This window comes from Asparagus officinalis, chromosome 7 (genome assembly GCF_001876935.1).
Source record: "Asparagus officinalis chromosome 7, Aspof.V1, whole genome shotgun sequence".
Lineage (NCBI taxonomy): Eukaryota > Viridiplantae > Streptophyta > Magnoliopsida > Asparagales > Asparagaceae > Asparagus > Asparagus officinalis.
The window spans coordinates 12,622,588-12,694,676 of NC_033800.1; the positions used below are offsets into that span (position 1 = coordinate 12,622,588).

General features: G+C 38.5%; 1 protein-coding gene and 1 long non-coding RNA gene across 2 annotated transcripts; one reads left to right on the forward strand and one right to left on the reverse strand.

The window, feature by feature from the left end:
• LOC109850066 lies at positions 15,995-18,017 on the reverse strand. The gene is made up of 2 exons (XR_002249321.1): positions 17,698-18,017; positions 15,995-16,480 (listed from the first exon to the last, which is right to left on the reverse strand). It is a non-coding gene; the product is annotated as an uncharacterized LOC109850066 (long non-coding RNA).
• LOC109846694 lies at positions 39,636-50,279 on the forward strand. Its single transcript, XM_020415940.1, has 4 exons — positions 39,636-40,238; positions 48,256-48,477; positions 48,594-48,671; positions 49,104-50,279. The coding sequence occupies exons 1-4, from the start codon at positions 39,636-39,638 to the stop codon at positions 50,277-50,279; spliced, it is 2,079 nt and encodes a 692-aa protein (XP_020271529.1).

Consider the following 72,089-nt stretch of genomic DNA (forward strand, 5'->3'; position numbering starts at 1 on the left):
GCTACTTATGTATTATTGCTATTCCAACTTCTTAGTAAAATTATATGCAGTTACTTTGATATATACGATAACATTAATTTTTAACATATCATATATATTTTAAATTTTTTATTACTTAACTAGATGTTTTTAATCTATTATTGTCGCTAATTTCTACGAGCATCAATTTAGGTGACTTTTAATTAGATGCTAAAAAGGGATAGTAAACCTTAAATTGGAAGTAAATTTACATATCTTAATAAAAACATCAAACAATTACTTTTTTCTTTGCCAAGTTTTGAAGTCACAACATATTTTTCTGATTTTAAACTTTTGAGGGTGTATTTTGTAATTTTAAAACTTAGATCTCTAGGGATGGCCAAAAGCTTCTTGAGGATGTTTATGAAGAAGGAAGACTCTCTCTCTTGCTCCAATTCACAAAAAGCTCAAGTCTCTCTGCCTTAATTGCTCTCCCCAATCTGCCCTGGATTGCTCTATCAAATGCTCGATCAGATGTTCTCTAATCAGCCCCCATTTTGTAACCATCGTCCCACTACCTAAATACCATCTTTTTATGATGTTAGTGGGTCTCCTTTCAGTTTGTAACCATCTCCCCACGTTTATGGTTGATCTCAAGTAGTTATGAAGCCAAAAAACCGTCAAAAAACTTGTTGTAACCAACTCTATGGCCGAGACAGTGAAGTCTGTCGCGCACCTCCGAGACTGTTCGCGCTATTTCGGGTATTTTGGCTCTAACTTCTTCGTCCGATGTCGGAATGAGGTGATCCAAGATGCTTTAGAAAGCTGACGAAGAGACCTACAACTTTTGTCTTTTGAGCTTCTTCAGATTTGGATCATATCATGGCTTAAATGTGCAATACATTTCCACGGCAGTCGCTGCTGCTGCGCACCTCCGAGACCGTTCGCGCTGTCTCAGGTATTTTGGCTCTAATTTCCTCGTCCGATGTCGGAATGAGGTGATCCAAGATGCGTTAGAAAGCTAACGAAAAGATCTATAACTTTCAATTGGCGTTTCACTCTATTTACTTGCGCAACACTACGTACTTCCACGCTATTTCCGCGGCAGTTATCACTGCCGCGCACCTCCAAGGCAGTTTGCGTTGTCTCGGGTATTTTGGTTCTAACTTCCTCCTCCGATGTCGGAATGAGGTGATCCAAGATGCGTTGGAAAGCTAACGAAGAGATCTATAACTTCCCATTGGCACTTTACTCTGTTTACTTGCGCGACACCACGTACTGCCGTGCTATTTCCGCGGCAGTTATCACTGCCACGCACCTCCGAGGCAGTTTGCGCTGTCTCGGGTATTTTGGCTCTAACTTCCTCGACCGATGTCGGAATGAGGTGATCCAAGATACGTTGGAAAGCTAACGAAGAGATATACAATTCCCATTGGCACATTACTCTGTTTGTGAGCACAACACCTTTCATTGCCGCGCCTATGCGCGTCAGTGTTCCCTATCGCGGGTGTTCATATTGTTCTTCTATGTTATTTCACATGTTCCGTTGCTTCTTTTGACTTTGGATGATCTTCTTTGACTTAGATAGGTATATTCATACCTATAGGTATTTTTAGACGGTTACAACTCGAACGTAGTTCGAGATGAGATGATTATTCTTTATGTTGGAGATTGGGGTATTTATCATTAATTATTTGTTTTCATTCATAGAGAGTTATATGAATGATTTGATATATGTATGTACTGATTCTATTTTCTATATGTTCCTACCCCCTTTTCCTGGGGAGAGGTAGTGATGATCTCACTAGCGCTTTGACGCTCGTTGTTTTCCCCCTTTTTCAGACAGCGGGTCCGGCGCACGGAGAGTCGTAGGTTGATGAGACATTTTAGTTGTCCGTTTAGCTATTTATTATATTTCGTAGTTATTGCAGAACTCCACACGTAGTTGAACATTTTTCAGACTCTAGATTGGTATTTTATTTCATAGAGTTGAGAGCTATTGTAAGACTTTGTTTATTTAACTCATTGTATTTAAGATTCAGTTCAGACTCGGAGATATATCTACTTTATTCCAGTTGGGCTCATTATTAATATTTCTTATGCTTCTTCTGTGTATATTTTCAGTGTTGTTCGATTTTGATTATTTACCTGTCTGTACCTTCATCTATTTATTGTTTTCACTAGAGAGATAATGATTGTGATGGGAACATGTCGTAGCATGGTGTTTGGTGCTTGGCAGGTTTGACAATCCGGGTTTTACCTGGGACTGCAGCCTTGTGTGAACCCTGGGGCGTCATAATATCTCTTTGTTAGGATATATCACCTTGGTTATATTGCTTATTCTTGCTCATATCACATTGTATATCAATCTTACAAGAATATATTTATTAATTAGTTTTTAATTAGCATAAAATCAGATTAAATTAACATAAGACCTGTAGGCGTCTAAAATTGCCTATGAGAGCCCGCACGAAACTCAAAGCAATGAATAGGCGAGTCAAGAAAATTCGCCAATCAATCAGCGCACGTCAAATCATCTCATGCGCGTCGGTCAGCTAGTGCGCGTCGGTCAACACGCGCACGCCAATCAATCCGCGCGTATCGATCAACAAGCAACGCACGTTCGACGGTCGGTCTCGCGGCGAATCATACAAGTCAACAAATCGACCAAACACGCGAAAAGAACAAGTCTCGGAAGAAAGAGAACATAAAAGGAAAAAGTCGACAAAACTGTGAGAACGCAGGACGGAACAAACCGACCCGCGCAAGCGCGGGTCGGATCAGTCCGACCCGCGCAAGCGCAGGACGGAACAAACCGACCCGCGCAAGCGCGGGTCGGATCAGTCCGACCCGCGCAAGCGCAGGTCGGATTGGTCCGACCCGCAATTGTGCGGGACGGACCAATCCGACCCGCAGTTGTGCGGGACGGACCAATCCGACCCGCAGTTGTGCGGGTCGGATTGGTCCGACCCGCACAAGCGCGGGTCGGATTGGTCTGACCCGCGCAAGCGCGGGTCGGACTGTTCCGACCCGTGCAAGCGCAGTACGAACCCGAAACGCGTTTTGACGGTTTTGATGCTGTTTTCGCAGGATTTATCTGTTCCAGGGGTTCCCAACTGACTTGATATCATCCCCAAACGTGGTTAGGCTGTTGTTAACTGAAGATAGAGCCAAATCACTTGTTCTCATCCAAATAACCGCTTTCGAAGCCCTATAAATACAAGCCTAGGGCCTCCTTTCAGCTGGGCGGAGTTATTATCAAGACGTGGAGGTGCTGCCGGATTGTGGAGTCAAAGGAGCACGAATTTCAGCAAGGGTTGACAGATCTTGGTGAGTTCTTCGGCATAAAGAAGGAGAGTTCGAGAGATCCGACGCCCGTTCCCGTCCGTCCCTTGAGATTAGGCTTGGTCTTAATCTCGAGAAGAGCTACTGATTTCGCTTGGTCGATCTCAGCGCTTCAAAATCAAATACCTCTCGTGAAGACCGAAGCTCTGCCGGAATTTTTCATCAACCGGATCCAGATCAAGGCGCGGTCGCACGATAAACCCCGGCACAGGCAAAGATCGCACGCTAGCAGAAGATCGATAAACGATGCTCTGCGTTTGTTGTGATAAAGTTACGTAAGCTTTTTTTACTTTCTATTGTCAATTTTCGACGCAATACAAACTGCGACCACAGGGGAGCAACAGCTTCCACTGCCGGAGCTGTCTGGTCGCAACCTGCGGATTTGCCATCCGCGGTGAAGAAGTGGTCGAAGTAGAGTTTGACCAACTGAAGTTCGAGGAATATCTGTCGTCCTCCGCTCCTCCAGATGCCTCCGCCTCTCGCAAGCGAAGAAAGATGCAAACACCCCACGTTGTTGCGGTAGCCTGAACCTTAACAACGCCGCTTCGCGCCTCCAATGAGTCCGGATCTGTAGATTCTGAACTCCTCGCTCAATCAGGATTGAGTACAGAAGGGCGCGCCTATTTTATGCAAAGCAGAACTCGTCAAAGGCAGCGCCCACGCTGTGCGCAGCGCCAACTCGGCTAGAAGCCTTGGACTCAATTGGACGGGATCCGTTACGAGGCGGATTCGAAACATTAGGCAAACGCCAAGCATCCCCAACAGCGGACAAGCATGTCCTCCCCTCGCAAACCAATAGCAAATGATGGGATCAAATAAAAAGATCGCGTTCAACTCTGGAGGAGCGAATTCAAAAGCGCCGCGCGCTTGCCGCACGCGACATTTTGTGCAAAAAGCACAAAAGATGGCAGAAGAATGACATAGCTAAGAAACAACGCAAGACTGGCAATCAAAACTTGGAGGCCAAAATCCAAAAACGGCAGCCAAAAAGATCGACGAATCGCTGGTCACTTGAATCGGCGCCCGCCGGCAGCGCGGGTCAATCCGACCCGCCAATTTGCAGGTCACTTTAATCCGACCCACCAATTTGCAGGTCATTCCAATCCGACCCGTCAAAACGCAGGTCGCTCCAATCCGACCCGCCAAAACGTAGGTCACTCCAATCCGACCCGCCAATTTGCAGGTCACTTGGATCCGACCTTCCAAATCGTAGGTCACTTGGATCCGACCTTCCACTTTGCAGGTCACTTGGATCCGACCTTCCAAATCGCAGGTCACTTGGATCCGACCCTCCACTTTGCAGGTCATTTGGATCCGACCTTCCAAATCGCAGGTCACTTGGATCCGACCTTCCAAATCGTGGGTCACTTGGATCCGACCTTCCAAATCGCGGGTCACTTGAATCCGACCCTCCAACCCGTCGGTCACTTAAATCTGACCCGCGCCAGGGTCGAGACAGAAGACGTTCTGCACCGGTTACGTCGATCCCTTCGAGTTCCGCACCTCTGGTGGAGCCCCACGACAACATGGATTTGTCCCGATTCAAGGTGAGGATAGTTGATCGCCTGGGTCCTTTGCACGAGGATCGAGGCAAAGTTTCGATCGAAGGACACTTGGGTCCGATGATTGAACCCCGAATAACTCGTCGAGCTGGGGGTCGCACATGCCCTCACAACAATTTCAAGCCTTCGTATAAAGGGAAAACTCCAGTTTTTACCCGCATGGGGGTGTGTATTAAAGTCCAAGAGCCCGTCAAAAGTTCACGCTTACAAATGTGTGACTCTAAACGCGTGACTCTTGGAAGAAAACGCGTAAGATAAACGAGCGCATTATACCTGAGGATTCATGTAAATAGTCGATAGGTTACTCCGACGGCAACGTCGATGAGTTGTACTATCGGGCTGGGGGTATGAACAAGTCTCGGAAGAGAAGTACCCGGGAATTGGAGTCTCACTGCCCGTGCGCTAAGATAATCAGGACAGTATTATCAGCATGTAGTTACCCCAAGACCGCTCCGCAGAGGGTCTCGGTATTCGAGAGGATCTTTAACAGAGCGACTAAGCCTAAGCCAAAACATTTCTGCGAGAAACAATCGGCCATTAAAGGTGACGAACTTCTGGAAGTCACAATAAATATGACTGATAAGGGAAAGTCGGTTCAACCTTCTAGCTCTGACCCGCTTATATCACACCGTCTAACCCGGTTGCGATCGGGAACTATTAGACAAAGAGATTATCAGAGAATGCAGAGAGGGTTATCCTCAGATGATGAAGCATCGGATGCTAACTCGACAATCGTTTCTGATAATACAGTATCCAGTCCGGGACAATCCCGTGAAGTGTTCATGATCAACACCGAGCAAATCGCTAAAATTCTTGAGGATGCTCTAACCAAGCAGAAAGAGGCATTCAAGATTAAAATGGAAATGGCTATGTAGCGGGTGAGGGAAGAACATGACCAAAAAATCCGAGCTTTGTCAAATCAAATTGGCGAATCCAGCCGTCGCAACACTGCTTACCAAACAGGTAGCGATTCAGATGTGGATGAACGCCTCAATACTGAGAACCCTCCCGTTGATCAGAACACTGGGGGTGGCCCCACTAAAAATAACAACGCTGAGGGTGGACCCACCAATGACGACAACATCGGGGGTGGCCCCGTTATTCCTCTTAAGAATCGTCCAAAGCCCGATACGAGCGAGGATGAGAAAATGAAAGATCTCGAGAGTATGATTAACTTCACGCCGTTTGACGGGAATGGTTCGCCCACACAACATCTGATCTACTTCAAATCCCACTTGGGTATGATCTCCGGTAATGAAGCCTTGATGGTTCGGTCATTCGTTGGCACCCTTCGCGGGCCGGCCTTCGATTGGTACCGCCGTCTCAAGCCCGGAAGTATTAACAGCTGGGACGATATGGAGAACTCATTCATTGGTAACTTTTTTGATGACGACGACGGGGTATCCATCAGGACACTTTTCGATGAGAAACAAGAAGATGACGAGACAGTCGACGACTTCGTCAAGCGCTTTCGGAATAAAGCAATGAATTGCCGAGATCCGATCACGGAGGACTTCATCCTCCAGACATGTCATAACAACCTATCTATTGAGATATTAGAAGTTATGGGAGTCGCACCGTCCAACACTTGGAAAGAGTTGAAGACGCGCGGAGAGCGGGCCGAACGCTTCCTCCGAAGGAAGAAAGCCGAGGGGATCCAACCGACGGTGAATCTTCCGAACTCAAACTTCGCCTCCCGTGGTAAAGGAAAGGCACATGCAGCGGTTGTAGACGTTAATCAGACATCACAACAACAACCCCGAAGGCAGCAAAAGACTTCGAATCCGAGACTCCAAAAAGAGTACTCCTTCAAGGACGAAGATATTCCGGCTATTTTCGAGTCTCTCCTTGAAAATAACAAGATCAAGCTACCACCTATCCCAGATCAGGAGGAACCTAATAATACTGCGGATCCGAAGTACTGTGCGTACCATAGGAGGATCCTTCATCCTACCAAGGCTTACTTTGCTCTTAAGAATAGCATCCAAACCTTGGTTGAAGCCGGCGTTATATCGCTCAATTGAGCCGAATGAACACTCCGACAAGTATAAGAGTATAAACTGCTTCTTAATCCTCCGACCGGTATAAGAGGTTAAATTGCTCCATGATACTCCAATTGGTATATGAGTCTAAACTGTTTCCTATCGTTGACGGGAAGTTCCTGGAGAATTTTTATATGTAATATTCTTAAGGATAACCCGATCATGTAACCGAATGCAATGATAAACCCAGTTTCATGAAGAAGCTGGGGGTGGATGATTCATGTAACGGGGAGTTCCCGGAAGAATACTATATGTAATTTTCTTAGGGATAACCCGATCATTACAAACAAAGCGATAAACACTAAACCCCCACTGTGATACCCGGACACTCTTTTGCTGAGACGAGATTCGATCGCTTCGATGGATCAATCTTCCTTCACGAAACTCCTATTGGTGTTTGACGACAGATCAACCTTTCCTCACAAAATGCCCCACTGATCAAATCAATTGACGGTGGGTCCACTAAGATTTCTATCCGCCAATTCATGGCAATTTTCAAAGCTTGACGTGTTAAGTCCTGATCACTTAACATCAAAATCCTCTATCGAGTGGCTAGTACAAACCAATATTTTTACTGCTACTTGTATTCCACTCCCTTTGCTTTCAGGTCAAACCTATAAAAGTTTCTCCTCTCGATTTCTTCCATGAACGAGAGGTCCTTTTTCAATTCGAGCAATCAAACCTATAAAAGTTAGGATTGTCTCCGACCTCACTTAGTCAAATCTACAGATAGTTAGGACTAAGATCGAGTCATCTCTTTCGATGAACGAAAGACTTCCATCTTTTCCCTTTTCAGCCAAACCTATAAAAGTTTGGGTCGAAATTGGAATTTCCCCTCAATAAATGAGGAACTCTTTTCTTGGATCAAGCAACCAATCCTATAAAAGTTAGGGTTACTTGAATCTTTCCGATTCTCGGAGTAGAGACCCCACTCCTAGTTTCATCTTTCCGGATTCTGGGGGTGGAGATCCCACTTCGAGTTTCCTTTCCAACCGAAGATAGAATATAAAATTCTTCCTCTTCGGTGCCGGGAGATAGAATATAAATTTCTTCCTCTTCAATTTTGGGTTCGTCTTTACCCTGAGAAAAGACACAATTCTCAACTTCAAATCCGTACATCCCATGCCCAGGGAATTTTATCCCGAATCTTGAGTAGGGATAAGTCAACGCCTAACACGCGTTGCCGGTTTAGTCTTTCACCGATTGAAAAAGACACCAGAATCTAGTCTGGGGCATTTTATCCCGAAGCCTAAGTAGGGATAAGTCAGCGCTTAACACGTGTTGCTGGGTGGTTCGTTCCCGTAAAAACGATCGAGTCTACGTATTCAGCATCGTAGCAACAAAAATCCATGCCTTTTATGCATGAGGAATTTTATCTCGAAGCCTAAGTAGGGATAAGTCAACACCTAACACGCGTTGCTGGTTAGTTCTTAATGTTGACCCTATAGTTTTGATGATGATTTGACAAACAATTTATTACTAATAAGTTTTTTCCAGTGTTTTGTGTTTATGTTCTCTTTTCAGGTATTTCAACACAGCGTTAAAGATTCAAGTTCATCTGCGTGGATTTACCTAGGTATTTGTTTAGTTTACTTACATATATGGTATGATGATATCTAAGCTCAATATATATACACTTAACACGATTTTTGACGTTTTATATCATATAGATGATTTTTCTTAAAACACTGTTAAAATATCTTTATCTCTTGTTTACAGCTCTCTCACGCTTTGCTATATACATATAATTTATGCACAATACATATATGAATATTTACAAGTCCTATTTCAAATTTCACTTTCATAAAAATACAGGTTTTCTAAGCATTTTTCAAAAACAGGTAGTTTTCACAAACGAAATTTGTTTTTCCAAAAATTCCTTTTCAAACATGTTCATTTCATCATTTATAAACCTTCCCCAAAGTTTCACTATTTTTGGATATGAATTGATATTTTTAACGAATTTCCAAAAACTACCCAAAACCTGTTTTCTGCCCATGTCAGATTTCGGTCGACCCAAAACTGACCCAAAACCTGTCATTTTTCACATATCAGATTTCGGTCGACCGATACGGTCGCCCGACGGTAGTCTGTTTTCTGAAAATTTCTTTGAGTATTTTCCGGTCGACCGGAATTTCCGTCGGTCGACCGAAATATCCATTCGGTCGACCGAATTTTACGTCGGTCGGAGCTGATAAACTGAGCCTAACGGCTAGTTTTTCAAATGGGCTTTTTGGTCTTTTTCTTATTTTTAGCTGTTGCAATGGGGTGCTATATATACCCCATTGCTGCTCTTCTTCTCTATCTATCAAGAAATCCAAGTTTGCTGTTTAACAAGTTGTTAATCCCGTTTAAGAGCTGTTTAAGAGTTGGTTTCGTTAATCAGTTTTCAAGAGAAGTTTTTCAAGAGAAGTTTTTCTACAACAAGAAGAGGCTTTCAAACCCTATTGGAATCATCATTTCTTCAGCTCTTCTTGTTCATTGAGAAGTTTTCTAAACTCATTCTTATATAGCTTGTTATTTCACTTTCAATTGTTTAAGCTATATTCATTGAGTTATATTTATTGAGTTTCATTCACTATTATCACACACACTTATTGAGCTTTATATTTCCATATTATATATTGTGGGTTGTGGGGTGTGATTTAGTGAGTGTGAGCTTCATTGTGTTCTCACTTGTTAATTGAGAACAAATCATTGTATTTAACTTTTATTTGTGAGAATCACTTGTAATACACTTGTACACCGAGAGAAGTGTGAGGAGAGAGAGACGGGGTCAAATCCAATAGGAGTGGCGTCGATTGACGAACCTAGGGAGAGGTTGTAATCGAGCACTTGAGGAGGAGGACACGGGCTAGATTCCTACACTTAGTGTGTAAAGTGTGATTGTTGAGTGATTGTGTAGTGTGAGAGTTTTCGGTGAACTTGTAAACCGAGTGTGTAGAAGTTCCGGCTTCCAAACCGGATTGTGATAGTGGATATCTCCTCGAGGTGAGGAGCGGGGACGTAGGTCGTGGGGACCGAACCTCGTAAACATATCGTGTGTTTGTGTTTTGCTTGTCTCACATTTTATTTGTGCATTACTCTTATTATTCTTATTGTTCTTATTGTTCATATCTATCTCTTGTAAGAACATATTGATCAACATAATTTTAATTGCTATTAATTGGGATTAGATTAGCATAAGACCCTAATCACCCCCCCTCTAGGGTCTAACAATTGGTATCAGAGCTTGGTGCTCTTTGATTTAAGGACTAACCGCCTTGAGTTAAAGATCCAAGTTATTGTATTAGTGCTAATCTAATTTTGATTAATTGTGCTTCTTGCATTTCATCTCTATGGATATGAATGATTCATCTTGCTTAGGATATGCTATTAATATTGCTCCTCGTTTGGATAATTTCCCCTATGCTCAATGGCGTATTAGATTCAAACTTTTTGTTCAATCTAATCAATTTGATTTATGGGAAATTATTGAGGATGCCTATGTTGTTCCCACCTTGGAAAAATCCAAATGGTGTGAGAATGATAAAAGATTGTTTAACATGAATAAGCTTTTGCTAGGATTTTTGATTAGCGCTTTTCACTCATCGTTTTCTAACAAACTTGCTAATTTTGATAGTGCTTATGCTTTATGGAAACTTATTGAAGCACATGAAGGAAAATTGGAGGCTATTCAACAAGCGTTGGAAAATCCCGCTTTGAGCTCTAAGGAAGCCTCATCCCCATGTACAACACCACTAGGTAGTAACCCTAGTGAGGTATGCGATAACGATGATATTATTACTTTTGATGAACTTGCTCTTGAGTTTGAAAAATTACACAATAGCTATATTGATGTAAAAAGTAAGTATGTTAATATAAAATCTATTCATGAAACACTAGCTACTAAGTTTAATTTTATTGCAAATGAAAATATAATTCTTAAAGAATGCAATGAAAATTTGAAAATTGAAAATGCTAGTTTGCTTCATGAAAAACGTGATGCTATGTTAGAAGTAGATAAGTTAAAATCTATGATGAGTAATCTTGTTTATCCTACTTCTAGTAGCAATACTTGTATGCACAATGATGAGTTGAATCAAATGAGAAAAAGAATATCTACCTTAGATTCAACACTAAATACTTGTATTGCTAATAATAAAAAGCTTATGGACTTATGTGCAAAGGTTAATGTTAATTCTTCCAAGAAACCTATTCACTATGCACATATGTATGACAAAATTCACAAATGTTCTATTTGCGGTCTTAAAGGCCATTTAGCTCAATTTTGTCATAATGCACCAAAAATTGACAAGCCTACACATGATTGTGCATCCCATCAAGCTTCTTCATCACATACACATGTACACACACATAGTGTAAATCACAAACATGCTCTACCAAGTGCTTGCTAGGTAATGATCTCCCACTTGTCCACTTAATTCCATTTCATTACTCTAGTACTTGCTCTTCTTTTCTAGGGTTTATATTTTAGGGAAATTTGTTAATTTTTTGTTTGTATTTACAGGATATTGATAAATTTCCTCTATCTTATCTAAGCCCTAACTTATCATGCCTCCCAAGCCCCCTAAAAAGAGGTCTAAACCCGAATCCAGTTCCTCATCTGTAAAAGCCTCACATTATGAGGATTATCTGTTGTTTAAACCTCTTGTTAGAAAATATAGGGAACTTTGTAAACTAAAAATTCTCCCAACTAGGTATATCAAGTATCCTGAACTGGCCATCTATAAAACTCAGTCTCTTCTTCATAATGTTGGGTTGGATAAATTGTTTGATGAAAGTCTTAAAGTTCCTTATTATCCTTTCTTAGTTTATCTGTTTTATGCTAACATGTCCACATCATCCTCTGCTGATGGCAGCTTGACCATTTCCTCTTCTGTTAAAAATGTGGCAATAGCTTTTACTGCCAACGAACTTGCGGGGATTCTTCAAATCCCAACAAGTGACGTTGAACTTAGGTCTATTGAGCTTAGTGATCCTTCAGTCAATCATCAAATGTTTTCACCTGGATGCTCATATCCTATGAACAATAATTCCCTTAATCCCATTGCCAAACTAATTGCTAGAATTATTGCTCATAATTTGATTCCCAAGACTGGGAGTTTTGATCACTTCGCCTCTGACAAGATTAATGCTGTTTATGCCATCTTTGCTGAAATCAAAGTTGATTGGGCTACCATCTTTATAAATAACATGGCATCTAAACACACCAAGTTTCTACCATTTGGTTCCTTTTTCACTCTCATTTTTCAACATTTCAATGTTGACCTTACAAATGAACCTAAGGTTGAATCCACAAGAGATTTCTTTGATAAAGTTTCCCTTTCCAGAATGCATATATCTCTTGACTCCACACCATCTTCTCACTCCCGTTCTAGAGCCTCGACCTCTTCCACTTCTTCCACTTCTGAGATTTGTGACCGTCTTGATCGTCTTGAGACTCGTGTCACATCTATTCAGAAGGACGTTAGGACTATTCTTTCATACCAGCGTCAGTCTCTCGGGATCCCTTCTAATTCTGAGTCTGATTCTGGTGAGGATTCTGCTGATGACTCAGATGGTGATGGTGATGGTGGTGGTGATTGGTGATGGTGATGGTGATCGTGATGATGATGGTAGTGGTGATAGTAGTGATGATGTTGGTGGAGGTGATGACTGATTTGAGCTTCGTCATGTGATGCTTTATTTGCTTTCTTCTGGGTTGTAAAACTTGATAACTATGTTTTATTTTGAGTGTAATAACTCTATGATGCTTTGTGGAACAACTATGTATGTTTTTGTGTGACGTTTTATGTATGACTTGCTATCTCGTGGACAAACCTATATTTTTCTGCATAAATATGTTGCTTTTAATGTCTATATGATGTTATTTGTGAATCATCATGTTCAGTTTAATTCTTTTATGAATCACTGCATTGTAGAAACAACACTCATGTTTTGGTATGCAGCAAATAGTTGCTTATCATAAGTTGCCTATGTTTAAGTTTTGTTTTTTATGTATCAATGCGTGGTTTATCATTTTTGTAATGCCTAAATGATGATTTGTAAATTGCTGATGTCAGTTTATCATTTTGTGATCAATGCATGGTTAAGACAATACCCATGTTTTGTTTCTTGCTTTTTTTTTTCTTATGCATAAGTTTGATGGATAGTTGTCAGTTTAGCTCCTGTATATATGCTCTATTGATGTCATCCAGTCTATTTGACAGGGGGAGTTTTTGACATAAATTTCTTTACTTCTATTATCTATGCTTATATGCAGGGGGAGCATTGCTCCTATCTTTCATTTTTCCCTCTTTTTGATGTTGTCAAAGGGGGAGAAAACTACCACATATATAGCTTACAAATTAATTCTGTTATATATGATCATGTGTGTTTTATATATATGGTCATGTATGATTTATTCTTGTTTTGGGTTATATGTGGATTATCAGTGTATACTTTACATTCATGTATAAATTGTTTGCCATCATCAAAAAGGGGGAGATTGTTGACCCTATAGTTTTGATGATGATTTGACAAACAATTTATTACTAATAAGTTTTCTAGTGTTTTGTGTTTATGTTCTCTTTTCAGGTATTTCAACACAGCGTTAAAGATTCAAGTTCATCTGCGTGGGTTTTCTTAGGTATATGATCAGTTTTCTTACATATATAGTATGATTATATCTAAGCTCAATATATATACACTTAACACGATCTTTGACATTTTCTATCATATAGATGATTTTTCTTTAAACGTTGTTAAAATATCTTTATCTCTTGTTTACAGCTCTCTCATACTTTATTATATACATATAATATATGCACAATATATATATGAATATTTACAAGTCCTATATCAAACTTTCACTTTCATAAAAATACAGGTTTTCTAATCATTTTTCAAAAACAGGTAGTTTTCACAAACGAAATTCGTTTTTCCAAAAATTCCTTTTCAAACATGTTCATTTCATCATTTATAAACTTTCCCCAAAGTTTCACTATTTTTGGATATGAATTGATATTTTTAACGAATTCTCAAAACTGACCCAAAACCTGTCATTTTTCACATATCAGATTTCGGTCGACCGATACGGTCGACCGACGGTAGTCTGTTTTCTGAGAATTTCTTTGAGTATTTTCCGGTCGACCGGAATTTCCGTCGGTCGACCGAAATATCCATTCGGTCGACCGAAATTCATGGGGTGCTATATATACCTCATTGCTGCTCTTCTTCTCTATCTATCAAGAAATCCAAGTTTGCTGTTTAACAAGTTGTTAATCCCGTTTAAGAGCTGTTTAATAGGCTTTTTGGTCTTTTTCTTATTTTTAGCTGTTGCAATGGGGTGCTATAAATACCCCATTGCTGCTCTTCTTCTCTATCCATCAAGAAATCCAAGTTTGCTGTTTAACAAGTTGTTAATCCCGTTTAAGAGCTGTTTAAGAGTTGGTTTCGTTAATCAGTTTTCAAGAGAAGTTTTTCTACAACAAGAAGAGGCTTTCAAATCTTATTGAGATCATCATTTCCTCAGCTCTTCTTATTCATTGAGAAGTTTTCTAAACCCATTCTTATATAGCTTGTTATTTCACTTTCAATTGATTAAGCTATATTCATTGAGTTATATTTATTGAGTTTCATTCACTATTATCACACACACTTATTGAGCTTTATATTCTCATATTATATTGTGGGTTGTGGTGTGGGATTTAGTGAGTGTGAGCTTCATTGTGTTCTCACTTGTTAATTGAGAACAAATCATTGTATTTAACTTTTATTTGTGAGAATCACTTGTAATACACTTGTACACCGAGAGAAGTGTGAGGCGAGAGATGGGGTCGAATCCAATAGGAATGGCGTCGGTTGACTAACCTATGGAGAGGTCGCATCCGAGCACTTGAGGAGTAGGACACGGGCTAGGTTCCTACACTTAGTGTGTAAAGTGTGTTTGTTGAGTGATTGTGTAGTGTGAGAGTTTTCGGTGAACTTGTAAACCGAGTGTGTAGAAGTTCCGGCTTCCAAACCGGATTGTGATAGTGGATATCTCCTCGAGGTGAGGAGCGGGGACGTAGGTCGTGGGGACCGAACCTCGTAAACATATCGTGTGTTTGCGTTTAGCTTATCTCATATTTTATTTGTGCATTATTCTTATTGTTCTTATTGTTCATATCTATCTCTTGCAAGAACATATTGATCAACATAATTTTAATTGCTATTAATTGGTATTAGATTAGCGTAAGACCCTAATCACCCCCCTCTAGGGACTAACACTTAACCGTAAAAAAAGAACAAAAGCCCACATATTCAATATTGTGGCAAGTTGTTATTAATAACACCAAAATCCGTGCCTCACACGCGCGGGGAATTTTATCTCGACTCCTTAATAGAGATAAGTGTACGCCTAACACGCGTTGCCGATTTAGTCTTTCACCGAGTGAAAAAGACACCAGAATACGAGTCTGGGGACGTTTATCCCGAATCCTAAGTAGGGATGAGTCAACACCTAACACGCGTTGCCGGGTGCTATATTCCCGTAAGAATGGCGAAGTCTATGTATTCAAAATCATAGCGTCAAGTCTAGGAGAATTAACTCTCTTAGCGCAACGTTACATGTGAAACGGGTTTTAATAATTCACATGCTAGCCCGATTCAAACGGTAATCGGTAAAGGCACATCAAACCCGTTGAAGGCTGGGGGTTTGCCAAAAATCCTAAAGGCCTAACATCGCCGGTTTAGTCTTTCGCCGACTGAAAAAGACACCAGAGTCTAAATCTGGGGAATTTACCCCGAAGCCTAAGAAGGGGTAAGTCAACGTCTAACACGCGTTGCCGTTTAGTCTACTCACACGAGAAGAACGAAGTATATGTATTCAAAATCATAGCACCAAGTCTAGGAGAATTAACTCTCTTAGCGCAACGTTACATGTGAAACGGGTTTTAATAATTCACATGCTAGCCCGACTCAAACGGTAGTCGGTAAAGGCTCATCAAACTCGTTAAAGGCTGGGGGTTCGCCAAAAATCCCACAAGTATTATGGTTAATTATTCCATACGTAGTGGTTGATTATTCCATACGGAGTAAGACATCATAATAAATGAGACATAATGAATGAAAAGGACATATTTTCTATTAATAAAATTGAGTTTGCAGGTACAAGAGTTACAAACAATCTACATGAAGTTTGTGACTACAGGCTTGCTGTTCAAGTTTAGTCAATTCCTCTGTATAAGTTCGCTCAAGCTCACACTGCAATGCAACCTTGAAGGATTCCTCGGTGAGGGATAATGTTTTCGCAGCCTCTTGTTTGATCTTGGCTAACTTCTGTTTCGAGAGCTCAAATTTTCTGGATATCACAACTTGTGAACGCTCCAAGTCATCCTTCACCATCCCCAAGATAGCCAAGGCCTCCATTTGATCCACCCGACTTTGTTGCGTTTGAATCTCAAGTCCAGCAGAAGCCCGAGTGTCGTGCCATGCTTGTAGATGAGATTCCATCCAAATGGCTATGTATGTTGAGCTACCAGCAGTCTTCAACTCTTGTAACCGTCAGAATTCGCGCTCCAGCCGGTCCAAAGCGTCGACATGGCTAATCTGTAACAAAGATCAACAGCACAGTCAGATCAAGAATCAAGATATATGAATCAGAGCTTAAAAGGGAAATTGTGAATCTTCAACTGAAATTCTACAAGACGGATTTTTTTCAGTTAAAGGTCCAATTAAACCTATACGGCATCCTCTATTCAAGTTAAAGTGAGAGGAAAATCAAATATACAAGTCAAGCAGACTGCGCCTCCTACATAATTCACGTGCGTAATCAAGCATGAAAGTTCAAGGGAAAATCAGGTTAAAAGTCACAGGGTCAAACATGCAGACTTGCAAGCTCACAACCTCATTCCTTTGTTGATGAATTCATTATTTCCTTTGATGAAGATGATTAAACCTTCTGTTCATCTCCTCACAAGCTACCTGGCATAAAAAAGATAGAGGTCTGTTCTACCTTCTCCATAGATCATTTAAAGCACACGGAAATAGCTACCTGGCATAAAAAAGATAGAGGTCTGTTCTACCTTCTCCATAGATCATTTAAAGCACACGGAAATAAGAGGCAAATGCCTAGAAAGAGTCTAAATGGTGACTTGGGCAATGTTTGTTGGCATAAAATTGGCGAGACTAAACCAGTGTGCGTAAATGGAGTTCAGAAAGGTTCGAAAACAATTATAGTTCTATACATAAGCATATCAGGTGAAGTCTAGGCAAGATGACAAGATGGCACATGATCGTGGTCTAAATAACACTGCAGGCACAGAAGAGAAAGTTGCAGTTGCGCCAAGATTATGTGGAATTGAAAGTCATGCACAAAATTTCAATTCAATCTCTATGGAAGTGCCATGTCAGGCTAAAAACAAAAATATATATACTTATGCTAAAGCCTCAGCAGCAAGAGAATAATAACTTAGCATATCCTAAGCATGTGCAACAATAATCTCATTGTGGACTTGAAGGGGAACAGATTAAATCAACGATCAACCATGAAGAGGAAATTCGGCCGTGAACAGTTCGAGGAGCTCGACAAATTTATTTCTTCAACCACCATCAACCCCAGAAAAAAAAAACTCAAAAATTCGGTTTTCCCCTAAGATTAGGGAGTTGAGGACTGCAGTTATCAAGTTATGAACACAGTAAAGTACAGAAATTTCAGCCAACACTCAAACCCAACACAAATTTCAGTTTTTTCCCCAAATTCGAAGAACTAGGGTTTCGACCGCCCCTAAGACAACCAAAATCGAAACAAGGGCAGTGAAATTTACCTGAATTCGAAGAAGAATCAAGAGGAGAAGGGACCCGTCGAAGCAAGAACCCCCAAATGCCCTAGCTCGATGATTGGCTAAAACCCTAGCCTTGAATCTTCTCCTTTTACTTGAACCCGAACTGAAGAAGAAAAAAAAAAGAGAGGGAGGAGAGAGGAATTTAAAGGGCTTGAGGAAGGTTTGATCTTTTCAGAACTCTTGAAGAAGAGGAGTTCTTGGATGGTTGGAACTCAGAGAAGAAAGCCGAAACCGAAAATTTGGGGAGATAAGAGCTGGAACCGGAGATAGAAGAAGGAGTTGGGGATTTTTATTCCCCTTTAAACCCCCTTCCGACCCGCGTTCTGCGCGTCGGATTCGTGTCCGACGCGCGTGAGCGTGGGTCGGATTAATCCGACCCGCGCTCACGCGGGTCGGATCCATCTGACCCGCGTGAACGCGGGTCAGACCCATTTTGGCTGATTTCGTTGCTTTCTCGCCTGATTTCATCCGTTTTCGGAGCTTTCGGTCCAGTTTCATCTCCCGGATAATTTTGCGGCATTTTCACTCATATTTAGAATGTTCGGAGTCCAATTCCATCTCCCGGATAATTTCGTGATATTTTCGCCTATTTTCAGACTATTCAAGACCCAATTTTATATTTTGGGTAATTTCGCGGCATTTCGCCTATTTTCGACTATTCGGGACCCAATTTCATATTTTTGGGTGAATTCGCGACATTTTAGCCTGCTTTTGGAATATTCGGAGTCCGATTTCATATTTCCGATCGTTTTACGGTGTTTTCGCCTATTATCGGAATATTCGAGAGCCAATCTTATATTTCCGGATAACTTTAAAGCGTTCCGCAAAACTCCAATTGGTGACCACGAGTCTAAATTGTTTCCCACTTTTGACGGGAAGTTCCTGGAGAATATTATGTATAATAATTCTTAAGGATAACCTGGCAACCTCCGACGGGTACACGAGGTTAAACTGATTCCCGAAACTCCCAGGAGTACAAGAGTATAAACTGGTTCTCCTCAGGTTAATGAGAAACCCTAGGGTCAATGTCGGTCAACGCATAGCCCTAGGTCAACGCCGGTCAGCGCGTTGCGATGAGAGTCAACGCCGATCGATTCGAAACCCTAAGGTCAACGCCGGTCAACGCGTAACCCTAGGTCAATGCCGGTCAACGCGTTGCGATAAAGAGTCAACGCCGATCGATTCAGAAAGTCTACTCATCGAAAGTCAACTCAATGACACATCAACAAAAATCTATTCACCAAATTCGGTTCAAGGCTTCAATAACGGTCAGACGATAAACGCAGTACCGGGAAAATCTTAGCTATTCGATAAAACACAGAATATGCTAAGATATGGAGAAGTCAAGAATCGAAACCGTTTGTAGGTCCTTTAACACCGACTGAAGGTGGGGATCCATCATATCCAAAGCATTTCAGACTCCTCTATAAAAGAATGAGGCTGAAACACTTTGGAGGGGGTATCTGTAGGCGTCTAAAATTGCCTATGAGAGCCCGCATGAAAATCAAAGCAATGAATAGGCGAGTCAAGAAAATTCACCAATCAGTCAGCGCACGTCAAATCATCTCGTGCGCGTCGGTCAGCTAGTACGCGTCGGTCAACACGCGCACGCCGATCAATCCGCGCGTATCGATCAACAAGCAACGCGCGTTCGACGGTCGGTCTTGCGGCGAAGCATACAAGTCAACAAATCGACCAAACACGCGAAAAGAACAAGTCTCGGAAGAAAGAGAACATAAAAGGAAAAAGTCGACAAAACTGCACGAACGCAGGACGGAACAAACCGACCCGCGCAAGCGCAGGACGGAACAAACCGACCCGCGCAAGCGCGGGTCGGATCAGTCTGACCCGCCCGACCCGCGCAAGCGCAGGACGGAACAAACCGACCCGCGCAAGCGCGGGTCGGATCAGTCTGACCCGCGCAAGCACAGGACGGAACAAATCGACCCGCGCAAGCGCGGGTCGGATCAGTCCGACCCGCGCAAGCGCAGGTCGGATTGGTCCGACCCGCAGTTGTGCGGGACGGACCAATCCGACCCGCAGTTGTGCGGGACGGACCAATCCGACCCGCAGTTGTGCGGGTCGGATTGGTCCGACCCGTACAAGCGCGGGTCGGATTGGTCCAACCCGCGCAAGCGCGGGTCGGACTGTTCCGACCCGTGCAAGCGCAGTACGAACCCGAAACGCGTTTTGACGGTTTTGATGCTGTTTTCGCAGGATTTATCTATTCCAGGGGTTCCCAACTGACTTGATATCATCCCCAAACGTGGTTAGGCTGTTGTTAACTGACGATAGAGCCAAATCACTTGTTCTCATCCAAATAACCGCTTCCAAAGCCCTATAAATACAAGCCTAGGGCCTCCTTTCAGCTAGGCGGAGTTATTATCAAGACGTGGAGGTGCTGCCGGATTGTGGAGTCAAAGGAGCACGAATTTCAGCGAGGGTTGACAGATCTTGGCGAGTTCTTCGGCATAAAAAAGGAGAGTTCGAGAGATCCGACGCCCGTTCCCGTCCGTCCCTTGAGATTAGGCTTGGTCTTAATCTCGAGAAGAGCCCTGATTTCGCTTGGTCGATCTCAGCGCTTCAAATCAAATACTTCCTCGGTGAAGACGAAGCTCTGCCGAATTTTTCATCAACCGGATCCAGATCAAAGGCGGTCCACGGATAAACCCCGGCACAGGCAAAGATCCCACGCAAGCAGAAGATCGATAAACGATCTCTGCGTTTGTTTGATAAAGTTGTAAATTTTTTTTTTACTTTCATTGTCAATTTTCGACGCAAACAAGACCCTAATCACGCCCCCTCTAAGGTCTATCAATTAGTATTAGAGCTTGGTGCTCTTTGATTTAAGGTCTAATCACCTTGAGTTAAAGATCCAAGTTATCTTTTTGTGCTAATCTAGTTTTGATTGCATTTGCATATTGCTTGCATATTTTTAATTATGATTATGTATGGTGCATCTTGTTTAGGCTATGATCCTTGTGTTGCTCCAAAATTTATTGTTTTCTCCTATGATCAATAGTGCTTTAGATTCAAAATATTTGTTCAATCTAAAATTATCGATTTGTGGAAAGTTATTGACTGTGCTTATATTGTGCCCACGTTGGAGAAATCTAAGTGGAGCAAACATGATAAAAAGATGTTTATTATGAACAAGCTTGTGTTAGAATTTTTATCAAATGCATTTGATTCATCAATGTCTAACAAGCTTGATTCTTTTGATAGCGCTTATACATTGTGGAAATTCATAGAAGCGCATCAAGGGAACTTGGAGGCGATCCGACAAGCTTTGGAGGATTCCTCTTCAAGTTCTATTGGAGTATCACCATCATGCACACGACCACTAGGCGATAACCCTAGTGTGGTAAGCGAGTCTGATTCTGATAATGATTTATCTATTAATGAACTCGCTTGTGCCTATGAGAGATTAATGCATGCCTACACTAAGTTGCATAATAATTTTATTGATTTAAAAAGCAAGCATGTTAGGTTAAAATCCGATCATGAGTTGTTAGCATCTAAGTTTGAGAATATTTCTAATAAGAATGTGATTCTAAAAGAAAACAATGAAAAATTAAAGTTGGATCATGTTTCTTTAACCCTAAGGTCGCTAGGAAAGAACCCTAGAGGGGGGTGAATAGGGTTTATGCTAATTGTAGGCTGTCTAAAAATCACAATAGATAGCTGATCCCCATCGAACACCGATGATGGAAGTTACAATCTGACGACTTCTAGAAGGCTACAATTTGAAGACTTTCACCTAGATCGCTGAAGGTTACAATCTGACGACCTTCACGACAACTGATGGAAGCTCTAATCAAACAGCCTTCATAATCAACATCGGGAGTTACAATCTGACGACTCTCACATATCAGAGAGCTAAAGCAAAGATTACAAAATGACGATCTTTGCAACGCTTCGACAGAAAGAGACTACAAATCGACGGTCTCTTCAAATCAAACTGCGGAAGTCCTCCCCGCACACCAGCATCAAGACGCACCGTGTTCATAGCCACGAACGCAGCGCAAACATAGCTCCAAAAGCTGCAAACGCAGCTCAAACGCAGCTGACATCTGCTGCCAAACGCAGCTTCCAAGCTACTAAACGCAGCTCAACGCAGCTCCAAGCGCTGCCAAACGCAGCTGCCATCTGCTGCTCAACGCAGCTGCCATCTGCTGCCTGCTGCTCAACGCAGCTGCCATCTGCTGCTCAACACAGCTCCAAGCGCTGCCAAACGCAGCTGCCATCTGCTGCCAAACACAGCTTTCAACGCTGCCAAAACACAGCTCCAAGCGCTGCCAAACGCAGCTGCCATCTGCTGCTCAACGCAGCTGCAAGCTTCCAGACACTGCCAGAATGCAGGATCTGCGTTTGACTCGTTCAAACACGAGTTGAACGGTTTCAAAACCGTTTCCCACGATCTGAGGGGATCACAACTCCACTCAGGAGTGATTTAAGGGGCGGTTACATCCCATTAGCCCCACTTAGGAGCGAATTAAGGAGGTGGTTACACCCCTTAATCCCCTATAAATAACTGAAAATCAATTCAGTTCAGGGTCGGTCGGTCAGTTGGAACTTCTTGAGAGCGAAAAGAGGATCCTTCATCCTTCGGTTGGAGCTTTGGAGATCGGCAACAAGATCTTCTTCATCCTTGGCTTATAACCGACTTTCGGTTAAATCACTCATTCAGAGTTCTAAAACTTGCCACACAAGTTCTCCACAACGTCAAATCGTGAGGAGAAGACCACATTCCAGTGAAACAAGACATCGGATCGTCAACGAGAAGCAAACTCGACGCGAGCATTCGAGGGAGGCATCTCATCGCTACCAAGAAGAACCCAGAATTAAACAAAGGGGAGAATCCAATTCATTCTCTTCTCTTTTGTAATCGGAAATCCAATTGTAACTGAGATTAAAGGAATACAAATCAAATTTTCCTTCATTGTCTTTTTACTGCAAATTTTCCCACAAACAAAAGATGGCGACTCTGCTGGGGATAAGCTTCTCTGACGAAGAAGTGGTGGCGCAATCCGACGTTCATCTCACTGGAACAACCGTCGAAACTCTCATGGTTGAGTTTGATCAAGCCAAGTTTGAGGAGGCTCTCTCATCCGGATCCCTTAGCCCCAAGGCTATGCGCAAGATCCACAAAGTCTCCAAGGAGACTAAAGCTCCAATTGTTGCTCCTATGCCGAAGGAAGCCTTCTCCTTCAACCAAGAATGCTCGAACAGCCCCTCCTCCGAAGGAGTGGGCTCAGCTTCGGCCAAACTCGTCCACCGAGTTGAAGGCTCTGCGTTCATGCCAAAGCGACGTTTCTCGGGTCACGAAAGGCCCATAACAGCGACCAACTCTGTCGACGACATCACTGCAGAGACCTTAACACAGGCCAACAAGAACGCCGCTCGACGAAGAAGAAGATCTCGACGACAAGTACAACTTCGAGAAAATCGATCCTCCAACCAACGCGAGATTCGCGTTCGTGAGCCTGAACGCGACCCTGAACTTCGCGTTTATGAGCCCAAACATGAGCTTCGCGAGAACCAGACTGAACGTGGCCCTCAATGGTGCGTTTTACAACCAAAATGTGGACCTCAAGCCTTCGTTGAACGCGAACTTCAACTTCGCGTTTTTTAGTCAAAATACGACCCTCGCGTCAACACTGAAGAACGCGACATTCGCGTTACCAAACCAAAACGCGACCTTTGTGTTTCAAGCGCCAAACGCGATCTTCGTACCAAACGCGACCTTCGCGTCTCCCCCTGGACCCCCGACTCGCTGACCGGGCAGCGAGACCCCCGAATTCTCTGCGTAGCGCGACTAGGTTGAGGGGCGGATATAAGAAGTTTATGGATTCAAGGCATCTCAACCAGATCCATATTCACCAAGAGCCAGTCCTGTCCAATCATGGACTGGGGGTTCCAGTTCAAACCTCACAATCAGTGAGTAATTCTCCTCGAATCTTTATAACAGATTCGAGAGAGTTCACATCGAGAGAAAGATCGATGCAACAAGTCATTCGTTCATTTCAATGTGAACGACTGATTCCTACGGTCCTCTCGGGACGCCAATGCTGCTCATATGCGGCCCAACTGCTGGTGTTCAACCAATTTACGAACGTTGCTTTACCCAACCAACGACGGCGTTCACACAAGAAGAAGACTTCTGAGGATGAATACCTTAGAGTCACTTCTAACATGATCGGCAGAGGGAGATCATCAGTTCCTAGTTCCGATGAGTCAGAGAACGATCAGTCTCCTGGCTTGAAAGACTTCCTGAATAAGTCTGATGGAGTTTATCAACATACTCGGACGCGAACAGGAGCCATTCCCCCTGTCAACTATCGGAGTTTAGCCAGGGGAACCAATTCCAATGATGAACACTCAGCCATTGCAGAGTCCCAGTCATCAAGCTCCTTTGTTGAACATGAGAGCTACGCTTATATGACGGGAAACCATGAAGATCTCGCGAAGAGACTTGATGAGCAGGAGGCCATGCTCAAATCTCAGCAAGAGGCCATCAATGAACTCCTGGCCCTGTTGACTCAACTCGTCGCAGACAAGGCCAAATCTCAGAAGACAGATTCGCCACTCAGGCAAGAATCTTCCCGAAGGGAAAGAACGTCTTCGTCCCGACCTCACACAAGCAAAGGGTTCTGACCAAGAAGCCCACAGCCTGGAATCTTCCTCTGATGAAGGAAGAGAGACCGAGAATGAGCAGAATCCTCAATCGATCAAAATGGAAGAATTGGAAGCCCGTCTCAATGCCATGGCCAACAGAAGCGAGCTCCAAGACGAGGGAGTTGTCAGACCCTATCCGGCCGAATGGGATGCAGCCCCTTATCCTCTGAAATTTGAAGTCCCGACGCTACAAACTTTTGACGGCACAGGATCACCGAACCAACATATCTATCACTTCAAGTCACAGACTGGGAATGCGATATCAAACGACGCCATACTTGCTCGATTGTTCATTGGCACCCTCAAAGGAGTTGCCTTTGAATGGTTCAGGAAACTGCCTGTGCCGGATGTATCCAAAAGTGGGCAGATCTAGAGAGACTCTTCCTGTCAAGATTCTTTGAAGAGGATACTGAAGTCTCCATCCATACTCTTCTCGCCACTAAGCAGAAGAAGAGGGAGTCTGTCAAAGCCTTCGTCAAGAGGTTTCGAACCATGGCTCTCCGGTGTTCGTCAGGTATGACACAGTCTACCTTAGTAGAGACCTGTCGGCACAACTTGCAGACCAACCTCCTAGCCCGAATCGGAGTTGCAGAATGCCGTTCCTGGAGACAACTAATCTCTCAAGGCGAACAAGCTCAAAAGATTATTGCCAGGATCAAAGCCGAAGAACAAAGTAGGCATGATCAACCTGAGCAATCGGACCAAGCCCAATCTTCTCCTGAGCAATCGGACCAAGCCCAATCTTCTCAGTCAGAAGGGGAAGATACTACAACCACTGAAGCCAATTCTCTTCAGTAGGATGACAAGCCCAACGACTATCACGTTAACAATTACCTCTGATAGTCAACCTCGTTAGAAAATGGCCCACTAGGCGATGTGCCATGTCTACCCTTTTTCCCCCCTGCACTTGTTCAGCTGGGGGTTGGTTTATTTGTAGTTCATTGGATTATGAATAATAAAGTCATGTTCAATAGAACACCTCTGTCAACCATGAAATCCACCAAAACTATCACGTTAACAATCACCTCTGATAGTCTACCTTCCTCCAAATTCCCCCACCAATCCTCTTCAAGTAGGATGGTGGGTCCACCAAAACTATCACGTTAACAGTTACCTCTGATAGTCCATTTTCTCCAAATCCCCCCACCAATCCTCTTCAAGTAGGATGGCGGGTTCATCAAAACTATCATGTTAACTGTCACCTCTGATAGTCATTTTCCTCCAAATTCCCCCACCAATCCTCTTCAAGTAGGATGGCGGGTCTACAAAAAACTATCACGTTAATGATTACCTCTGATAGTCTATTCCCTCCAAATTTCCCCACCAATCCTCATCAATAGGATGGCGGGTCCACCAAAACTATCACGTTAACAGTTACCTCTGATAGTCTAGTTTCTCCAAATTCCCCCACCAATCCTCTTCAAGTAGGATGGCAGGTCCACAAAACTATCACGTTAACAGTTACCTCTGATAGTCAAACTCATCAGATAATGGCCCACTAGGTGATGTGCCTTGTCTACCTCTTTTTATTCCCCTGTTAAGTCTTAATCAAGACTGGGGGTTGGTTACTTGAAATCCATTGGATTAATAGTAACGAATCTTTCACATCGTCGAGTTAACATTACACTTCTGACGATCATCATCCCCACAGAGTATGCATTCAACTCGCATTACTCCTAATTTGTCACGTTAACAATATACCTCTGACAACAATCAACTTATCAATCCTCTTCAATAGGATGATAAGTTCTCAAAGTTGCTCCAATCACAACACCTTCCTGTCACGTTAACATCACACCTCTGACAAAAACCCACTTATCAATCCTCATCAATAGGATGATAAGTCCACAAAGTTGCTCCAATCGCAACACAATCTTGTCACGTTAATATCAAACACCTCTGACAAAATCAACTTATCGACTCTCGTCAATAGAGCGATAGGTCCTCAAAGTTGCTCCGATCGCAACACTTTCCACTTATCGACTCTCATCAACGGAGCGATAGGGCCATAAAAATACTGTTAGGCTAACATCACACCTCTAACAGTCAAACCCCCCAATGAACTTGTTAATCCTTTTTCAACAAGAATAGCAAGTTTTTATTATAAAATCCCCAGTGGATTAGAGATTTTCTGAAATTATCCGAGTGATAATATTTCTGGAATTATCCTAGTGATAATAAAGAAAATTTCTGAATTTCACTCTAAGTGAAAATTCATGCCAAGTTAATATTACACCTCTGGCGCTTCCAACTTTCTTTCAGTGTTTCAAGTAACACAGGAAGAAATAACGACAAAGTCTACGTATTCAACATCGTAGCACCAAAATCCATGCCTTTTACGCATGGGGGACTTTATCTCGATCCCTAATTAGAGATAAGCCTACGCCTAACACGCGTTGCCGGTTAGTCTTTTCCCGTGAAAATGACAAAGTCTATGTATTCAAAATTATAGCATCAAGTCTAAGAGGGTTCATTCTCTTAGCACAACGTTACATGTGGAACGGACTTAGACAATCCACATGCTAGCCCGACTCAAACGGTAGTCGGTAAAGGCTTATCAAATCCGTTGATGGCTGAGGGTTTGCCAAAAATCCTATGCACGTTTGCAGGTCCATCAGCACGACTTTCAGAAGGTTACAATTTGAAGACTTTCACGTAGATCGCTAAAGGTTACAATCTGACGACCTTCACGACAACTGATGGAAGCTCTAATCAAACAGCCTTCATAATCAACATCGGGAGTTACAATCTGACGACTCTCACATATCAGAGAGCTAAAGCAAAGATTACAAAATGACGATCTTTGCAACGCTTCGACAGAAAGAGACTACAAATCGACGGTCTCTTCAAATCAAGACGTGGAAGTCCTCCCCGCACACCAGCATCAAGACGCACCGTGTTCATAGCCACGAACGCAGCGCAAACATAGCTCCAAAAGCTGCAAACGCAGCTCAAACGCAGCTGCCATCTGCTGCCAAACGCAGCTTCCCAACTACCAAACGCAAGCATCAAGACGCATCGCGTTCATAGCCACGAACGCAGCTCAACGCAGCTCCAAGCGCTGCCTAACGCAGCTGCCATCTGCTGCTCAACACAGCTCCAAGCGCTGCCAAACGCAGCTGCCATCTGCTGCCAAACACAGCTTTCAAGCCGCCAAACGCAGCTTCCAACAAGACGCTGCGTCCGAGCTTCCAATCGCTGCGTCCGAGCTTCCAGACACTGCGTTTGAATGCAGAATTCACGCCAGAACGCGGATTTTGCGTTTGACTCGTTCAAACACGAGCTGAACAGTTTCAAAACCGTTTCCCACGATCTGAGGGATCATAACTCCACTCAGGAGTGATTTAAGGGGCGGTTACATCCCATTAGCCCCACTTAGGAGCGAATTAAGGAGGTGGTTATACCCCTTAATCCCCTATAAATAACTGAAAATCAATTCAGTTCGGGGTCGGTCTTTTAGATCCTTCTTTTTGGGCAGCAAAGAAGAGATCTCGGGCTGGCTTTTGGATCCTTCTCCTTAACAGAAGAGAAGAGATCTTTGGCTTGTCTAACCAATTACGGTTAAGATCAAACAAACTCATTCAGAGTTCTAAAACTTTCCACACAAGTTCTCCACAACGTCAAATCGTAAGGAGAAGACCACATTCCAGTGAAACAAGACATCGGATCGTCAACGAGAAGCAAACTCGACGCAAACAATCGAGGGAGGCATCTCATCGCTACCGTGAAGAACCCAGAATTAAACAAAGGGGAGAATCCAGATCATTCTCTTCTCTTTTGTAATCAGGAAATCCAATTGTAACTGAGATTAAAGAAATACAAATCAATTTTTCTTTTATTTCTTTTACTGCAAATTTTCCCACAAACACTAATCTAATCCAATTTAAATGACAATTAAATCTTATTAACAAATTATTCTTGCAAGATAGATATACAATGTGATATGAGCAAAAATAAGCAATATAACTAAGGTGATATATCCTAGCAATGAGATATACTATATGGTATACGCAAGGATATATTTAAACTATCACAAGGGTAAACAAACTAGTGGACAATATAAACAAGATACAATAGGCTATAAGATGAACAATTATAAGTGCGCCAATGCAAACCAAACACGCTATATGTTCACAAGGTTCGGACCTTCCGTCCTACGTCACCGCACCCCACTCTCGAGGAGAATCCACTACACAACCCAGTTTGGAAGCCGGAACTTCTCTACACACTCGGTTTTCTAGCTAATCGAAAACTCTACACACTCAGTTATCAAGTCAACCGACAACTCTCACAAATCCTCACAATGTACATACACAAGCTACAACCTCAAGTGTTGGTCCTTACGTATCACCTCCCTCAAGTGCTCGGAATTATTACCTCTCACTAGGCCACCGACGACACTCCTCTCGGTATCGACTACGTCCTCACGAACAAGGAGTTAATTAAGTTACATGTACATATGTTTGCAAGTTATCCCAAAAACAGAGAGAGGTAAGTACTGCTCCCAGTAATTTTTATTTTAGACAGGGAATTCTCTATTTGCAACAATCTGAGAATTCTTTTCTGCAGCCTCAAACTGATACGATCTTAGCACGAAGATGGAGGTTTTTTGCTAATTCGCTTTCATTATTTTCTGTCACTTGTGCGAGAGGTGTCACTGTAGCTTTACCCATGGGGAGGGTGAGCTGAGTCATGGCTCACTTGAACCTAAGTAGTGTCTCCTTTCAGAACCTTAACAGGTAAGTAATTTTTTTTCCGCACCTTCAGTCAAATTTTCTTTATAGTATCCATCATTGTACCTAAAAATGTGCTGTCATTTGCTATAAAAACAGTCAAGGATCAGAAGGCTTTAATTTGGGGCCTCCTACTCTCTATTGACTCAGGTCTGTTAGTATTTAAATTACAACGATATTTATTTTGTTTTTCTATTTCACCTGACAGAAAGAGGTTCTTACATTATTCTCAATTGAGATTTTCCTCTCATTTTCTCATTTACAGGCTGAAATTGGACTGGTGGAAGACACCATAGCGATCACCTCTAAAGCAAGCAACCATTTGCACTCAATTTCCAAGGGCTAACTTCATGACCACTATAATTCCTCAATCTAAAGGGATTAGCCACTTATTGCTCCTAAAATTTTTGGGAGGTACTTTGAACTTTTGATGCTAAAGGAGTTCGATCTCCAAAGTGTTGTCCGACATTTTATTGCATTGAAGTTATCCTATTCTCTTATTCGAATAGGTGTAACATACATCCAAATGATGGAGAAATTATTCCATCTAGGAATGTGCCATTTATATGCCAATAGAACAATATAGAGACGATAAGTGCCTATCACTACACGTTAAGAAAAAGAATATGTGATTAACCATAAAACTTGAGTGCTTGATTTTTATCTTGCTTATAGTCATGAGTTTTTCGCTATAGGCACATGACAGTGATGATCCAATGAGATATTAGGCGACATAACAAGTCGGCATAGCTTGAATCATGAAGGAAGCCAGTCAACTAACTCTTTATTGAGCTTGCGTTTTGGGTATGAACCAATTTTCAGCATAACAATTTTCAAACATATTAACATTGATGTACATACATTCTGATGCTGAAGAAGTGGGTTATTTATTTGCCTAAGCCTCATCACAGCATCTGCTACTTGCTCAACATGAATCCATCCAGCAAGTGGGTTATTTATTTGCCTAAGCCTCATCACAGCATCTGCTACTTGCTCAACATGAATCCATCCAGCAAAAGATATAGGGTTCATGTAGCCTTGTATTTGGGGAATGATTGTTGCTTGTTCATTACGTTTATCGACTAGGTCATCGACAAAATCATGCAATCTCTTTTCAATGAGATATCAGCCGTCTCTAATGGAGTTGTGGAGATTAGTGAACCAAACACAGAAGCTATTGACAAAGAAGAACAACACGCTGAAGAGAAGGCAACCGAGCCAAGCAAACCGATAGACTGCATAGTTAATGATCAATGGATAGCCAAGCAAAGGGAAAAGACCTCTGAAAAATACATAGGAAACACAAAGTGCTGTCAAAAGCTTCGAGATGAAAGGAAAATCGATGGCTTTTGAAAGAAATTAGTGCAAAGACATAGAAAGCCTATAACATCATAAGCTTGGATTTACATCCACATCATCAAACATTACTTTTACGTATATTCTTGTTATAGTATTTGATTGATCAATCACCTTGTAGATACAATCACTCTATACTATCGCATAATTGATGCCTAAATATAAATTTATTGTTCAAATAGTTTGAATTTTTAGCTTCTGTTCATATACTGGCAATATTGTGTACATTCAATAAATTTATACCAAATCTTTCCTTATAAATATAATTAGAATTTAAAATAATATTAAAAATTTTACCACGTGCATTGCACGTGCAATCCAACTAGTACGTTGAAAAGTCTGTCGCAAGAGAGAGAGAGAAAAAGAGAGATTAATTTTACTTCACTAACTTTGTATATCTCCCACTTTTTTGTTGGTCAAACCAAATTATTGGAGAGCATTTGCTCCATACAAAGTGAATATTATTACATTTTTACGGGTTACACCACCGGGTGCACCTGCAGGTGGTAGCATTAGGGCACATGCCCTCAAGTGAAACAGTTGGCCCGTCCGTGTTGACGCAAAATACGATGCACTTCTTCACGGTGCAGTTTGCCATAGGATGATCAGCTTCGCATATAGCGTCCCAAGCTTCAACCCCTACTGGTGACATAAAACAAGTAAATGAAACCCACGTTAATTAATTACACATGACCAGCTTACTGCATAAGATTATCTGGTGTTCAAAAATAAGTTATCTATCTGACTTCGACATGTCGCGTCGAGGTTGCGTTGTAGAGAAACACTATATTTTCTCGTATCTGTCTGTGCTGTATGTTAAGAAAAGTCCTCCTTTCGATCGCCGTGAGCCATAATTTTAGAATTTTAAAAATATCTATACATGTGAAGATTTAATAATTGACATGACCTCACACTTAAAAAGATCAATGAAAATGCTTTTGCACTTGTTAAAATTAAAGAAGAGCATGCATATATCTTCCATAACCTGTTTTTTTAACTAACCTGCATATTTTTTCATGAAATATTATTAAATTGGAAACTTATAGTGAATAAATGACTAAGAAAAAGCCTACAATAAAATGGGATAGCGCCGGGTAGCTGATAAGAAAGCCCAACAATTGATGCATACCTTGGTTGTACTGGACGAAGATCAACGCGAAAATGACAAAGAAGGCAAAAAACTTCATCTTGGGCTTTCAAGTTTTCTTTTTATATTTTCTAATTCCTTGAATAAGATATTGACAAGAGAACCCATAGTAGGGGCTATATATAGTGGAAAAGGAGGCAAATATTTATAAGATTTTCTAAATGAATTACCATATATTTATTTTGATATCATTGGAAAATTGCACAGTGTATATATCTCTAACCCAAAATATGTGTTAATTAGTCAAGATATAAATTCAGAATCCTCTAAAGATGGAAAGGTTGTGAGAGTGCAAACAATTTTAACCATGATGTAATGTCAGTATCCTCTGAAGATGGAAAGTTTGTGCAAGATAATTCATCAAGTATTTGAAATTCAAAAGTCATCATAATGTAAAACACGTGTGCAGTCCATTTGTAATCTTTCTAGAAGCTAGTGTACACACGTTTTCTATAAATACATGCAACCAAATCTCTTCTCAAGCAAAAGAGAGAGAGAGAGAAATCTGTTCTTTCAATATAAATGTGAAGGTGGCTAATTATAAGGGTAAATAACACTAAACCCCCATAAACTTTTAGCCGTTTGCACTAAAGCCCAATAAACTTTCAAAATCACACTAAACCCAACAGACTTTTGCAGAAAACCCCGATACTAACACCGTTAAGTCTGACTTGGCACGTGCAATGCATATGACTCTGTTAACTTACTAAAATTTTATTTATGTTCTTTTTCTATATATTCCGTCCTAATCATAAATCTCTCGTTTTCCCCTCCAACTCTCCACTTAAGAACGGCCCCAGACCCGTTGGTTTCAAAGTCCTTTAATGGAAACTGACTCAACTCCGGCAAAGCCCCAATTTCGACAAAGCCGTAGACCCGACCGATTCCCTCAATGCTTTTTACTCGGTAATTTTTTTTACAGTTGGAGAAAAAAGGTGAAGGGATTATAAGATTTTAAGTGAGAGGGCCTTTTTTAAGGTGGGGGGTGGGCAGGGGGTGGTATTTTAGTCCACACAAAAAGTAAACTAAAACCACTTGGGGTTTATATGCAAAAGTCTGAAAGTTCGTGGGGGTTTTTAACAAGTCCAAAAAGTTTGTTGGGGTTTAGTGTGATTTTGAAAGTTTGTTGGGGTTTAGTGCAGAAGGTTAAAAGTTCATGGGGGGTTTAGTGTAATGTACCCTAATTATAACTGGTGGTGCATGGCCCCTGGCCGGCTCTCTCTAACCAACCCGGTGTTTCTTTCACACCTATTAGTGCTAAGATTATGTAGGTCGTACATAAAGTGTTTAATTTTTTTAGAATTTTTGCCTATATTTAGTATCTTTTTTTTGGCATTCAATCAAATATTATGCAATGCATCACTATGAGGGTTCACAGCATGAAGTCAAACCTTAAGCATGCATCACAATTAATATTAGGGTTCTATACTTAATGTGGGACATATTGAAGAAAGTAGAAATTGATAATAAAAAGTTCAAAACTTTCTTGCCAGCATGAAAAAAATCATAGACAAACTTAGGTAGGTAAATTTCACAACCCCCACCGAAAGAAGAAGGCCTTGTTTGACATAATCATCGAAAATTTTAATTAACCGAATACTAACTCCATTGGTCCTGGCGTCTCACATGAAATCAAGTGCAATCAAATAAATAAGATACCCGGCCCTAACAGAAAAAAAAAACTTCATCTTGTAATTTTTGATATTTTAAGTCATATATTAATTCACTTTGACACCCCGAATTTTCCTATCGTTTATCTTTGATACCTAGGAGTAAGTGAAGATTACTCATTTTCATACAAGAGATGACACTGAAACCTTAGAAAACCCTATGAACAGAATGTAGGAAAACAAGATACAACAAAGGCGGACATTAATATCATAATCACTAATCAAATTAGGTGAACAGAATGTAGGAAAACAAGATACAACAAAGGCGGACATTAATATCATAATCACTAATCAAATTAGGTAAAAGAGAAGTTCAAAATTACTTTACAACAAAGGCGGACATTAATATCATAATCACTAATCAAATTAGGTAAAAGAGAAGTTCAAAATTACTTCAATCACTATTTCAGAACTTTCATCCAAATCCCAAGATCTTTTCTTGAAAAATTCCTTAGAGAAAAACCTCCAACTCAATCCACCATCACCGAGAAGATGCAAAACAAGAGAGATAAGATGTCTAAAATTTTGATTTATATTTTCTCTAAAAATTATTTTTAAATATCAATATATAAAATAGACATGTTTTAAAAAACAATCAATATCATAATAGCATATTGGATCTTTGATCTATAGTTATCTATCATTTTCCTAAATGAAATCTAGTTACCTAGTATTTCATGTTTTATTGCACTTAGATGTCCATCATTTTCCAAGATGAGATCTAGGTATATTTTAGGTTTTGTAGCACTTTGATTCTTTCAGTTAGAAAGCAAGTTTAACCATCACATTAAAATATACCAAATTATTAAATTGAAAATAACAACGCCATCCAGTATAAGCGATCATGTAACATACTGAATTTGTTTTATCTTAGGTGACCTATCTTAAAGAATTCAGATATGTTTTTTAACACTATACACATAGACATGTGTGCTCATGGCGTACACTTCAGGAGTCTCCAATCCTCGTTGTTAAGACCCATCACCACACCCCTCATATTAGTGTTACTCATGATAACCTATTATACATAGTTATCCTTCACTAATAATTATAGGTCAAGTACAAGTTTAAAAAGTCACTAGTAGATCATATCTTTACGCAAGTGATTGCCCACAGTGCATGATCTAACAAACCCATTTCTAGGGCGTAATATGACATTTATATATAAAATACCCAAAGCACATGTACAACAACAAAATCTATATTAATATTAAAAATATTATATAAATTACATTGGAAGCGCAAGGGCACACTACAGGACAATAGAATTGAACACCTTCTGCAATAAAATAACCAAGATAACTCTTCATATAAAATCCGACCATTTATGTATGATATAAAATAATTGCAAAATTACTAAACTAGCCTCCTAGAAATAAAGAGCTAATATGTGAAATAAAAGAAACTAAATTTCTTTGACGTACAGATTAAGTCTGAAGACGAATTCGTATGACCCCTAATCTCTTTTGGATTGGTGAAGTGGTTCAATGCGTAGAGCACTCTCTGAATTCTCTGAAAACGTACTCAAACAATGACTCTATGGAGAGAATTGAAAGATATCGTCAATCAAAGGTACAATGTAGTTTGATCTTTGAACCTCACCATTTTGTTGTGGGTCTAGCCTAAAATAAGACCCACATGAGCTCCACATAAATTAAAATTCTATCTACAAGAGAATTTGGAGGATCTAGTTGTAATAGGAATATGTTTGGAGGATCTGACAATAAAATTCCTTTATAAAGGAATTCTATTCATGAAAAACCTGTAATTTTTTAGTGCTACAGTAAACCATGAATAGTAACCCGAGAGAGAAAAGTTCAGATTCCGAATAGTCTGGTTGTCCGATTACAGTGATTCAAAAGCCGTTGTCTTCAGAACGACGACGCCAAGGTACAGTGTTGGTTTCTCCGTGGGTGTTGGAGATTTTTGGTGAGACGGGCTTTAGGGTTTTGGTGCCCTAGAGGTATGTTATGGTGTTCACTCACCCAAAATACAGATATTTGCAATATGATATGATAAGAGTCCTAGCAAAACAAACTCAACCCTTTGGCCGACAACCACAATCGTCTCTCGGTCTTAGGGGAAGGAAAGCCCTAGTCAACTCTCAAGAGTTCTAGGCATTCGACTCCTCAGTCGAATTACAAGTCCTTGGCTCTTTATCAAGGTAAGCCCAAGGCACAACATATGATCAAATCCTCCAGTGCAACTCAACCATCATGGCTAATTACAAGACCTTAGTACCTTATCAGGGATAAACCCAAGGCACAATCACAGAGGTCTTGGCCCCACCGACTCATCAAGCCAACTCGCTAGTGTCGACACCAGAGGCGATATTGGTTGGCACGAGAGATCCTGACCTCCCAGGCGAGTCAACATCTCTATATCGACTCGAGAGACGGTTATTAGCTGAGATGAGACGACATTCTAACCAGTCGGATAGGCCGAAACTCGTGGGTTGATGTGAAAGGCGGTGTCGGTCGACCCTATCATCGAGGATGACCCTACTTAGGGCACTCGACCACCCACTGGGCATTTCTCAGAAACGACTGGAGGGACATTCCCCGCTACCAATTAAGTTGAGAACTCGACCCCAGCCTCAAGCCTTTATCCCAGAGCATATGTCGATATCTTAATCCACCTCGAACAAGCATTATCTAGATTTTGGCCTGATAGGTCTCCATGACTTGTCAGCTCAATCACTTCCTGAAAAATACGAAGACACCCTCTCTTATGCCGAAGTGACTTCCTCTCCAGTCGCCAGCCGATATCTGTAAAGCGATGGATGATTCAGTATGCTCACGTGCCTTCTGTCACGCTATCAATCACTTCTCATAAAATACGAAGACACCCTCTCCCATGACGAAGTGACTTCCCATCCAGTCGTCAGTCAACACATGTAGAGCAAAGGATGACTCACCTTTCAGCTCACATTTTGTTACCGCTATTTGCATAGTCGAAGTGACCAATCTTCCATGGACATCCTCTTTATATAAAAAATGCTATTCGCCATAGCGCCAAGGTTCGCAATCTAAAAATCCCCTAAAGCATACATGGCACAAAAACAAGAATATACAGTTCTTCGTCTAGACAGAGGAGCTCATGTAGATCCTCTGGGCAGAGACATTGCCACCTTAAGAACCACATGGTTCTTAACCTTCCCCTTCCCCACTCGAGTTTCACTAACTTGACCGTCGGAGGAACCACGAGGGAAGCGGTCCCCGCCCTCTTCTTCTTGTCTGTGCAGCGTGGACATCAAGCCCTCATTCAAGAACCAGGAATAAAGTCAAAGAAGAGAGCGGACCCTCCATCATCCTTCATCACCTCGCAACCATCCTCTTCTGGATTATTCTGTTTGATATTGAGCATCAACAAGGTAACATTGTATCTTTCTCTTGTGATTTAATCCTCAAGTTCAGGTGTAACTTAGAGGGATTGTATTCTTGATTCATAGTGAAATATTTGTCTGTGAATTGTCCCATGGACGTAGGCATGATTTGCCGAACCACGTTAAATATTGGTGTTTGCTTTCTTGTGGGATTTTCATTGGCGTCATATTTCGTTTAGCATTTAATTTCGTAGATTAATCTTCATAAAATCTCTAACACATTTACACATCTGTAGTGAGCAAACTTTGTTTTCATAAGATATTTAAAATTTAAGAGGGTTTTGGTGTGAAATAGTCCCATATGACTTTTTTTCAAAATTCCACAGAGTTCAGGGGGTTTTGTGAAATTTACCCAAGAATAAAACTTAAAAAGGTCCATGTGCTCACAAATCAAACTATGACAGATATAAAAGAAAAGAGATTGCTTAAAAAAATTCTAGAAACCGCTAGCAAGATTTAATAAGCACTTGGTAAGGGGGTTTTTCCACTTTAAGCATTGAGGGGTTTATTCATTGCGAGGCTAAGTGGGACAACTATCCCAATAAGGTAATTTTACTCTATTGGAATAATTTGAATAGGATAAAGAAGGATATATTGGCATAATGAGTCAGTTTGAAACATTTACTAGAAATTTTACTCTATTGGAATAAATTGAATAGGATAAATACAGAGACCGTCAGACCTCGGTGGAATCGAAGTTAAAGAGGGATATATTGGCATAATGAGTCAGTTTGAAACATTTACTAGAATAATTTAAGTAGGATAGTTGATGACAAATACTTTATTAGAATATAATATTTATTTACCAATTAAGTCTAATTAACACATCTAATTTATTTATTAAATTATTTAACATATTATGTAACAAGACATTAATTCATTAATATAATAAAACAAGATACATTGTAGTATAATTCTCATAATTTATTATAAATAAGTTTAATTCTATTAATTAATATAATATGTTATAAAATAATTATTATTATATTATATAATAATTAACATAATATGATAACAATGTATTTCATATAATATTCAATAATATTATATAATATATATTGTATTACATTATCTTGTAAAATAATTGCATATATTATATAATGGTTTTATACATAATATATTATTATTGTTATGGAGTGTTCCCTGTTACTTACAAATATGTTATCCCAAGAATGGACCTAGTCGAGCCGGCATCGCTCCCCAAAGACGACTCGAAATGCGGACTCAGTCGGGCGAAAAATTGCTGCTCAGCAACAGGCCGACACTCCCCCTGAAGGCGAATTAGAACATTACTTCCTAGCATTATTTTACCATTTATGGTCATCATTACGACTCCACGTCACTCGCAGACAAGCCTTGATTCCCCATGCCACAGAAGCGACTCCACGTCACCCGCAGACAAGCCTCAACGGTTGCTGATTCCCCATATCTCTGAAGTGACCCGCCATCACCCATCAATTGACACGAAGGGCAGAGGATGATTCAGCCTCCAGCTCACCTCTCACCGTCATCATGAGCCGCCTCCTCACTAAATACATGTTCTGCCATTGGCATCCTCTATAAATACAAACGCTATTCATCCTGAGAGGAGGTTCGGTCTCTCCATCACTACCTAAAAAAAATTCTCTAGTTACATATAAGAAGAGGATACTATTCCTCTATTACCGGACCAAGTACACCAGCTGACTTGATCGTTGGAGGTACCACAGGGAAAACAGGCCCCGTACTCCTGCGATTCTTGTGTGTGCATGTGATCCACCCACATCCGAGCTTTGAGAACCAGACATAAAGTCGAAGAAGGAAAGCGGCCCTCCATCCCTCTCGATGATCCAGCAACTCTGCAACCCCCATCGACTGTTTGTTCACGAGCATCAACAATTATATTATATGATATAACATCATATTTTAAAATATTATATTACTATATATTATAACATAATATAATTATGCATAATATAATATAGTAATGTATACAATATAATAACATTGTATTACAATTACCATAATACATCACAATACATTCAATATTATTAATTGATATTATATCAAAATTAGTTTCATATATTATATATATTTTTCTATGAAGTACATTATTAATATTTTATTATTATAATATTATAATATAATAAAAACAATAATATTATCAATATATTGAATATTATTAATTATATAATAATTAAGTTATAATAGAATCAAAATTTTATTATATTAAATATAAATATTAAATTATAATATAACATATTACATATCGTAGGAATACTATAATAATATTGTTATATTAAGTAATATAATTAAGTAATATAAAGTAATGTTATAGTAATATAACTAATATTATAATAACACTAAAATAAATTAAATATTAGTGAATAATGTAATAATGATGATATTTAATAATACAATTTAATTTAATATAACTTTTAGCAATAATATATTATTATAATTATCACTAATATATTTAGAAAATAAATACCTAAAAACTATATCACTTCCGCTCAAAGTGGGATATGAGGGAAAAAAAGTTTCTAACACGAAGGATGAGGCAAATTTTTAGGGTTGGGGCTAAAAATTATGCAGAAGCGGGAGAATTGCATTTTGTGACAAGTTGGTTGCCCTAATCATATTTTAAAAAAAAACACCATAAAGTAAAATCTCAATCTAAAATGGCTCATATTTTGTTTTGTTTCTTCTTTGAATCAAAAGTCTAATTATTAGTTCTTTTGGCGGTTGTCTTCTTGGTACACGTTAGCGGGCGATTTTTTCCCTGCTAACTTGCGCCCTCGCCTTGTAAAAAATGGTGAGAAAAAAATGGAAAGAAAATCCTGGAAATTGGATTAAGAGCTTCTAATTCGAGCTCAATTCCTCCTGAAGATCACTCTGATGTTGAAGATGATGGATTCTTCTCGGATCTAATGGGATCTACTAGACCCAAATGAGAGAAGATGAAGGTGTCAATGACGGATATACTTAGATCTAACAAATTCTTGGTGGATTCTCTTCTATCTCAGATAACTCCTGAGTTGATCGAAGTTCGATCACGCCACCTCTGTAAGTCTTCAAACTCTGGAATTGGTGATGGTAGTTCATCAAGAATTTCTTGGGCGGATGATCTTGAATTGGAGAATGAATCAATATTAAATCTCTCATCAAAACATCGTTCTAATATTTCTAATAAGAACTTTGATTCTGTTTCTTCAATTATTCCGGATGTTGTTTTGATTCTGGAATCAAGTACTGTTCCATTGGCTCCGGCGGGAAATTCCTCTAATATGGTAAAATCTGTTGAGAATTTAGTTAAAAATAACTCAAATACTAGATTTCTTGATAGTAATAAGTTTGATTTTCCTCCTCTTGATTCTTCAAAAGATGTGCCTCTTCCAGATCCTGTTATCAACACGAAGAAAACTTGGGTGAGTTTATTCACTGATAACAGGAAACCTGGTAGTGGATTTAGTTTGAACTATGTAAAACCTGATGTAGCAAATTCAGTAACATTTGATGAGGATGAATGGAATGAAGGAAGCACTATATGGAAATTGTTTGTGGGAAAATTTGCAGTAAAAAGAAACGAAGGAAAATTGATCTGTATTCCTTTAATCTCAGTTATAATTGGATTTACTGATTATAAAAGAGAGGAGAATGAATTTGATTCTCCCCTTTGTTTAATTCTGGGTTCTTCACGGTGGCGATGAGATGCCTCCCTCGAATGCTCGCGTCGAGTTTGCTTCTCGTTGACGATCCGACGTCTTGATTCACTGGAACATGGTCTTCTCCTCACGATTTGACGTTGTGGAGAACTCTGAATGAGTTTGAAACTCTATGAAAGAGTTGATTTAACCAAAATCGGTCTATAAGCCAAGGATGAAGAAGATCTTATTGCTGATCTCCAAAGCTTCAACCGAAGGATGAAGGATCATCTTTTCGCTGCCAAGAAGTTCCAACCGAAGGATCAGAACCGAAGCCCCTGCTGCCAAGGAGTCCCAACAGACCGACCATTGAACTGAATTGATTTTTAGTTATTTATGGGGGATTAAGGGGTGTAACCACCTCCTTAATTCGCTCCTAAGTGGGGCTAATGGGATGTAACCACCCCTTAAATCACTCCTGAGTAGAGTTGTGATCCCCTTAGATCGTGGGAAACGGTTTTAAAACCGTTCAGCTCATGTTTGAACGAGTCAAACGCAAAATCCATGTTCTAATGCGAATTCTGCGTTCAAACGCAGTGTTTGGAAGTTTGAACGCAGTGTCTGAAAGCTCGGACGCAGCGGCTAGAAACTGCATTGGCATCTTGTTGGAAGCTGCGTTTGGCGGCTTGGAAGCTGCGTTTGGTAGCGGTATAGAGTTGCGTCTGGCAGCGGTATAGAGCTGCGTTGGGCAGCGGTATAAAGCTGCGTTGGGCAGCGGTATAGAGCTGCGTTGGGCAGCGGTATAGAGCTGCGTTGGACAGCGCTTGGAGCTGCCTTGAGCAACGTTCGTGGCTATGAACGCGATGCGTCTTGATGCTGGTGTGCGGGGAGGACTTCCACGTCTTGGTTTGAAGAGACCGTCGATTTGTAGTCTCTTTATGTCAGAACGTTGCAAAGATCGTCGTTTTGTAATCTTTGCTTTATCTCTTTGATATGTGAGAGTCGTCAGATTGTAACTCTCGATGTTGATTGTGAAGGCTGTTGATTAGAACTTTTATCAGTTATTGCGAAGGTCGTCAGATTGTACCATTCATCAGTCTACATGAAAGTCTTCAAATTGTAGCCTTTTGGAAGTCATCAGATTGTAACTTCCATCATCGGTGTTTGATGGGGAATCAGCTATCTATTATAATTTTTAGACAGCCTACAGAACCCCCTCCAAAGTTTTCGAAAGTTCGCGGTTGACTGGGACGAATTTTCGGAATACTTTGGATCTCAACTCTGATCTTGGAGCTGCTGATTCCTTGTTGTAAAGGATTTGTTCTCTGCACTTGCTTCGAAGGCATCTTGGTTGAAGTGATTTGCCACGTAGGACCCGTGTGAAGGTATGTGCCATAATCTTGCTTCTGGAATGTGGGGGTGAACCCTGCATTTTGAACTTGAGATGCGGGTCTCACCCTTGCATGTTGAATTTGGAACACGGGTGTGACCTCGGCGTTCGGTTTTTGCATCGCGGGTCTGACCTTAACGTTTTGACTTAAGACATGGAAGTGGCTTCCGTGCATTTTTGACTAAGTCTTTGAGACTTGTCTTTAGCTCATTTGTTTTAAGTCTCGACTCACATCCATTAAGCTGATGGACCTACAAACGTGCATATGATTTTTGGCAAATCCTCAGCCATCAACGGATTTGATAAGCCTTTACCGACTACCGTTTGAGTCGGGCTAGCATGTGGATTGTCTAAGTCCGTTCCACATGTAACGTTGTGCTAAGAGAATGAACCCTCTTAGACTTGATGCTATGATTTTGAATACATAGACTTTGTCATTTTCACGGGAAACGACTAACCGGCAACGCGTGTTAGGCGTAGGCTTATCTCTAATTAGGGATCGAGATAAAGTCCCCCATGCGTAAAAGGCATGGATTTTGGTGCTACGATGTTGAATACGTAGACTTTGTTGTTATTTCTTCCTGTGTTACTTGAAACACTGAAAGAAAGTTGGAAGCGCCAGAGGTGTAATATTAACTTGGCATGAATTTTCACTTAGAGTGAAATTCAGAAATTTTCTTTATTATCACTAGGATTTCTAGAAAATATTTAATCCGTTGGGGATTTTATAATGACAACTTGCTATTCTTGTTGAAAAAGGATTAACAAGTTCATTGGGGGGTTTGACTGTTAGAGGTGTGATGTTAACCTAACAGTATTTTTATGGACCTATCGCTCCATTGACGAGAGTCGATAAGTGAAAAGTATTGCGATCGAAGCAACTTTGAGGACCTATCGCTCTATTGACGAGAGTCGATAAGTTGATTTTGTCAGAGGTGTTTGATATTAACGTGACAAGAGAATGTTACGATCGGAGCAACTTTGTGGACTTATCATCCTATTGAAGAGGATTAATAAGTTGATTTTGTCAGAGGTGTGATATTAACATGACAGGAATTTGTGTTGCGATGAGAGCAACTTTGTGGACTTATCATCCTATTGACGAGGATTGATAAGTGGGTTGTCAGAGGTATGATGTTAATGTGACAACTTTGTGGACTTACCATCCTATTGACGAGGATTGATAAGTGGATTGTCAGAGGTTTGGTGTTAACATGACAAAAATTTGTTGTGATCAGGGCAACTTTGTGGACTTATCATCCTATTGACGAGGATTGATAAGTGGGTTGTTAGAGGTATGATGTTAACGTGACAACTTTGTGGACTTATCATCCTATTGACGAGGATTTATAAGTGGATTGTCAGAGGTTTGGTGTTAACATGACAAAAATTTGTTGCGATCAGGGTAACTTTGTGGACTTATCATCCTATTGAAGAGGATTGATAAGTGAATCGGTTGTCAGAGGTGTGATATTAACGTGACAGGATTGTGTACTTGTGATTTGAACAAGATTTTGAAGACTAGCGTCTCGCTGGGAAGAATTGCTAAGTGGGTTTATCATCAGAAGCGATGAATTTTGATACTAAGATTTTTAAGACTTAGTATCTTGCTGGGGAAGATTGCGATTTGAGCAATTTTGAGGACCTATCATCCTATTGAAGAGGATTGATAAGTTGATTGTCAGAGGTATATTGTTAACGTGACAAATTAGGAGCGATGCAAGCTGCATTCATACTCTGTGGGGTGATGATCGTCAGAAGTGTAATGTTAACTTGACGATGTGAAAGATTTATTACTCTTAATCCAATGGATTCCAAGTAACCAACCCCCAGTCTTGATTAAGACTTAGCAGGGGAATAAAAAGAGGTAGACAAGGCACATCACCTAGTGAGGCACTATCCATGAAGTCGGAATAGAGGCACATCACCTGGTAGGCCATTATCTGATGAGTTTGACTATCAGATGTAACTGTTAACGTGATAGTTTTGTGGACCCGCCATCCTACTTGAAGAGGATTGGTGGAGGAATATGGAGGAAAATGACTATCAGAGGTGATGGTTAACGTGATAGTTTTGGTGGACCCGCCATCCTTCTTGAAGAGGATTGGTGGGGGAATTTGGAGGAAAAGGACTATCAGAGGTGACGGTTAACGTGATAGTTTTGGTGGACCCGTCATCCTACTTGAAGAGGATTAGTGGGGGAATTTGGAGGAAAAAGACTATCAGAGGTGACGGTTAACGTGATAGTTTTGGTAGACTCGCCATCCTATTGAAGCGGATTAGCAGATTGATGGACTATCAGAGGTAACTGTTAACGTGATAGATTTATGGACCTGTCATCCTATTGAAGAGGATTGGCAGATTGATAGACTATCAGAGGTAACTGTTAACGTGATAGATTTGGTAGATTCGCCATCCTATTGAGGAGGATTAGCTTCAATAGTCGTGGTATCTTCCTCTTCTGACTGAGAAGATTGGGCTTGGTCCGATTGCTCAGGAGAAGATTGGGCTTTGTCCGATTGCTCGGGCTGATCTTGCCCACTTTGTTCTTCAGCTTTGATCCTGGCAATAATCTTTTGAGCCTGTTCGCCTTGAGAAATTAGTTGTCTCCAGGAACGGCATTCTGTAACCCTCATTTGTGCTCTATTGAGGAGGATTAGCTTCAATAGTCGTGGTATCTTCTTCTGACTGAGAAGATTGGGCTTGGTCCGATTGCTCAGGTGAAGGTTGGGCTTGGTCTGATTGCTCAGGTTGATCCTGCCTACTTTGTTCTTCAGGTTTGATCCTGGTAATAATCTTTTGAGCCTGTTCGCCTTGAGAGATTAGTTGTCTCTAGGAACGACATTCTGCAACCCCTATTCGGGCTAGGAGGTCGGTTTGTAAATTATGTCGACAGGTCTCCACTAGGGTAGACTGTGTCATACCTGTCGGACATCATAGAGCCATGTTTCAAAACCTTTTGACGAAGACTTTGACAGACTCCCTCTTCTTCTGCTTAGTGGCGAGAATGGTATGAATGGAACTTCTGTATCATCTTCAAAGAATCTTGATAGGAAAAGTCTCTCTAAATCCGTCCACTTTTGGATACATCCGGCATGTAATTTTCTAAACCATTCAAAGGCAACTCCCTTGAGGGTGCCAATGATTGCCTTTGAATAATCGAGCCAGTATGGCGTCGTTTGATATCACATTCCCAGTCTGTGACTTGAAGTGATAGATATGTTGGTTCGGTGAACCCGTGCCGTTAAAAGTTTGTAGCGTCGGTACCTCAAATTTTGGAGGATAAGGGGCTGCATCCCATTCGGCAGGATAGGGTCTGACAACTCCCTCTTCTTGGAGCTCGCTTCTGTTGGCCATGGCATTGAGGCGGGCTTCCAATTCTTCCATTTTGGCAGACTGGATATTCTGTTCGTTCTCAGTCTCTCTTCCTTCATCAGAGGAAGATTCTAGGTTGTGGGCTTCTTGGTCAGAAGCCGTATCATCAACCATTTTTCCCTTCCCTTTGCTTGTGTGAGGTCGGGATGAAGACGTTTTTCCTCTCCGGGAGGATTCTTGCCTAGTTGGCGAATCTGTCTTCTGATATTTAACTTTGTCTGCGATGAGTTGATTCAACAGGGCCATGAGTTCATTAATGGCCTTCTGCTGAGATTTGAGCATGACGTCTTGATCAGCAACCCTCTTTGAAAGATCTTCAGAATGTTCTGCCATGTGGGTGAAGCTCTCATGCCCAATGAAAGAGCTTGATGATTGAGACTCCGCAATGGCTGAGTGTTCATCATCGGAATTAGTTTTTATGGCTAACCTCCGATAGTTGATAGGGGGAATGGCTCCTGTTCGCGTCCGAGTGCGTTGGTAGACTCCTTCAAACTCGTTAGCGATTTCTCTGACGGTCGGTGAACGACTTGTCTCAGAGTTATCGGAACTAGGACCTGAGGCTTTCCCTCTGCCGATCACATTGATAGTGACCCCAGGATACTCGGTCTATGGAGACTTCTTCATGTGAGAACGTCGTCATTGGTTGGGCAAAGCAACGTTCGTAAATTGGTCGAACACCAACAGTTTGGCCGCATATGAGCAGCATTGACATCCCGAGAGGACCGTAGGAATCAGTCGTTCACATTGGAATGAACGAATGATTTGTTGCATCAGTCTTTCTCTCGATATGAACTCTCTCAAATCTTTCGCAAAGACTCGAGAAGAATTACTCACTGATCGTGAGATTTGAATTGGAACCCCCAGTCCATGATTGGACGGGACTGGCTCCTGGTGAGCATGGATATGGTTGAGACGCCTTGAATCCAAAGACTTCTGACATCCGCCCCTCAATCTAGTCGTGCTACGCAGAGGGTTGCGCTCAGTCTTCTTCACACAGAGCCTATGTTTGGGCTCATAGACGCAATACTTGCATTCTGAAATAGAAACGCAGGGCATAGGGTCACGTTTAGGCTCACAAACACGAAGCTCGTGTTGACTTGAGGATCAATATTCTCGAAGATGTGCTCGTCGCAGGGATCTCCTCCTGCGTCGAGCGGCATTCTTCTTAGCCTGCTTCAAGGCCTTTGTCGCCTCAATGGACATCTTTCGACCCGATACCCGTCGTCTTGGCGCGGGTTTGGCTGAAGCTGAGCCCACTCCATCGGAGGAGGGGCTGTCCAAGCAATCTGGCCCAAAGTAGAGGTCTTTCTTCGGCATAGGAGCAACAGTTGGAGCTTTAGTCTCTTTGGAGACTTTGTGGATCTTGCGCATAGCCTTGGGGCTAAGGGATCCGGAGGAGAGGGCCTCCTCAAACTTGGCTTGATCAAACTCTACCACGAGAGTTTCGACGGTTGTTCCAGTGAGGTGAACATTGAATTGCGCCACCACTTCTTCGTCAGAGAAGCTAGTCCCCAGCGGAGTCGCCATCTTTTGTTTGTGGGAAAATTTGCAGTAAAAAGAAACGAAGGAAAATTAATCTGTATTCCTTTAATCTCAGTTACAATTGGATTTCCTGATTAAAAAAAGAGGATCTTACTGCTGATCTCCAAAGCCAAGGATGAAGAAGATCTTATTGATGATCTCCAAAGCTTCAACCGAAGGATGAAGGATCATCTTTTCGCTGCCAAGAAGTTCTAACCGAAGGATCAGAACCGAAGCCCCTGCTGCCAAGGAGTCCCAACAGACCGACCCTTGAACTGAATTGATTTTTAGTTATTTATAGGGGATTAAGGTGTGTAACCACATTCTTAATTCGCTCCTAAGTGGGGCTAATGGGATGTAACCACCCCTTAAATCACTCCTGAGTGGAGTTGTGATCCCCTCAGATCGTGGGAAACGGTTTTGAAACTGTTCAGCTCGTGTTTGAACGAGTCAAACGCAAAATCCATGTTCTGATGCGAATTCTGCGTTCAAACGCAGTGTTTGGAAGCTTGAACGCAGTGTCTGAAAGCTCGGACGCAGCGGCTGGAAACTACGTTGGCATCTTGTTGGAAGCTGCGTTTGGCGGCTTGGAAGCTGCGTTTGGTAGCGGTATAGAGTTGCGTCTGGCAGCGGTATAGAGCTGCGTTGGGCAGCGGTATAGAGCTGCGTTGGGCAGCGGTTGGAGCTGCGTTGAGCAACAGTATAGAGCTACGTTGGGCAACGGTATAGAGCTGCGTTGGACAGCGCTTGGAGCTGCGTTGAGCAACGTTCGTGGCTATGAACGTGATGCGTCTTAATGCTGGTGTGCGGGGAGGACTTCCACGTCTTGGTTTGAAGAGCCCGTCGATTTGTAGTCTCTTTCTGTCAGAACGTTGCAAAGATCGTCGTTTTGTAATCTTTGCTTTAGCTCTTTGATATGTGAGAGTCGTCAGATTGTAACTCTCGATGTTGATTATGAAGGCTGTTGATTAGAGCTTTCATCAGTTATTACGAAGGTCGTCAGATTATACCCTTCATCAGTCTACATGAAAGTCTTCAAATTGTAGCCTTCTGGAAGTCGTCAGATTATAACTTCCATCATCGGTGTTTGATGGGGAATCAACTATCTATTATAATTTTTAGACAGCCTACAGAAATCTTCTCTTATTAGACATGTTTTGGCATTAAATGCAAAATTCAAGGCAATGGAATCTTATGTTCTAAAAGTTTGGGGGAGTTTGGCAATTCCTGAAGTATGTCTTCTCAAACCTGGTCTTTTTCTGTTTAAGTTTAAAAACATGGATGATATGAGGAGCATCTTGGAGAACGGGCCTTGGTTTTTTGGATCTAGGCCTATCCTTTTGAAGCCTTGGACTATAGATGAAGATTTAGAAAAGATGGATGATTGTGTGTATCCTGTGTGGATTCACTTACCAGGCTTGAAGCTTAATTTGTGAAATGCAAAGAGTGTTAGTAAAATTACCAGCATTATAGGCAATACTATTGATACTGATAAGCTAACAACTATTAGACAAAGGCTAGCATATGCAAGGGTGCTAGTTGAAGTCAACATGCCCTCTTCACTTCCTGATGAAATTTATATACATGGACCAAATGGCAAGAAGTTTCTTCAGAATGTGTATTATGAATTAAAGCCTAGATGGTGTGACACATGTAAAATAGTTGGTCATGAAACAAAATTTTGCAGGAGGAAGGCTGGAATACAGAGATGGATTCCTAAAAAAACTTCCTAAAAAAACTGTGAAGCTTGTTAATACAGGAGCAACTGGCATGTCAATTCTGAATGCTGATACCACTGATGTGCATGTTGTGCACATTCAGGAGGATGTGGCCCAGTCTAAGAAGAATGAAGCTATAACACATAATGATATAGTTCAGCAATTTGTACATCATGTGCATGTTGTGCATGTTCAGGAGGGGGGAGGGTACTTCCAAAAGGAAATGAGGGCTTGAGACAAGAAAATTTTGTGCATCAGCTTGTTTTATCTGTTCTGGATAAGGTGAAAGATGATGCAAATATATTCCTGAAAAACAATTCAGTACTCCACTCTCAATCAAAAGGAAAGGAAATATTGCAGGTAGGGGAAAGCTTTATAAATTACAGAGAAAAGGAAAATATAAGCCCAATACACATGATGCAAGTTCAACACTCAAACATGGTGATTCCTGGGTATATGTTCGAGTAAAACTAGGAAAACTAGCTCAGGCAATTCATATGAGAACAATAGTACATGTGATCCCTCTATAATTGATAGGGGGATTACTTCAATGAATTTGTCATTCTGGAATGTGAGGGGTTGAATAAATCCTCCAAACAACATTTGGTAAGGAATTACTTAATGCAATATCATCTATCCTTCTTAGCTCTCCTAGAAACCAAAATTAAGGAATCTTCACTTCCTATTATTAGCAAGAAAATAGCTAGCAACTAGGAATGGATATCAAATGTTAGGGTTCCTGAGAAAACCAGGATCCTTATCATGTGGGATTCTTGTATTTTTGATATTCAGGTTATTAAAAAATCAGATCAGCATGCTACTTGTTTAGTCAAGTCCTTAGATGGTAGGTTAGACTGTGTTATCTCTACCATTTATGGTTTCAACCAAATGGAAGCTAGAAAAGAGTTATGGTCTGATCTTAATAGCATTCTTCAAAACATTGGTAATATACCATGGCTCCTATGTGGGAATTTTAATACCATGATAAGTAATAAAAAGAAATTGGGAGGTACAAATCTTACTGAGGCTGACACTAGAGAATTTAGAAAGTCGATTGAAGATTGCTCTCTTAATCACTTGAAAACACAAGGATGTTTTTACACCTGGAATAATAAGCAAGATGCAAGCACTAGGGTCTGGAGTAGACTTGATAAAGCACCGGTAAATGATGCATGGATCAATATGTTCAACTCCAGCCATGTGGAATTTTTGCTTCCAAGTTTCTCAGACCATTCACCAACAATAGTATTGGTTTATGATGATCAGATACAAGGAAAAAAGCCATTCAAATTCTTTAAAATGTGGACCAAGCATGATAGGTTTCTTCCCACGGTATCCAATATTTGGGAATCTAAAATCCAGGGATTCATAATGTTTTTAGTTTATACAAAACTTAAATTGTTGAGGGGTGCATTGAAGGATCTTAACAAGAAGCATTTCAAAAATATCAGTGGGCAAGTACAAAGAGCCATAATTGCTTTAGAAGATGCACAGAGAACTCTACAATCTAATCCCCTCAATCCTGCACTTATTAGCCATGAGAAAGAGTGCTTTTCTATCTACAACAACCTTCTAGACTATGAACTATCTTTCTATAAGCAAAAAGCTAGAATATCTTGGAGTGTGCACGGAGATAGATGTACCAGTTTTTTCATGCAATTGCTAAATCAAACAGGCATGATAACAGAGTGGTGGTTCTCTACAATAATGAGGGGAATAGGATTACTAATGGTGATGAAATTGTTAGAGTTAGTGTCCTTTTACAAAAACCTGATAGGCACGGCAGTTTACTCTTCCCCGCCCGACATAAACATCATAAAATCAGGCTCTTGTCTAAATGACTCTCAAATTAGGGAGCTCTCTATTCCAGTGACTAAGGATGAAACTAAGGCAGCAGTATTCTCCATGGCTGATGATAAAGCACCAGGGCCTGATAGCTATAGTGCTTCTTTTTTCAAAACTGCATGACCTATAATTAGAGATGAGGTCACATTGGCCATAGAGGACTTCTTCAAAACTGGAAAGATATTGGGGGTTGCTAATTCCACTTCAATTACCCTTATCCCAAACGTACAATGCTCTAAAACCCCCTCAGACTTCAGGCCTATCTCTTGCTGCAATGTTATATACAAATTTATATCAAAGATACTTGCAAATAGAATAAAACCTGTAACCTATCTCTTGCTGCAATGTTATATACAAATTTATATCAAAGATACTTGCAAATAGAATAAAACCTGTAATGGGATCTCTAGTGAATGAGGCTCAGAGTGTTTATATCAAAGATACTTGCAAATAGAATAAAACCTGTAATGGGATCTCTAGTGAATGAGGCTCAGAGTGTTTTTGTCAAAGGGAGACAGATTTCAAGCAACATAATGCTAGCACATGAATTAGTTAAAAGCTATAGCAGAAAACACATCTCCCTAAGGGTTATGCTGAATATTAACATTAGGAAAGCCTATGACACAATTAGTTGGAGTTTCATTAAAGATATGCTCTTGGCGTTCGGATTCCCTGATGTTCTAATAAAATGGATTATGGTATGCATTACCTCTTCTAAATACTCAATCTCCCTAAATGGTGCACTACATGGGTATTTCAAAGGTGAGCGTGGCTTGAGACAGGGTGACCCACTCTCTCCCTATCTTTTCATTTTGGGTATGGAATATCTCTCAAGGAGTATGGCCTCTTTAAAGAATGATAGGTCTTTTAAATTTCATCCTAAATGCAAAATTCTCCAATTACTTTTCTTATATTCATGGATGATTTGTTGTTATTTGCTAAAGGAGAAGTTTATTCTGTGCGTAAGATGTATCAGTGTGTCAGGTTGTTTAGTGAAGTTTCAGGTTTAGAAGCAAATCCTGATAAATGTTTCATCTTATATGGAGGAGTGGAAGATTCATTTAAAGCATCCATATATGGTATTCTTGGTTTCTCAGAGGGAACTATGCCAATTAAATACCTTGGAGTTCGTTAAAGCATCCATATATGGTATTCTTGGTTTCTCAGAGGGAACTATGCCAATTAAATACCTTGGAGTTCCTCTTATTACTAAAAGACTCTCCTACACATTTCTCAGAGGGAACTATGCCAATTAAATACCTTGGAGTTCCTCTTATTACTAAAAGACTCTCCTACACAAACTGCAGTCCTTTGGTTGTTAAAATCTCATGGCAGTTACATAACTAGGCAAAACACAGGAAATTGTCATATGCTAGCAGATTACAAGTAATCAAAAGTGTAATTCTGGGTGTGCTAATCTATTGGACATCAAACTACATACTACCTGTCAAGGTGCTGCACAATTAGATGAGGTGCACGAATTTTCTGTGGGGTAAAGCTGATAACTCTCCTAGGATTCCTCTTGTATCTTAGGAGAAGGTGTGTTTAGGGATCAAACAAGGTGGTTTAGGAGTTTTTTCAGCTCAAACATGAAACTTTGCATCTGCATTAAGGAGTATGTGGTTTATATATACTAATAAAGAATCATTGTGGATCAAGTGGATCCATGGGAACTATCTCAAGCATAGAGATATTTGGCAAGTTAATGCTAAACCAGGTGATTCTTAGATGTGGAAGCAGTTGATTAAAATAAGAGATAAGGCATTGGCTGAATTTGGAGGAGTTGAAAGTTTGAAGAATCTGATCAGGTCTTGCTACTCAAACTCAAAGTTAAAGCTCTCAGTCTTGTATAAAGCTCTCTCCCCTGCAACAAACAATGTGGCATGACATAAAATAGTTTGGGGGAGCCTAAATGTCCCGAAGCATTCATTTATCAGTTGGTTGGCTATCCAGGATAGGCTTCTAACATAGGATAGACTACTGAAGAGAGGTATCATTAATGCAAATTTATGTTGTTTATGCTCAAGTGCTAGCATGGAATCTAGGGATCATTTGTTCTTCGAATGTACCTTCTCCTGCTATGTTTGGAACTGTGTTATGGAATGGTTGGAGTTCAAATGGAAATCATGTAGCTGGTGTCAACTGATGGATTGGTTCACAAGATCGAGAGGCAAAGGATATCAGGCTAAACTCAGAAGATTAGCTTTGATGACCACAGTCTACATCATTTGGCGAGAGCGAAATGCTAGGCTCTTCACTCAGAAAGCTAGCAACACTGATCACTTAGTTGAAGTTATTAAATTTGAAATTTCAACCATTATACTTAACAGTCCCCTATCTCCGTATAAGGTCTGATTGTTTGTTTGTTTGTTTGTGTTCCTGTAAATTTGTTTGAGATCTCAGTTACCTTGTGCTGAGAATCTAGATGTGTAAATAACTTCATATTTGGAGATGAAATAAAGTTTTTCATTGACCAAAAAAAAATCTCAATCTAAATGTCGAATAATAGCACCAAGTGAAGTCTCAGTCCTATTGATTAAAGTCTCAATCCTATTGACCTAATATCATTGTCCCGATGAATGACAATCCTAGCAAAATTTCAAAAATGATCCTAAGTGCGACGTGTCCCACAATATTTACACCTATAGATAGCAGCTCCACCTGCCGTCTCCCCTCTACTATCTTCCCATCTTTTCGAAATATGAAAAACAAGCTTAGAAAATAGTAAAAAGGGTAAATTTCACAATACCACCCTGAACTTTGGGAAGCTTGGCAGAAAATTCCCATGAACTTTCCCCCCACCATACTACCATGGACTTTCGGAGCCATGCAAAATCCCTCTAAACTTTCAAAATTCATGAAACCTTCTAACAAGTTAGTGGCTGTTCCGACCATTATTTTGATTGTGTAGGTTATTGATGATAAAAATGTTAGAAAATTTTCTTGAAATTTTTTAAAGTTTAGAGAGTTTTGTGAGATACTATTCCAAAGTTCGGGAGTGATATGAAAAAAAAACATTATTTCTTGGAACTTTAAATCTTGGGATCTAATTTCCCATTAAAACACCTTATTCCAACGAATTTCCAAATGATAATTTATTTAAAAATATTTTAAAAAAATAACTTAGCTAAAATATATTTTGAAGAAAACCAATTGAGTTAGCATAGAGCATTACTGGTCAAACATTGTTACGTTTTTATAAAATAGGATTTATGCACGTGCAATACACGTGGTTAAATATCATGACTAATTACTTTTAGTTTATTTCCTTACTAAAATTTATTCATCGGTTCTACTTTGGTAGTTTTTGCTCACTTATGTCTCTAAAGTTTAGCCTTATTTATTTTTTAATATTTGTCTGAGTGGGCTACACTCAATTTAAATTTTTATGTTGATAATTGAACTGACACAACAAATATAATTCGAAGCCAATTTGAATTTTCATGTAATTTGAACTGACGTGAAACCAAGCTTGATCTGAGAAAGTATAGTGTTGCAAAACTAAAAAATACCTGAAAAAATATTCAGAAAATATTATCTTTTATTTCTTATATTTTATTGTTTTATTGAGCGGAGATCAATCATTCTCCATCTTTATCTTTTTCCTAGGCAATTTTAGAGTAGTGATTTCATTGTCAACATCGATTGTAACATCAGATTGGAGCTAGATTTTTTATGTTGTTATCTTCCCCTTAGCTCGTTCATTTTTTATCTTCTCGTCTAACTTCACAAGGAAGTTGAATGTATTTTTGATATTTAACATTGACTTCTGGAATATGGACTTTGATTATTTTTCTGTTTCAATAAGAACAAATGTTAATTTCATATATATTAAAAATTTTGTGTTTTGAATTTATTACTTAAATAAAGTTAGGAGTTACATCTTTTTTATCTGAAATGAATTCTTGTACTGTGCATCCAGTATTAGTTTTTTATGCATTAAATATTGTTACTTGTGCTCTGTTTGTATTATTTTTCACGAGAATCTAAAATAAATACCTACATTTTTTATTGTCAATTTGCATTGGATTATAATGTTAATATTTGCTTTTAATATGTTTATTTCATGAAGAAGGGATATTAACCTTGGTACTAGTCATTGATAATTTTTTGATATTTATCATTTGAAAACTCGTTATTAACACCTTTATCCTCCTTCTTGTTGCAGCCTATACAAGCATAGAACAACGACTCAGCTCTAGGTAGTTATTTTTGTTTTAAATGTGCAATAGCATACATGTATATTAGAAAACTATAGTTAGGTCTAATTATGTGAATCTTAGAGTAGGTCTTGTAAGATCATACTTCTTTCGAATGTTATGATGGTTGCATATATTAGTAGTTTGAATTTTTATTGTATTTATAAAGAGCATTAATGGAGATGTTTTTATCTTGATAACTTGTTCTAAATGAGCCTCACATATTAGTTTTAAAATGTAACATTTTTTTCTTTATTATGTTATATGGATGTTTCCTTAGTTTACTTATCATTCTCTTATTTCTTTATTATATTATATTTTCAGTATGATATATATTGTTGATCCAATTTACGATAATATGCATACGTCCCCTACAACTTTAAGAGAGATATAAGATGAATTTTAGGTTTAATGGTCCTTAATTAAAATTTTAGTAATAAAATATGTTTTTATACTTTTATGTTTAGAGATTTTGAAATCTGATAGTACCATTACATGCTTACCTTCGATCGCGTCTTCAAGAATTAATTCTTCGTTGATAGTCATAGCCCCAAATAGAGTTACAAGCAGAGTCATCGCCACCATATAAGAAAAAGAAATAGGTCAATTTTTATTTTTTGCTTATGCTATTGTAAATAAGTTTATGATTTCTCTGAATAAAGTTACTAGCAGAGTCATCGCTACCATTTGTATACATTTTGTCCATTATAATGATTTTCCTCCTCTTGTTTGGCTTGTTATATCTTGCAACATAGTTAATTAATGGCTTCACTTTAGTTTCTATTACAAGATTGTTTTTATGTAATTTTATAATAAGTTTAAAATTCATTTAGTATTTGAAGAATAATGTATAAAAATTTATAAATACTTACTAATGTAAAATTTATAAATACTTGCTACTTTTTCTTGTCTATTCCATGGAGAATGCTTCTTTGATTGAGATAAATTTGTTCAATATATTCTTTAAAGGGAATTCTTTTGCCAATGTCAATTCAAGTGATTCATGGATTATTCTAAATTTTGAGTTTATTTCCTTCACTTCTCCATTTACAATGAAAACATCTTGATTATTTAAAATGATATATATGAACTTTTCGATAGTTTCTACATACATAACTCATTGTATTAATTTACCCTATAAATATTATTAACATCAGAGATCAATGTTTATATATTATAGTATTTTATCAATTTTATATGATTTGGTCTTCTATCAATTAATGCTACTTATGTATTATTGTCATTCCAACTTCTTAGTAAAATTATATGCAGTTACTTTAATATATACGATAACATTAATTTCTAACCTATCATATATATTTTAATTTTTTTTATTACTTAACTAGATGTTTTTAATCTATTATTATCGCTAATTTCTATGAGCATCAATTTAGGTGACTTTTAATTAGATGCTAAAAAGGGATAGCAAACCTTAAATTGGAAGTAAATTTACATATCTTAATAAAAACATCAAACAATTACTCTTTTCTTTGACAAGTTTTGAAATCACAACATATTTTTTTGATTTTAAACTTTTGAGGGTGTATTTTGTAATTTTAAAACTTTGAGTTTTTAAAAAAAATTTAAATTTTAATTTGGGTACTTGTTATTTTAGTATTTTATATGTTGGTAGTACATTTTTAAATGTCAGAATATTTTTTACAACTCTAAAGTTTTTAGAGTGTTTTTATAATTATTAAAACCTTGGGTTATTTTTATAAAATTTAAATTTTTAGTGGTCTAGTAAAATTTCCAAATTTGATATGTCTGCTTATACATTTTAAAATTTTAGGATTTTTTGTAATTTTTAACTTTTGAGGGAATTTTTATAACTTTGAGGTTGTTTTCATAAATTTTAGATTTTTAGGTGACTAAAGGCAATCCATTAGGTTCATCTATGTTGTTTGAGTTTTTGAAATTTTATAATTATTAAAACCTTGGGTTATTTTTTATAAAATTTATAATTTTAGTGGTCTAATGAAATTTCCAAATTTGATATGCATGCTTATACATTTTGAAATTTTAAGATTTTTTGCGATTTTTAACTTTTGAGGGAGTTTTTTAATAATTTTTATAATTATTCATCTATGTTGTTCGCAGTTTGGAATTGTGATAACGCTCTTGTCACGTGATACGTCATACTTGATGGTGTTAATTTGGAGGGCTAAAAAAGTGAAAAAAATCTTTTAAGACTTTTGTGAAATAGAAGAAATTCAGGAGGTTGTCTAAAGTTTAGGGGGTTTTGTGAGAGTAAAAAAAATACCATGAGAATTTCTAACCTATAGACACTAAATTGAATATTCAAAATTACTAACAATCCCTAGAAAATTAAAATTTTATAAAAAAATATCATACTCATTTTGAAAGTATAGGTTTAGGAAAAACCTTTCATGGTCAATATTTCCCATAACGTTTTGAAAAGAACATAAATGATTGAAAATCTATTAAATTTGATATTTGCAAAAAAAAACACCCTTAAAGTTTAACACATGGTAAATTACCCCTCCAAAGTTTAAAAATTTTTTAATGATTTTTTGTAATTTATTGATTTCAATGTAATGTTTAATAGTTTTGTGTATTTATAAATTATAAAAATTTAGGGTGTTTTTTATAACTTTAAAATTTTTGAGGGTGTTTTTTTTTGTCGTTATCTAAATTTTTATTGTGTTTTCAGTGTAATGCATATGTACGTCAAGTAATAATGATATTTAAAAGTAAGTCGTTCTTAAGATTATTAGGCTATAGTTAAATGTACAACACATCACTGTTCCTAAGCAGTGTAATTTATATATGCAAAAATTTCCAGACAATCTACATAGTGGTTAAAAGGATTTTGACTCTAATTTACTATTTTTTATAAATTATATTTAATGTGAATCCATCATATAATTTTGACTATAGTCATCATAATTATAATACGTTTAATTGATTGGTTATATAGGTATATAGATCATAGATTACTTTACTTTCTCACATGAACTAATATTTGGCGCTTAATAACTTAAATTATTACTTTTTAATTTTAATACAATTTCAATTCCTACTTTTTGCTTGAGATTTATTCTATAGTTACGCGTATCAAATTAGTGACTAAGATAATAATTATTTTTATGCTTAAATTAGGATGATTGTAGTTTGTCACTCACTATGAAATTTTTATAAAGATATATACCTTACTTTGTATAGCTATTTGCACTGTCATTGTATATTTTATAATTTAGTTGTTAATTTGATGTATTAAATTATGTTTCCTTTGTAGAAATTTCTTCTTTGACTTTTGGATTATGTAATCACTACATTATCATTCTAGCGTAGAAAGGACCTCACCTTAAATGACTTCAAGTCAATGTTTGAGTTGAACTGAAGTATATATTATTGATACTATGTTTATATATTTTTTTAAAAAATCATGTAAACACTTTTTAAATAGAAAAGAATATTCTAACATCTGATATTATAAAAACTAAATATGGCCAATTGAGTGATTAGCAAAAGAGAACACATCAGAAAAGCATGAATAATAGATAAAGAGGAAAGATAGTGACATTGCCAACAATACTACAAATAGCAAACTACAATGTAAACTGAACGTATTTTGTGGAGCCCAATTATTGGCTATAAGCATTGAGGTTTCTATATATATACTTTATAATTTATTAAAAAGGGTCATATAATCTTATATAATAAAATTGATTTAATATTAAATAGTAATATTGTTGTAATAATATCATTATTAGGGAAAATTTTTCATGAACCAATATGTTCTTTACGACATATTAGCTATGCACTCCAAATTCTTGTGCCTTTGATAGAGTCAAAAAGTTTGAATACGAGCGTCTAACATGTTACTCACACAACAGCAAAATCCATTTAGCTGATGTGGATATTCCAGATGATTTATACGCATATATATATAATACAATTGCCCTAGACAAGTAAGTTATAATAGTATTTTTCATTCATATCATTTACGGTATGATTTGATAGGGACCTTGCATCAAAGAAAAAAAATTATATTTAGAGCACATGGTGAAATATATCATAATCTCCATGCTCTAATTTCTCAAGAAAATAATTCTTCATACTTTCAGTTTTACTCCTTTCTTTATGATACAAAAAATGTGCTATAAAATTAAATAAGAATATTAGATAATGTAAATATGAGTGAAACCATAACTAAAAGTTAATGTGAATATGAGTCAAACTACAACTAAAAGTTTAATGGACATATTATAAATAAATTTATATAAAAAATTCCTTTACGGATTGAATGATCACTGATAATCATATTTTATTATAATTTTATACCCTCATAATCTAGTTTATATAAAAAAAATTATCACTAATAATTGTTTTTATCTTTAATTGCATGTTAATAAAAAATAAAAGCCCAATATCCCTTCTCTCAACAAAGCCCACTAATTAAATGAAGAATTCAAGCATGAAAGCCCAAAAGAAGAAGAAATGCCAAAGAAGCCCAAGCCCAAAGCATAAAAGAAGAAGAAACTCTTAATTGAGAAGGCCTTCCAAATTTGTAACTTTTGTTACAATTAATAAAATAATTTTTTTACCACATTAAATTTTTTTTCTCTTTGTTGGATGATGAAGATGGAGATGAAGATTAATTTGGAGGTTTTTTTTCTCTTTTATTTCTCTTTTATTGCTTATTAGTTTAGATTTATTTCCATGCTTGTAGTTAGATTTTATTTTCTTGTTTAAATAGCCAAGAGGCTAGAACCCTCTTGTGTTAGATTTATTTTATGCTTATAGATTAGATTTATTTCATGCTTATAGAGTAGATTTATTTTCTTGCATTTAATTCATGCAATTTATTTTATAGTTTAGATTTTATAATTTATTTTATAGTTAGATTTTGATTTTTTGTACTATTCACCCTGAGGCTAGAACCCTCTTGGGTTTAGTTTTTTTTTTTGTTCATTTTTATTTTCTTCAATTCGCCTTTAGGCTAGAACCCTTTAGGGAATCACCCACCCTTTTGGATTTAGTTTTTCTTTTTGTTTATTTTTATTTTTTTTGATTCGCCTTTAGGCTAGAACCCTCTAGGGAATCACCATTTTCTAAGAAGTGGATGCAATTCTATATTACCCATATCTTTAATTGAATCCGCCATCTTTACTTTCTTGAATTTTATTTTCATTCTTGATTTTCCTTTTTGATTCTTGATTTTATTCATCTTTCCTTGTGAAAATCATTCATTCATTGTCACATCCACTCTCACTTACATTTTGTGCCTATTTACACACTATCACCTTCATTATCTCTCCACAATCACATTCACTCATCACTCCTATTTGTCACGCACACAACATAAGAACCAATTTTATTTTTCTCCTACAAAACATCTTCCTCGTGGGATCGATAACTTTTTATACTATAACTTGACACGGTCGTGCACTTGCAACATTTTTGGTACATGTTTATGCCGCATCAAGTTTTTGGCGCCGTTGCCAGGGAGGGTGCTTAAGTTGGATTTTATTTAATTTGATTCTTTAACTTGTGTGTTTTTTGTGAAGGAACCGCTTGGAGCTTGAAGATCGCGGATCGGAGATCTAGAACTTGGAGAATTGCTTTTAGGTAACTATTCTTTCTAGCATTTTCAATTCCACCCTTTTTAGTTAGCTTCACAATTAGAGACAATTAGGATTAAAAAAATGGATTTTTTTTTTTGTTGACCATAATAAAATTCACCTTTCACTTGGACATTAACTAACAAGATAATAAACTCAAACAATGTTCACCCTTCTCATAGTTGTTTGATTGTTAACCCTAATAAAAAATATAAAGATTTTTTTTCATCCTTTTTAGTTAGTAGGAATTCACCAAAGTGATTTGAGCATCTTGATTTGGCACACACTTAAAAATATTTTTAAGGGCAAAACTCCATAATCAAGATAAGGTGAGGGATTTCATCACCCTTTCCTTAGCCCAAAAATCACTAATTCCTCACTACATCATCCAAGCCTAATAAAACTCATTAGACGTTGGCCCTAAGGATTCGATCTCAATAAGGAACAAAGAATCCTTAAGTGAACCGGTTTAGGTTTTCTTGGATTAGTTGGTGTCTAAGGCAAGGTTTAGAGGCTGCGTAAAGAGCTCCGTAAGGAACAAAGTACTTAATTGATCTCTGATCACCCTCTAGTACTATCGTTATCTGGCTAACTACCCGGGTAAAACTTTAATCTTTTCACTTTAAGAGTTTTTGGTTAGGAGTTGGTCTAGTTGAGTTAGGCTTAACCCTAGAGTTAGAGTGATTGAAGAGTGATTGCTTTTGATTTGTTTTAGTTAGGATTTTCCTTTTTTTCTCATAAAAAACTAATTTTTTTCCTCATAAAAAAACTAATTTTTTTCCTTAAAAAAATATATATAAAAAGAAGTTTTTTTGGGTGTATGCAAACGTGGACTAGGGATAATACACATCGATTAATTCGTTTTGAACAAATTTCAGAAATGGCATATCCTAATTCACTCGTTCTTCAAGATATGTGCTATCCCACTAGGAATGCAATCCCCTCTTGCATTAGGCTCCCCGAGGCAAATGGAACTAACTTTGAGTTTCGACCGTAAATATCAACATGCTTCCAAAAATTTTAGGGAATGAAACTGAAGATGCATATATTTTTATCTCAGAATTTGAGGAAGTATGTATGATGATTAAAATGAGAGAATTAACTGAAGATGCAGTCAAACTCAGATTTATTCCTTTTGTCCTCAAAGACAAAGCAAAAAAATGGCTATACAGTTTACCCATAAATTTCATCACAACTTAGGAGGAATTTATCACCGTTTTTCTTAAGAAATTTTTCCTGATCCATAAAACGGTGAAGCTAAGAAATAGCATCATGAATTTTAAAATTATCCCGGGAGAACCTTTTTGCGATCCATAAAACGGTGAAGCTAAGAAATAGCATCATGAATTTTAAAATTATCCCGGGAGAACCTTTTTGGAAGTATTTTGACCGATTTAAAGATCTTCTCATTCAATGTCCTCATCACGATTTAGAAAAATGATAATTGTGCCAAATAATTTATGAGGGATTAGATTATTCTTCAAAAACTTCCTTAGAGTCAATGTGCCATGGGGATTTCATGAGGAAAAACGCTAATGAAGCTTGGGAGTTTTTAGAGAGTCTTTCTGAAAAAACCATGCAATGGGAACACTGTGATGACCAAGTGTCATCAGTTCCCTAACCAAAGTCCAATGGTATATCCTTAGAGTCGAACATTGCATCTGAAGCTAAGATGGCCATAATCATGCGTAGGTTAGAAGCCTTAGAAATCAAGGAAAGAGCCCCAGCTCAAATCAATCAAGTTTCAGCCTCAGGATGTCACAACTGTCTGTCACCATCTCATGTTTCAGAAGAATGTACTCTCTTAGGAAATAATCAGCCATTAGGACAGGTCAACGCTACATTCTAGCGTTACGCAAATGAACAATTCTCTCCAACCTACAACCCAGGTTGGAGAAATCACCCAAACTTTGCATGTAATCAAGGAACTCAATCCGGAACTCAAAACTTCACTCTCTCTTCAAACCAACAATTTCCTAGGGGAAACACAGTTCCTTTCAATTCTCATCCATAATTTCAACAACCCAATCTGCCGTATCAAAATCAGTCTCCTCTTCATCAAGCTGTAATTCAGACTCCTCACAATCCAGATAAGGATAAATGTCTTAATGTCTTGGAAAGGGGTTTGAAAACAATAATTAAGGCATCCACTCAAACCACGAATATGTTGACTCAAACGTCCAGCATTTTGAATTCCATTATGCAATCAATCGGGCAAATGCTCAACTCCAACACTCAAGCTATAGCTAGATTAGAATCCCAACTTGATCAACTAGCTAGTGTCGTGAGTGAAAGAGAGAAAGGAAAATTTTTGAGTCAACCCGTGGTCAACCCTAAGGACACAGGATGCAGTTCATCCTATGAAGCTCAAGTGAATGCAATCCATTCACTTCGGTCAGGTAGACAGGTCGATAATCAAGTAAGAACTCCTCCAAGTCAAACTCTTGATCCAGTTCAAATTCCTTCTCCTTCTCCTTCTGATGAATCTATTCAACAATCACCTCCCTCAGATGACCAAGAACCTGAACCCGAACCTGAGCCTGCTTTTGATAGGTTTAGACCAGTTGCTCCTTTTCCAGATAGACTCGGGCCTAGGAAACACTCACCTCAAGAAGAGAAGATCCTAGAAACATTCAAGCAGGTTAAGGTCAATATTCCTCTCTTAGATGTAATTGAACAAATTCCATCTTATGCCAAATTTTTGAAAGAATTATGCACTAAGAAGAGGAGAATAAATGTTCCAAAGAAAGTCTTTTGAGCCCCCAATATCAGTGATATGCTCTCAAATCCCATACCTTTGAAACGTAAGGATCCAGGTTCTCCTATCATTTCATGTGTCATTGGTAATACTCACATTGATAAGGTGCTTTTAGACTTAGGGGCCAGTGTTAATTTGCTTCCATATTCAGTCTACCAGCAATTGGGTCTAGGTGTACTGAACCCAACCCGCTGCACTTTGCAGTTGGCTGATAGATCTATCAAGGTCCCTATGGGTGAGTTAGAGGATGTTCTGATTAAGGTTGGAGATTTCATTTTTCCAGTAGATTTCGTAGTCTTGGAAACACAGCATGTTTCCAATCCCAAAGGACAGACACCTGTCATCTTTGGACGACCATTCTTAGCCACTTCTAATGCTCTCATCAACTGTTGAACTGGTCAAATAAAGCTGTCCTTTGGGAATTTGACTGCTGATCTTAATATTTTTAATTCAGATGACCAATCAAATAATCAGCCTCTAGAAATAAATCACTACACCACCTGAAATCATCTATAGCGGTCGAAAAACGCTATGGTATTATTTCATAGTATTTTAATCAGTGCTGTGTCAGAACCCGCTATAGTAGGTCTGTGGCTTTACATAGCGCTTCCCAAAACGCTATCAAAAAGGTCACAACCATAGCGTTTTCATGTAGCTATAAAAGAGTATTCAATAGCGTTTCTGTACTGCTATGACGAATATCTTTCATAGCGATTGAAAAATGCTATTATTTAGTGTTCATTCATAGCATTTCAACGCTGCTATTGTCTTACATTTGATAGCGTTTGAGTTACTACAATAGCGTTTCAGCGAATGCTGTCTTTCTTCATTTAATAGCATTTCAGCAATTGTTTCTACTTCTTATAGCATTTTAGTTGTGCCTATAAACCTTTGAGATTGAACTAGAAATAGCTTCCAATTATGACAACCATAAAAGCAAATATTTCATTTAAAAGTTCAAACTGATACATTACCAAGTTGTAGCATACAAGAAGAGTCAACACAAAAGTGCCAAAAAACAAATGTTAGTCTTTGGATAATCCAACATGGAGTATAAGAAATTAACCATAGTACACAGAACAACAAAAACTAACTTTGCTGTATTACATATGACTTGGATACTCATCATGTACATAGCCACATCGGCGAACATAAGCTTTCAGTGGTCCATCACCAGACATTACCACCATATCGCTCCTCAAAGGCGATCAAGGCCTACAAAACCAAACTGCAGGTTAAGTTAAACTACAAAATATGGTCATATCAGATATTTCAAATAAAGTATTTAAAAAAATAAAGCTCTCATATTTACAAGCCTTGAAAATCATGACCAAACCAATCCCTTACAAGGCAGTTTTTACAGCAAATAAGATTAAAGCTCTTGAGGGCTGGAAACAAATGACAATATGCTATAATAAAAATGCTCAAAGCATAAATAGACTCTCTTCTCCTAGAGCCATGAATATATGGACACAAAACAGAAAACAACATCACCAATTATGTATAACTTACCAGCTTTTCAAAGCATAACAACTTTGTCTGATGGCCAAGCTATTGTCGTACCAACGGCATCTTCAATGCATTCTAACTCAGAATTTGGCCTCCAAAGAGATGCACTAGGGATCCTAGGGATATCAACCCAAACACGCGTAGCATTAGGACCTGAAGGAACAAAGTGAACATGCAAGCTGGTTCGGATCACTTGAAGACCAATGTCCTTCAGCAACTATCTTTCCCGAACCACCAATATCTAACAAGTTGCACTTTTTCTTTGAGTTGTTCACACTCTAGCAACAATACAAAAACAATGATATCAAGTAAAGAAAAAAAGAAACTAGTACAATCAAATATCAAAATATGATAGTATCAGCAAAAAAGATACCGAAGGAGATGATATGTTTGGAGATTCAACATTGTTAATTAAGATATTTTTCAATACAACCTTGTCAGCAGGCCACGCTACTTTAGTGCCGATAGCATCTTCAATAGATGTAATGTCAGGCGTGGGTCTCCATAAAAAAGCTTAAGGACTTATCGCGAAATCAACCGAAACAATCATGGCTTTAGGTCTGAGAGGAACACCATTAACAAGCATTTTTGAATCATTGGAAACCAAACGACCTTCAGCAACAACTTCATCTTTTCTGGTCCAATTGAAGATCTTCCACTCGATATGATTCATATTTTTACTCTACCAATCAATGAAAACAGACGAACTCGACTTAACGATATATGTAAGATAACTAATATGAGTAATGAAAGTAAATGAGCAAGCTAAAAATTATTTTACCGAATGCATGGATATATTGTCTTCATTGTCAGATTGCTGACTGTTTTGGAACACCACCTTATCAGCTGGCCACGCTATTGTCTTCCCCTGAGCTTGTTGCATACAGAACATATTAGTGGTAGGCCTCCAAAGAAAAGCTTCTAGTTTGTTTGCAATGTCCACCATCACTTCCATTGCATTAGGTCCAAGAGGAGCATGATTTACAAGCTCCTTTGGGTCACTAGAACACCAAGGTCCTTCAGCTACAACCTCATCAATTCCACAGCAATCTAAAAGCTTGCACTTGTCATGTGGTTTAGGGCACATACTCTACAATGTATCAGACTATAATTAGAACATAAAACTCTATCCGGATAATAACACATTAAATTTTCAAGTTTTATACCTCATAATCGATCAAAAAGAAACATGCTAGATAATTGACTTATTTACCTTAGGACTGGTCTTATCAATTTCAAGCCCATTCTGCTCATCTTCATCTTCCTCATTCTGCATTCTCTAACAACACAAAAAAATAGTAATGATAATAATTGCATTAAGGGTGCGTGCTTTGTTCTCCCCCCTCATTTTGCCGATGAGGAAATGCTAGGAAAAGAAATAAATTTGCTACATGTTCCTGATGCATACAGATGTATAATTATTACATAAAATCTTGGTTTATTTAGATTTATATAATTCCTTCCCAAGGAGTGGTACAAGCCAACTTTTAAGAAAAGCAAACACAAATTACCATCAGTCAGGGTGGCCACTGGGTCTAGCACTAAGAAAGGCATCGTGAAAACCACTGACCCATAAACAAGGTTGGATTACAGTTATAAATTGAATATCCAATATCCAATCATTATCAATAAGAGGAAGGAGGCTGCCATGGAAGAATCAACATGAGACCACCAAAATTAAGGACTTGCTAATACAGATCAATGCCATCAAATGACATAGCACAAAGAAGCATGAAAAGATCAATGTCACACACGGCCTGACACAAAAGGAAGATCCAGCAATTACAAGTACTTGCTCCATTTTTTCACCTAAGGAGTATCAAGCACGTCAACTAAAGGATCTCTTATTTGATAGAGAGAATTATAGGAAAGTCCAAGAAGATAGAAATAAGTACCAACACCAGCAGCTTGGATTTAAAAAATACTAAAATAGCGGGAACAAAATTGTTAGCAAATCTAGTTATAAAGACCGGTAACTTATATGAACTAGCAGAAACACAAGAATCAACAATACAACCTTCTAAACTCATAAATTGTACACAAGAACAAGCAAACCATTATTTGAAAGTATAAAACTTCAAGAGTCCATTAATTGAAAGTTATATAGATGTACCTGATGATTTCCAACTAATTTATGGACCACAGTCTCCAAATGTTGTATTCTATTTCTGAATTCAGAATTTTCCTCTTTTAGCTGGAGCACATGCTTGTCTCTGGCTTGTAAGAAAGATACTTTGCTTATAGTAACTCCTCTTCCCATTCTTCTTAATCGCCCAAGTTTATCTTTTCCTAATACTTTAGAAAGAGCATCTTCTCTCACATTAGTTGATGAGGATGAAGGTGTAGCAGTTTCAATATTTTTAAGCTTATCCTGAAAGGTACAACATATACATGTATTACATTATATATACATGTTCTTCTAAAAAGGTAATATATATTCACTCATATGCAAAATTAGTATCCTTACAATTGTTTCACCAACTGCTGAATTCACCGGTGTACCATCTTTTTTTGTGTGAGCTTTGATCCAAGCTTTAACCCTTGACACACTAGATGGGTCTGTACTATTTCTTTTCTACAATGATACATGTTTAAAAAAAGAAAGACTGGTGACATACTCATAACCTTGCCTTAAGAAAACATATATCAATGTATAATTTGTATTACCATATCAGCTGTTAATCGAACCATTCCCTTGCGACTGCAAGTGTGTGGGACTTGTCTGCGCCTTAATGCCTTGAACTTTTCACTTTTGACCTGGAGACCTTGGTCCTTTATCATAATAACATCTCTTAATATAAGCTTGTGATTAATTATCTCAGAAAAAACATACCTTAAACTCTGGACTTGTTTTTGTCTTGATAAATTTCTTCCAAATTGCTAAAGATGCTATGTTGTCTGGTTTGAGCTGAAGTCTTTGTTCCTTCTTCTTTGTTGGTCGTATTTGAGCAACTAGTCTTAATTTTGAGGCCCGCCAAAGACATCCCATCGAGTGAAATATGACAGCCTTTTGCCATTCTTCTTCTAATATGAATCTTGCCTGCATTTTATATGCATGAAAGTATTATTAGCTTATTTGCACCTAAGTCCAGCACTGGGTTTGCATTCTGATTGGTCTCTTTTCTATGAAGCTAATGCAAAAATAACTATTATTTGGGCAGGGGCAAAGATCAATAACTTGATCTTATCCTGCAGCTCAAAGGTGTTGCAGTGCAAGATGGTACTGCTATCAAGGAGGAGATCTCAAAAGATTAGTATCATGTTTTGGAAATATGTCATCTGATTGTGCAATGAAAAAAAAGGTGTATTAAAATATGACAGTGTACTGATCCGGGTATATTGAAGGAGATTTACATATGACAGTGTGTTGAAATATGACAGTGTAATGAAAAAAGGTATACTGAGTATATTGAAGGAGATTTACATATGACAGTGTGTTGAAATATGACAGTGTAATGAAAAAAGGTATACTGAAGGAGATTTACATATTGTAATGAAAAAAGGTATACTGAAGGAGATTTACATATGTTAGATAGCTTATGTAAATTGATAGTAGATTATTACCTGATCTTCTTCCCATAATACAACTTTCAGATCATCACCAAGGTTCCTCCAATCATCAAGTGTTACAGGTACATGCTCTCGTACAAGAGGGCCCAAAAATGATGACAAGTGTACTGATCCGGGTCCATATGGTTCACTAGAATCAGTAAATTAAATCTGAATTCGGTTCGCAGGGTCCCTAGCAAGTTTTTTCTTTTTTGTTGGACCCCTTTTCTTTTTTATGCCTCTTGTAGCTTTAACTGTATCTTGTGTTGGTGCATCTTCAGCTGTATCATCTTCTTGGACCATATCTTCTTCAGGAATTTGAATATTTGGAACTGGTCCATCTTGGGTACCTTCTTGACTGACTTGCGTAAGGCCTTCCATGGCATTCACATCCCTCGCATCCAAGTCTTGTGACATTCCACCAGTTACCTTATTGTTCTTCCTTTTACGCCGACCTGTCTTTGTAGTCTCACTAACCATCCTCGTTTATCTTTCTTAGAAAAAATAAAGGTAAGTATCTATATAGTTAAACCTGATTTCATATGTGAAACAAAATATACATATATCAAAATCACAAATAAACACAGTGACACATTTAAAGCATGAACTTACCTCTATTAACCAGTGTTTCTCTTTGTAATTCTGGAAATCCATACTGTTTCATTGCAATAGTAATTGTACTACAAGTTTAGTTTTTCTGTAATTGTAACTACTGCAAGCAACTATTATTGTTACATGTAGTTTGTAGTGGCAGTTGTTTGGTGTAGTTATAGATGTTTCTTTTATGATATCAGGTTTTTTGGTGTTTCGATTGGGGTTGGTTGAAACTGCATCATAGACCTCATATACAGCTCAAAAAGGTTGCAGACACAACTTAATATAAACCCGACATTATCCTGGGCCTGCTCACCACTATTGGACCAAAATAACTCACCAAATCGTTTAACGTGATGTGTCTCAATTTTTACAATTGCACCTATTAGGCATAAGTCTTGTAATATTTGCAAATATGTGGATGTCCTTCCTAGAAAATTGCTATCGCGACCCTTGTAGCATAAGTCTTGTAATATTTGCAAATATGTGGATGTCCTTCCTAGAAAATTGCTATCGCGACCCTTGTAAACCAAAAGAGTTCATCTTGTATCCTAATATTTACAAAATATACATATATCAAAATCACAAATAAACACAATGACATATTTAAAGCATGAACTTACCTCTATTAACCAGTGTTTCTCTTTGCAATTCTGGAAATCCATACTGTTTCATTGCAATAGTAATTGTACTGCAAGTTTAGCTTTTCTGTAATTATAACTACTGCAAGCAACTATTATTGTTACATGTAGTTTGTAGTGGCAGTTGTTTCGTGTAGTTATAGATGTTTCTTTTATGGTATCAGGTTTTTTGGTGTTTCGATTGGGATTGTTTGAAATTGCATCATAGACCTCATATGCATCTCAAAAAGGTTGCAGACACAACTTAATATAAACCAGACATGATCCTGGGCCTGCTCACCACTATTGGACCAAAATAACTCACCAAATCGTTTAACGTGATGTGTCTCAATTTTTACAATTGCACCTATTAAGCATAAGTCTTGTAATATTTGCAAATATGTGGATGTCCTTCCTAGAAAATTGCTATCGCGACCCTTGTAAACCAAAAGAGTTCATCTTGTATCCTAATAGCATGAAACAGACAAGTCAAAAATATAGCACATTGGCACTGCTTTCGGCTAACAATAAGATCATGGCAGAGGGGATCAGCGCACTTGTTTCCAACATGTGACGTCCATCCTTAAGAAAAGATAAATCATTATAAATTAGCAACCAATAAGACAAGATAAATCAAACACTTTAAAGTATGATCAACAATCAACCTACTTACTAACTAGTTCCAATCACACAAGTAGTCCCTCACAGTCCACCCTGACATAACTCTCTGTCTCATAATCATCAATATTCATTTCAATTTCCTGTGGTAAAAAAGATGCATCTGCATTCTCATCATCTGTCTCCAACTCATGGTAACCTCTTGGTGGTGCCTTCATTACTACATACGAATTAGACGAATCGTCTTCTCTTGAATAAAAAACCTGTTTTGCTTGAGATGCTAGGATATATGGATCTCTTGCAAATGATACTTGACTCTGCTGTAAGTTTACAAGTGTGAATCCAACTTCTTCCTTAACACCATTTCCTTTATTGGCCCAATGACACTTAAACACTGGAACATAAAATAGATGGTAGTCTAGTAAAATGATATATGTCAATATCCCATAATATGAAACCAGATCAGCCACTTGTGCAGTATCTTTTGCACTTGCTCTACACATGGTTATTGCATCATAAGTCACCCACTGTTTTTTGTTTCTCTGTCAACATCCTTAGTGCGAAACCGCAGCCTATTAATAATGTATCCCATACATGATAGTGCACTCTTTTTAGGACCATATGCCAACCATCTTAATGTCTTTGAATGATCATTCGAGTCAATAGGAATCTACAAAATATTAATATAAGAGTTAAATGGTGTACCTCAGCTAAGTAATAAATACAAGAATAGGTTTGAGATGATTAATTTTAAATAACCTTATTTTTTGTCCATTTTGCAATTTTCTCAGTATGCCGTTTCCAAAGTAAGGTCTGATTTTTTTCAAGCCGTTTGTCTTTTGCTTGCAACTCCTCCAAATGCATACTAAGTGAACACAAGAACACAAGACCATATGAATTATAAAATAAAACTAATAAATATAAAAGCAAACTAAATAAGTACATAAATAGCAATGTACTTACTCTAAAAATGGATCCGTTATTGCTATGTTCAGTAGTACTGAACGATGTGCAATATCTTTCTCTTTATCGGTAAGTGTGATTGAAGTAGTCTTAGATATAGGACGACCTTCAAAAATGACATCATTATCAAATTCTTCATTGCGAACTTCCTTTTCCTTCACATGTATTGACTGTTTCATAAACTCACTACAAAAGGCGATGCACTCTTCAGCTAGGTATGACTCTGTAATACACCCCTCAGGTCTTGCAGGATTTCGGACACATTTTTTTAGTGTCTTCATGTACCTGAATAAAAGAATTTAATCTTGTCCATGAGCAAATTTTAATTGCATAATGGATTTCAGCATGAAAAAGAATAATTAAAAAAATCTAACCTCTCAAAAGGATACATCCAACGAAAATGAACCGGACCACACAAGCGTGCCTCTCTTGCTAGATGAACCGGTAAATATACCATGATATCAAAAAATGATGGCGGAAAAAGCGTTCCAGTTGACACGAAGTTTCAATGATCTCATTCTCAAGGTCCAGCAACTTTTCTCTATCAATAGCACGCTGGCATAATCTATTGAAAAATCTAGATAATCGAAGTATCGCTTTTCTAGGCCCTTTCGGTAACAATCCTCTTATAGCAACAACCAACAATTGCTGCATTAGGACATGATAATCATGAGATTTAAGCCCCATAATCTTACAATCCTCCAATGTTATGCAATTCCCGATATTTGAGCAATAACCATCAGGCCCTTTGAAGTCATATATCCTCTTGCAAAATCTTTTTTTTTCATACCTTGAAAATGTATGTGGTGCTGGTGGAAGGTACAATCTGCTTCCCCGCTATTCTGGATGCAAATCTTTCCTAATTCCAATATCTTCCAAGTCCTTACGAGCATTTATCCCATCTTTTGATTTCCCACTATGCAACATAGTGCTTATTATGCTCTCACAAATGTTTTTCTCTATGTGCATCACATCTAAATTATGACGTAATAGAAGTTCCCGCAAATTAAAAATAGAGAAATACATTAAGCAATTATAAAGCTAAAACAAAATATATAAAAAATATGAAATAAAGGAAAAACAGAACACTAACCTTCCAGTACGGTAAAGAAAAAAAGATTGATCTTTTCTTCCACCTAGTAAGCTCATTCTGATTATCAATGTCACTTGTGTCATCTTCATCCTCATCATCATCACCACCATTCTCATTATTATTCTTTTTCCTTTTTTTGTCTCCACCTTTTCCAAAATCATTTGGAAAGTCATTTAGAACAGCAGAAATATTGTGACCTGTTAGGGCTCTGGGCTTGCTGCCATGCTCTACACTATTATCAAACCACGATTTCTTTCTTCGGTATGGATGTGAGGGTTTCAGAAATTTCCTGTGACCCATGTATGAAAACTTCTTGCTGAAGCGTAACCATCTATGATGTGTATTTTTCCCACATATAGGGCATGCTTTTCTTCCTTTTGTAGAACAGTCAGCAAGATTTCCATATGCTGGAAAGTCATTTATAGTCCACATCAACATTGTC

Bases quoted from the DNA above. Each gene is read 5' to 3' on its own strand.
- LOC109846694 (XM_020415940.1), top strand. From the start codon at position 39,636: ATGACGGATATACTTAGATCTAACAAATTCTTGGTGGATTCTCTTCTA. The intron at 48,478-48,593 runs GTACATCATGTG...GTTCTGGATAAG, and splicing joins ATGATATAGTTCAGCAATTT to GTGAAAGATGATGCAAATAT. The intron at 48,672-49,103 runs GTAGGGGAAAGC...TTTGATATTCAG, and splicing joins AAGGAAAGGAAATATTGCAG to GTTATTAAAAAATCAGATCA.